At 41.8% G+C, this 72,089-nt stretch overlaps 2 protein-coding genes across 2 annotated transcripts; one reads left to right on the top strand and one right to left on the bottom strand.

Moving 5' to 3' along the window:
* Positions 1-52,082: 52,082 nt before the first annotated feature.
* LOC109208705 lies at positions 52,083-54,186 on the bottom strand. The gene is made up of 5 exons (XM_019371847.1): positions 54,069-54,186; positions 53,617-53,801; positions 53,128-53,508; positions 52,781-53,042; positions 52,083-52,636 (listed from the first exon to the last, which is right to left on the bottom strand). Exons 1-5 carry the CDS (start codon positions 54,184-54,186, stop codon positions 52,083-52,085), a joined length of 1,500 nt encoding a protein of 499 aa, XP_019227392.1.
* A 12,295-nt stretch (positions 54,187-66,481) lies between these two features.
* LOC109208701 (manganese-dependent ADP-ribose/CDP-alcohol diphosphatase-like) lies at positions 66,482-70,031 on the top strand. Its single transcript, XM_019371844.1, has 2 exons — positions 66,482-66,667; positions 68,693-70,031. Exon 2 carries the CDS (start codon positions 68,704-68,706, stop codon positions 69,661-69,663), a length of 960 nt encoding a protein of 319 aa, XP_019227389.1. The 5' UTR covers positions 66,482-66,667; positions 68,693-68,703; the 3' UTR covers positions 69,664-70,031.
* Positions 70,032-72,089: the final 2,058 nt, after the last annotated feature.

Genomic DNA, 72,089 nt, shown 5'->3' with positions numbered 1-72,089 from the left:
AGATGCTTACAATATGTTAGCAAGCTTAGGAAATCAAAGTGTCCCAGTGACACAAGCTATGACTATAATGTACCCAGTGTTACGTAATTTTTAATATAAGTATTTCCTATTTGCTCAAAAAAAAGGCGTGACCTAGTAATCAACAGAGTGAATATAAATTTTAGAGCTCATACTATAAAGCGGGTACAAACTTTGGAGATCATGGTTAAAATTCCACTATAAACGAAGAATACTAGATGATTTTTTTCTATATGCTTTAGTTTTTATGAGCAAAGTTATATTATACTTGTGGTGTTGGAAATTGTAGAACCGACAATTAATCCAACTATGCTCCAATTAATCCGAACACTACGATTATTCAAATGGCAATGCTTCAATTAGGTCTTGGATGAGAGTAATCCTCATTTGTCTAACTCGAGAACTGGAGTACAAGCAACTTTTTCGAACTCACAAACGATTATATCTTTTGATCCTCTGCATGCCTACCATTTTCAGGGGCTTAAACACTATTATGTGCTCAAGCAGCCTTTTTTAAAATCCGGGTACCATATAGTTGTGTAGGCAATTAGTAATAAGTACATATAATTTTGCACACCAATCTCAAATTAATATTGCTAACCTGAAACATTGTGGCTAGGAAACTCGTCAGCAAGAGAGTGTTTTGTCACATTAACAATGAGGGGTCGTTTGGTCCAGAGACTAAGTTATACGTGTTGAGTTTTAAGCTTATTTTAGCTTAAAAGAGGGTGAATGAGAAATTGAGGTAAAATGAAATATTTGAGTTTCCTTTTCTGACAAAGCGACATTGTCCCATATTGGAGGAGGAAAAGACTTTTGATGGGTATATATACAATTGCTCTTCTTCTAACTCTTAGAGAGTTAAGAAGAAGGCAAGCCTTGCGCCGCCGTTGTCGTCGCTCGGCTTCGGATATAGGTGGCTAACGGGCCGGGTTGACCCGGAACCAGACCGGCCCAGACCAGTTAAAACCGGAATCGTACCGGCCCGGTTCATAAGGGGCCGAGTGGGCTGGGTAGGAGGGGTATAGGAGGTTTGAACGTTTATTATTTTTTACCGGTTGAACCGGCCCGGTTTAACGGCTAGTATTTTTTTTTTTGTTTTTTTTTTCGATTGTGTGGGGCCCATTGACCGTTAGAAACGGTCAGAAATTGAAATGATCTGTTAGCCAACGGATCAATTGCAAAAATAGCCAATTTTTTTTTTTTAACCCTTTTTGATTTTACAAAATTAACCTTCTTTAAAACTTTAAATAATCCTCCCCCCTCCCCCTCCTCTTCTTCATTTCTTCACTCAAATCTCATTTCTCAATCTCAATTTCTCTCATTCTCTTATTCTCCAATTTTCAAGTCTTCAATTCATCTTCTAATTTTATTTGGCTCTCTTTTCTTGAATTTAATTTATCGTGTTTTATCATTCGGGTTTTGAAGTTTGTACAATTGAAATACTTGCTTGACGTTTGTTCGTGGTAACATCGGAATTACATAATCAAGTGCTCAATTTATTGTCGAATTCGGTGCACTCCCTCCAACTCTTTCTCTTATTTAATATTTTAATTGAATATTTATTTTTAGCTTATACTTTAATTTTTACAATATGTTGAATGCTGCTAAAAGAGCGTGTAGAAAAGTTACTGGTAGGCGAAATAAAAAAAGAGGTAGTTCTTCAGCATCTGGTAGTAATAGTACCCCATATACACATGTTTCCGAAATATCGCCTAATGATAATATAGATTATGAACAATTACAAGAAGATTATGGAATAGAAGATAATGAATTAGGAATGGAAGATGAGATACCAACTACACCTACTAGTGCTGGAGTTGGTAGTGTTGGAGTTGCTACAAGGGGTGGTGGTCGTGGCACTAGTAGTAGACCACATGTGGCTCCGATTACTAATCGTAGAAAAAGAAGTAAGGTTTGGAAATTTTTTGAAATAATTGAAGGTACTGATAGAGTTAGATGCAAACTTTGTAAAGATGATTTTAAACATTTGACTGGAGGAAATTTAGGGGGGACTGGAACGCTTGGTAGACATATGAGAATTGCACATCTCATAGAATGGGGCTTTGATGGTGATGAAAATCAAACAACTATTAACCCTACTACTGGAGGATTAATTAAATATGATAAAATGAAGGATCGTGAGGAGTTAGCAAAAATAATTGCTTTAGGTTGTCTACCTTTTTCTTTTGCTTCTTCATCATATCTTATTATGTATATTCAAAGGATTTACAATCCTTTATTTAAAGGTATCCCTAGAAGTACTTGTAGAGCTGATATCTTTAGACTTCATGGACAATATCAAACATATATACGTTATTTGTTTAGTCACCTTCCTTGTAGAGTTTCTCTAACTTCTGATATTGGCCATGCTGTTAATGGACGAGATTATTTGACAATTACATGTCATTGGATAGATGATACTACTTGTATGCAAAAACGTATTATCGCTTTTAAATATGAGGAAGATCAGAGTCATACTGCTGCATTTATAAGTAGTACTATTTGTGAAGTTGTTGAATTTTATAATCTCAAGCAAAAAGTATTGTGTATGTCTTTTGATAATGTTTCTAACAACAATGCCGCAATTTCAATATTAAAAATGCATTTGCAACCACCTCTTGATGAAATTTTTCATGTTAGGTGTGCATGTCATGTTTATAATTTAATTGTTAAAAGTGGCCTTGATTTATTTTCAACTGAGATTACTCATGTTAGAAGAGCAGTTGGTGTTATTCAAGGAAATAATAGACAATCTATAATAAAGGAATTTAAGAATAAGTGTGTCCAGTATAACCTTCAACCCAGATTCATGCCAGACGAAATTATTACTAGATGGAACTATACATATATATTTTTAAAATATTGCTACAAATATAGATTCCCAATAACAGAAGTTGCTAATGCGCATTGTACTGATCCAAGTCGTATGTTAACAACTACTACTTGGGAGGTTATTAATGATGTTGTTAAATTTTTACATAAATTTTATACAGCTACTGTTGAGTTTTCTGGAGCATATTACCCTACTATTACTATGGCTTTAGTACATATAGCTGAAATTTCTTTTCTACTCTTTGAATTTAAGAAGAGAGAAAAATATAAGGATGTAACAAAAATTCAAAAAATATTTCTTTCCAATTCCTCCGATTTACTTAATTGGTGCTGTTTTAAATCCTTCTATTAAGATGTCTGATTGTCACCAATTAGTGAATGCTTTATATACTTATATGGAGATTGGACCAAGTGAAACCCCAGATTTATATGTTTCTATGAACAAGCTAAATGAATATTTACAACAATTATATAATTATTATGCAAATGTAATTGATGATGCTGCTCGTACTGTAGGCAATGTTAATCCTACTATGCAATGTAGCACTTCTGCTACTGTAAATGATGAAGAAGGCTTTGATAGTTTTAATATTTTTTCTACATTTTCTAACACTCAAACCAGTAGCAGGAACATTGATGAACTTCAATTCTACTTGCAGAAGCAAAAAGAGCCTCGCACAAAGGAATTTTCACCGTTGGGATGGTGGAATGAGAATGGAAAGCAATTTCCTGTTCTTTTCGCTATGGCTCGGGACGTGCTGAATGTGCCAATTTCTACTTTTGCATCGGAGAGTGCATTTAGCCAAGCAAGACAACAACTTGGAGACACCCGCCACTCATTGGGAAGCAATGCTTTGGAAGTTTTAGTATGTTTCAGAGATTGGATTAGATGGAACGAAGAAATCAAGGACGTGAAGATGTTGATAGCCCAGAAGACGAGGAACTTGGAGATATATTAACACATGGTAACCCATCTGAATTTAACACTCCAGAAGAAGGTCAATCCGTTCATATTGATTATGATGAACTTACTAAGGCAATGCAAAACCTTTGAATTTACTATTTTACTTGTTTAAAAAAATATAAACCTTTCAATTTGTAAGTTTGAATTAAGAAGTAAAAGTAGCACTTGCAATAAGTGCAATTTTTTTTCCATCTTCCTTGTATTCTTTATGTTAGTACTTTGTATTAATATAACTTAAAATATTTATACAAAATTCCAAAAAAAAAAATTAAAATTACACTAAACCCGGCCCGGCCCGGCCCCCTCAACCCGTAACCCGTACGGTTCAATTTTTACCCGGATGAACCCGAACCCGTTAAACCCGTTAAGGACCAACCCGGAACCGGTCCAGACCGTAACCCGTACGGGTCCAAAAAATAGAGGCCCGACCCGGCCCGGCCCACCCGTTAAACACCCATAGCTTCGGATCAAGATCTGGATCTGGTCAAATGATTGATTGATTAATTTTTTGGATCAAATTTATTTGTTAATAGTAAATATTAACGTAACATTATTAAATATCTATTTTTAACGGAAAATTAATATTAAATCCAAATTATCCATTTTTTTGTAACGAAAAAGTAATTTCCTCTGCGTTTGAATTCCTGTTTTAATTTGCGTAAATGACCATTTATGTTATGGCCGTTTTACGTAACTGACCTCTGAAGAGTTGCACCTCTTCGTTTGAACTCAACAGGTTGGGGCTTTCTCTTAGATTTTCCATACGAAATTCTGAATTCTCCTCCTTTCTTCTGCATTGTTTTAACTACAAAGAAAGCAACAGTAAGTGTGATTTGCTACCGATCATTGTGTTCGCTGAAACACTGGGTTTGAAGTACCGCTACACCAGTGTGTAATTCATTCTATCCTAGGAGGAAATAATCCACAACCTCGGGTACTTCAAACCCAGTATTTCAGCGGGCTCGGATCAAATTTTATTTCTTTTACCTTTTGTTTATACGTTATTTTATCTTCTCCATAATTATTTTACAAATACAGTTCAGTAACAAGCTTAAGGAACTTAATTATTTTCTGTATTTGTGTTATACTCACTGTTCTGGAGATTAAAACCTTTGTGGTTTTCTACTCCCGTTTTAAAGATTAAAGCCTTCGTGGCGATTTTCTACTCCATTGGAGATTAAAATCTACATGATTTAAACGTTTCTTTGTGTAATTCTTTTACAGAAATGACGAATGACAACGGGAACCAGGCTGTTCCTATGGTGACTGTCAATGCATCGACAAGCCGAACAACACCGGCATTGGCACCGACAGAAAAACCCGGAAAATTTTTGGGGATTGATTTCAAGCGATGACAGCAGAAGATGTTCTTCTACTTGACGACCTTAAGTCTACAGAAGTTCATTAAGGAAGATGTTCCTGTTCTGCCCGACGAAACTCCAGACAATGAACGCTTTCTCGTGACTGAGGCGTGGATGCATTCTGATTTTCTATGCAAGAATTACATTCTTAGCGGACTGGAGGACGATCTGTATAACGTCTATAGTAATGTGGAGACGTCAAAAGAACTGTGGATTGCGCTTGAAAGGAAATACAAAACTGAAGATGCCGAGTTGAAGAAATTTGTTGCCGCTAAATTTTTGGAATACAAAATGGTAGATAGCAAGTCTGTTATTACCCAAATCTTGAATTGCAAGTGATTATACAGGATCTCCTTGCTGAAGGTATAAGTCGAATTAATACTGATGTTGAAAGTACTAATTATATTATTTTTACTAACAAAATTTTCGTTGAAGGTCTTGTCATTAATGAAGCATTCCAAGTTGCAGTGATGATTGAGAAGTTGCTTCCTTTGTGGAAGGACTTCAAAAACTACTTGAAACACAAACGCAAGGAGATGTCCCTGAAGATCTCATTGTTCGGTTGAGAATTGAAGAGGACAACAAAGTTGCTGAAAAGAAAGGCCGTGAAAACTCAACAATAACGGGAGCAAACATTGTTGAGGATGCTCCTCAAAATAATAGAAAGAGGAAGAAGGCTTCTGGACCGAAAAGCAACCCAAGCAAGAAGCGGTTCAACGGAAATTGCTACAACCATGGGAAAGTTGGACACAAATCTGCAAATTGTAGTGCTCCAAAGAAAGACAAGAAGAAGGGTCAAGCAAACATGGTTGAAAAGAAAGAAGATGTTGATGACTTGTGTGCTATGCTTTCTAAATGCAACCATGTGGGAAATCCTAAGGAGTGGTGGATTGATTCTGGAGCCACTCGCCATGTTTGTGCTGTTAGAGAAGTGTTTGCTACATATGACTCTGGCAAGGTGGTGACTCTGAACAACGTCCTTCATGTTCCCGAGATTAGGAAGAACTTAGTCTCTGCTGGACTTCTCATTAAGAACGAGTTTAAGTGTGTTTTGGTATCTAATAAGGTTGTAAGAAGTAAGAGTGAGATGTTTGTAGGAAAAAGTTACCTCACCGAGGGCCTTTTCAAACTGAATGTAATGGTCGTTTAGAATAATAAAACCTCAGCTTCTTCTTACTTACTTGAGTCGAATGATTTATGGCATATACGTTTGGGACATGTCAATTATAAAACCCTGCGGAAAATTGATTAATTTGGAAGTATTGCCTAAGTTTGAATGTGACAAATCAAAATGTCAAATATGTGTGGAATCTAAGTATGTAAACATCCTTATAAGTCAGTTGAAAGGAATTCAAATGCTTTAGATTTAATTCACACAGATATTTGCGATATCAAGTCAATACTATCTCGCGGTGGAAAGAAGTATTTCATAATATTTATTGACGACAGTACTCGATATTGCTATGTTTACTTACTTAATAGTAAAGATGAAGCAATAGACGTATTCAAGCAATACAAAAATGAAGTTGAAACGCAACTTAACAAGAAAATAAAAATGATAAGAAGTGATAGGGGTGGTGAATATGGATCTCCTTTTGAAGAAATTTGTTTAGAATATGGAATTATTCATCAAACAATGGCCCCTTACATGCCACAATCCAATGGGATTGCGGAAAGAAAGAATTGTTCATTAAAGGAGATAATGACGCATTGTCGATAAGTTCTGGTTTTCCATAGAACTTGTGAGGGGAAGCCATTCTTACGGCTAACCGGATACTAAATCGAGTACCCCACAGAAAATCGCGATTGATTCCATATGAAAAATGGAAAGGAAGGAAGCCCAACTTGAATTATTGTCAAAGGCTGGGGTGTTTGGCAAAATTGGAAATTCCTAAACCCAAAAGGGTAAAAATAGGACCAAAAACTGTTGATTGTGTTTCCATAGGATATGCGACCAATAGTAAAGCATATCAATTTTTAGTTCATAAATCAGAAAATCCCGACATTCATAATAATACGGTTATAGAATCTGATAATGTTGAGTTCTTTGAATATATATATCCATTTAAAAAGGAATATGAGTCGATTAGTGAAGGATATAAACGACCTCGGGAAGAAACAAAAGAATGTACATTTAATCAGGAGGATCCAAGACGTAGTAAACGTCAAAGAACGTCTACTTTATTTGGACCAGATTTTGTGACTTTCTTATTGGAAAATGAGCATCGAACATTTAAAGAAGCTATGTCTTCTTCGGAATCATTATTTTGGAAAGAGGAAGTCAATAGTGAAATAGAATCCATATTGAACAACCATACACGGAAATTGGTTGATCTTCCTCCTGGAAATAAACCGTTGGGTTCTAAATGGATTTTTAAGAGAAAAATGAAAGATGATGGCACTATTGATAAATATAAGGCAAGACTTGTTGTCAAAGGGTATAGGCAACGGGAAGGTCTTGACTATTTTGATACATACTCTCCAGTTACAAGAATTGCGTCCATACGAATGTTAGCAGCATTAGCTGTAGTTTATGGTCTTGAAATTCATCGAATGGACGTTAAGACAGCCTTCTTAAATAGAGATTTGGAGAAAGAAATCTACATGGAACAACCTGAAGGGTTTGTGGTTTCAGGTAAAGAAAAAAAAGGTATCGAGACTTGTTACGTTCCTTTACGGACTAAAACAAGCACCCAAACAATGGCATGCGAAATTTGACCAAACAATGTTGTCAAATGGTTTTAAGATAAATGAATGTGATAAATGTGTATACATTAAAAATGTTCCAAATCATATAGTCATTGTTTGCTTATATGTGGATGATATGCTGATAATGAGTAATGACATTGCCAACACAAATGCGAGTTTACGTATGCTAACTAGCAAGTTTGATATGAAGGACTTGGGAGTTGCTGATTTAATTTTGGGTATTAAGATCCATCAGACTCCTCAAGGTCCGGCATTGTCACAATCTCATTATATTAAGAAAGTACTTGAAAAATTCGAGCACTTAGATTTTAAAGTTGCAAAGACTCCAATTGACGTGAATCTTGCACTAGCAAAGAACAAAGGCCAAAGCATATCACAATTGGATTATGCTCGTGTGTTGGGATATTTAATGTATATCATGAATTGTACACGACCAGATATAGCTTGTCCTATAAGTAAATTGAGTCGATACACGAGTAATCTAGGTCAATCTCATTGGATAGCAATTAAATGAGTTTTGGGATATTTAAAACATACCAGGACTTTGCTTTGCACTATAGTAAATATCCTTCGGTGATTGAGGGATACTGTGATGCAAATTGGAACACCGGTTCAACTGATTCTAAGTCCACAAGTGGATATGTATTCACTATTGGTGGAGGAGCGGTATCTTGGAAGTCGTCCAAACAAACTTGTATTGCCCGCTCTACAATGGAGGCTGAGTTCATAGCCTTAGATAAAGCCGGTGAAGAAGTTAAATGGCGCCGGATTTCTTGGAAGACATTCTATTTTGGCCCAAATCGTTGTCACTAATATGCATATATTGCTATAGTCAAGCGGCAATTAGAAGGGCTGGGAGCGTTATGTATAACGGTAAATCTCGTCATATACGACGAAGACATAAAACAGTTAGGGAATTACTCTCTAGAGGAATTATCACGATTGACTACGTAAAATCAAGCGATAATGTGTCAGATCGACTTACAAAAGGCCTAATTAGAGAGGTAGTTGAGAAATCATCGAGGGGAATGGGACTATGGCCGAGGACAGTCATTGTGGCGGTAACTCTACCTAGAAAACTAGAGATCCCAAGATCTAGGTTCAAGGAGATCAAACAAAGTCATTAACGACGGTTCAACATTGTCAACTAAAATTTTGGTCCATTCTCGTGATGAGACAATGTTCAGTACCAAGGATAAAGCATTAAGCTTTTTAATGATTTTTAAATTTGATACGGGGTATATCAAATAGTGTATCTACGGGATTACACGTTTAGGAATCACCTATGTAAGTGTGAAGTGTTACCCATTTCAAGGAGAATTTTGTAAGGCCAGTTCTCTACACACTTATGAAACTAGGCGGTGTTCATGGCTGAAACGAACACAACAATGAGAACCAAAGACGGTTAAGGGTTGATTGTGTGACTTATGGTTGTCTAGGTATACACCAAAGTTCGATGGTTCAAAGATATCAAATCTACCGATTAACCGAGTATATCCGACATAAGTTCACTACGGAAAGTTCAAAGGGAAACCTACTTATCCAGATGCAATTAATCCTTGCTTGTGAATCATACAGTTTTTCATGCATATTTCCGTGATATAGCCATTCCCCATTCGTGTGGGGGACTGTTGAGTTTTTTAAGCTTATTTTAGCTTAAAAGAAGATGAATGTGAAATGGAGGAAAAATAAAATATTTGAGTTTTCCTCCTTGACAAAGAGACATTGTCCCATATTGGAGGAGGAAAAGACTTTTGATGTGTATATATACAATTGCTCTTCTTCTAGCTCTTAAAGAGTTAAGAAGAAGGCAAGCCTCGCGCCGTCGTCATCGCTCGCTCGGCTTCGGATTAGGACTGGATCTGGATCTGGTCAAATGATTAATTGATTACTTTTTTGGATCAACTTTATTTATTAATAGTAAATATTAACGTAATATTATTAAATATCCGTTTTTAACGAAAAATTAATATTAAATCCAAATTATCCATTTTTTTGTAACGAAAAAGTAATTTCCTCTGCATTTGAATTCCCGTTTTAATTTGCGTAAATGGCCATTTACGTTATGGCCGTTTTACGTAACTGACCTCTGAAGAGTTGCACCTCTTCGTTTGAATTCAACAGGTTGGGGCTATAAATAGCAGTTAATTCTCTCAGATTTTCCATACGAAATTCTGAATTCTCCTCCTTTCTTCTGCATTGTTTTAACTACAAAGAAAGCAACGGTGTGATTTGCTACTGATCATTGTGTTCGCTGAAACACTGGGGTTTGAAGTACCGCTACACCAGTGTGTAATTCGTTCTATCCTGGGAGGAAATAATCCACAACCTCGGGTACTAGGAGGAGATTAAGTTCCTTAAGGAAACACTGTGAATTCAGTGGCCACGGATTAACTTCTGTTTCTTTTACATTTCTCTTTTATACGTTATTTTATCTTCTCTATAATTATTTTACAAATACAGTTTAGTAACAATACGTGGATTAGTTATTGCAGAGATTAGCTTATTCATGGATTACTTATGCAAACATTATTTTTTGTATAGTATACATAGTATAATTTAGATTAAGTATTTTCATCTTTTTCTTTAAAAAATTTCTATACTATAAAATCCTTCGAGTACATATTCTTTTTTACAAAAAGCTACATAAAATAAGAATTTAAAAATGCAATAGAATGAATGACTCTTCATATCAGTATCTAGTAGAAAATAGAAGGCAGAATTCTAAATTGTCAATGCCATAAGCCATCGAAGTAGATGTTCAAATAAATAACAATTGAATTGTGTGTGTATATATATATATATATATATATATATATATATATATATATATATATATATATAGATATATATAATATTCAATAATATAATACCATCGAAGTCTCAAATCTTAATACATGTATTAAAGACACAAAAACAAAAAGGAATTTAAGTCTAAAGTGAAAGGGTAATTTTTATCAGTACTCTCCGGTTCACAATAAGTGACTAGTTTACTTTTTTATTTTGGTTCAAAATAAGTGTCCAGTTATGTAATCAAGAAAAAAATTAATTTGATTTTACTCTTTTATCCTTATGTGCATATCCCTAAAAAGTTTTCTCACTCCTCACTATAACTATGTGACCAATTTTTAATAAGGGTAGTTTAGTCATACTAGGTATTTTTGTATAGGATTTAGCATTTTCTTAATGGGCGTGCTAAAAGGAAACTGGTCACTTATTGTGAACCGGAGAGAGTATTAGTTTAATTCATATATTATTAATACATGTATTCTTATTCTACCTTCTATCCCATATAAAATAATAGTACATAGATTTCATCATCAGTATATACAAATATTAAATAATATACTGTTAAGAATTATTACTATCAAATCATTCAAAGAATATTTATATATAAACCTCCTTAATTAATAAGATTTGTAATTTTGAAAATAAAATAGATTACCGGTTACACCACGTAAAGAGAAGGTGATGAATGTATATACCTAATGGTTCGCGAAATATGTATTTTAAACTTTAATTCCTCATTGCGATTCATTATTGTGCGCGGCGCTCAATTTCTTCCTAACCATTTACTTCTGTATCAATAGCTTGAGTTGATGAGGAAAATCAAACAATTATGGTTCCAATTTAGGTGAACTAACTATAGGTGTAGTAGCTATGAGTCTGACTGAATTGTAGACCATAAACCTCCTCGGTTAAAGAGACAAATTGCTTTATCTCAGTAAATAAAATTTGCACTTCATTATTTTATAACCATCATAATTTGGTATTCGAAATTTTGTTTTGCCTCTTCTATATTAGTAAAGTAAAAGGTTTTATAGCGTAACTTGTGTTTCCGTTTATGTATTTCACAAAACAATATTTCAACTTTGGGATTAGTCAATTTTATGCTGGAGAAAAAAAGATACTTAAACTGTAAAAAGAAATAGGTGAAGAACTTGATGTTACTACCAAAAACTCAACATGTCAGTGCCCAAAAATCAACATGTCGTGATGACACCTATTACAGTACTAAGCAAGCCGACAACTACAAATAACTACGTATTTTTGAATTGAAAACAAGATGAAACAGGTTTAACAATAATAACTCTCATAAATAGTCGATAAGAAATACTACGACTCAAATACAAAATTTCCAAAATCCGCGTGTCACTGAGTACATGAGCTACTAAATATCAACATAGTCAAAACTTCTAATACAGCTGTCTAGAAAGATAGAACAATGCTACATAAAAGGAAAAAGAAGGAGAGTCGAAGTCTGCGGACGCCAAGGCGGCTACCTCAAAAGTCTCCAAGTCGGAAGCACTCCAAATCTAGCAACCACCATGCCCAAAAGTACCTGGATCGGCATACGAAGTGCAGAGTGTAGTATGAGTACAACCAATCCAATGTACCCAATAAGTAACATGATTAACCTTGGGCTGAAAGCAGTGACAAGCTCAAATAAGTGCAGTCCAAATCCAGATTATAACAATACAGATATGACAGGAAAAAAGAGAGTAATAACTTAGAGGAATCTCATAATCAGTTTGTACACGTTACCGAAATGTAGATGCTTTCAAGTTTAATAGATTAAGTTCAACACGGATAAGATATGCCAAGTGTGACTGATATGAGGAGTGTTACATATCTATATCTACATGTCAAATGTGCATGTCACATGTAATGCATCACAATGATTACCTCACGTACTCACACCCTCAAAATACTCAATCTGACTGGCTCAACTCTCACTCATCACACTCAATCACTCAGCAATGTACGGTGCGCTCACTGCTAGTATGTCAGACTCCGGAGAGGCAGATCCTGCCCAAGAGCTAATATAAAGCCAATATAGCCTGCTGCGGCGTGCAACCTGATCCCATAATAATAATAATAATATATAAAGCCTATAAGGCCTGCTGCAACGTGCAGCCTAATCCATAATAATAATATATTTAATGCCAAGGCCTGTAGCGGCGTGCAGCCCGATCCACACCTCACTCACAACACGGCTCTTAACCCCCAACTCAGTCATCAATCTCTCCAGTCTCTTGGGCTCTCCAATCTCATATCAAATAGCCCAAACAATGATACATGATGCAACAATAAATAGCAAGTGAGTATGAAATATGACATGCAGATGATGGATGTGACTGAGTACATAATTATCACTTAAGCAAATAATCAACAACAGAAATGACCCCAGTGGGTCCCAACAATAGAAGCATATAGCCTAAACATAATTTCTAACATGGATTGGAGCTCAACTACTTTAACGCACAGAAATCACATGAATAGTAACAAGGTCTAATAACTACACAGTACCACGAAATCGACCGGGTCACAATTACCACGGTGCACGCCAAAACGCCCTTCACCTACCATGTGCGTACCTCAACACCAATCACATAACACGTATTTCAAGATTCATACCCTCAGAACAAAGTTTAAAAGTGTTACTTTCCTCAAACCACGTAAATCTCTACTCCAACAAGCCCTTGACTCATGAATCGGCCTCCGAACGACTCGAATCTAGCCACAAACAACTTAAATAGAATCAACACAAGCTATAAGAATCAATTCCATATGATAAAGCTATGTTCTTTTACAAAAGTCTAAAAGTCAACCGAAAAAGGTAACCCAGACTCACGCCTCGAAATCCGACAAAATTAACAAAATTCGAACACCCATTTAACAACGAGTCCAACCATACCAAAATTACTCAATTCTGATCTCAATTCGACCTTCAAGTCCTCAAATTATAGTTTATGAAGTTTCGACAATTTTTCCCAATTTTTCCATCCCAAAACACTAATTAAATAGTAAAAACAATGATAGATTCATGTATATTAACCAAATTCGAGTTAGAATCACTTACCCTAATAAATTCCTTAAAAATCCCTCCAAGAATCGCCTCAATCCAAGCTCCCAAAGTCCAAATGTGACATAATACTCTAACCCACATTTTTGAAATCTTATATTCTGCCCAGATGCTCCTCTTCGCGATCGCTGAAAGTCCCTCGCGATTGCGAAGAACAAAAATCACAGCCCTCCAAATTACTCTTCGCGAACGCGAACAAACAACCGCAAAAGCAGTGCACAGAAACTTAAATGTACGCGATCGCACTCCTCCCCATGCGACCATGATGAGCAAACGCGTGGCTTCCAGCCACCCCTCCTTCCTTCTTCGTGAACGCGGTACAACCCTCGCATTCGCATATTACTACACACCATAGCTCCGCGATCGCAGACCTATTCTCGCGATCACATAGAACAAGTTTTCAAAGTCACCCAAACAACTCTTCGCGATCGCGGACCTCTACTCGCGATCGCGTATAAAGAAAGCCAGAAGCACAAGCATTAGCAACTTCAACAAATCTTCTAAGTCCAATTTCAATTTGTTAACCATCCTAAATCCACCCGAGGCCCCCGAGAACTCAACCAAACATACCACAAGTCCTAAAACATCATAGGAACTCGCACAAAGGCTCAAACGACATCAAACAACACTAAAACCACGAATCACACTTCGATTCAAGCATAATGAACTTATGAACTTCAAACTTCCAAAACTAATGTGGAAACACACCAAATCAACTCCGATTGATCCCAAATTTTGCACACAAGTCATAAATGATATACGGATCTATTCCAACTTTCGGAACCAAAATCCGAGCCCGGTAACCATAAAGTCAACTCTCGGTCAATCTTCTCAACCCTCCATACTTCAACTTTTCCAACTTTCGACAATTCAAGCCAAAATCATCTACGGACCTCCAAATCAATATACGGACATACTCCTAAGTCCAAAATCACCAAATGGATCTATCAGAATCATCAAAACTCCATTCTGGAGTCATTTACACATAAGTCAACATTCGGTCCACTCTTTCAACTTAGGCTTCCAACCTTGGGACTAATGTCCCAACTCATTCCGAAGCATCCCAAGAACCAAACCAACTATCCCGGCAACTCACATAACAACAAATGAGCACAAAATAAGCAATAAATAGGGGAACGGGGTGATAATAATCAAAATGACCGGCTGGGTCGTTACATTCTCCCCCTCTTAAGCAAACGTTCATCCTCGAGCAGGTCTAGAATCATACTTGGAGTCTCAAATAGGTGTGGATATCTTCTCCGCATCTTCCGCTAGGTCTCCCAAGTAGCCTGATCGACTGGGTGACCTCTCCCCTACACCTTCACTGAAGCCATATTCTTTGACCTCAACTTTCGAACCTGTCGATCCATAATGGCTACCAGCTCCGCATCATAAGTCAAATCATCATCTAACTTGACCGTGCTGAAGTCCAAAACATGAGATGGATCGCCCAAATACTTCCAGAGCATGGAAAAATGAAAGACTGGATGAACACTAGATAGACTAGGCAGCAATGCAAGCTTGTAAGCTAATCCTCTCAAGCACCTCAAAAGGGCCAATATATCAAGGGCTCAACTTGCCCTTCTTCCCGAATCTCATAACATCCTTCATGGGCGAAACTCTAAGCAATACCTTCTCCCCCACCATGTAGGCAACATCACGAACCTTTCGGTCAGCGTAACTCTTCTGTCTAGATTGCACCGTGCGGAGCCGATCCTGAATTAACTTAACCTTTTCCAAAGCATCCAGAACCAAGTTAGTACCCAATAGCCTAGCCTCACCCGACTCAAACCAACCAATTGAATACCAAAACTATCTCCCATACAAGGCCTCATACGGAGCCATCTAAATACTCGATTGGTAGCTGTTGTTGTAGACAAACTCTGGAAGCGGCAGAAACTGATCTTAAGAACCCCCTAAATCCATGACGCAAGCGCGTAACATATACTCCAATATCTGAATAGTGTGCTCGGATTGTCCGCCCATCAGAGGATGGAATGTTGTACTCAACTCAACCCGTGTGCCTAACTCTCGTTGCACTGCTCTCTAAAACTACAATGTGAACTAAGTGCCCCGATCTAAAATAATAGACATTGGCACACCGTGAAGGCGAACAATCTCGCGGATATAGATCTCAGCTAACCACTCCGAAGAATAGGTAGTCCCAACTGGAATGAAATGCGCAGACTTGGTCAACGATTCACAATCACCCAAATAGCATCAAACTTCCTCAAAGTCCGTGGGAGCCCAACTACGAAGTCCATGGTGATATGATCCCATTTCCACTTAGGAATCTCAAGCCTCTGAAGCAAATTGCCCGGCCTCTGGTGCTCGTACTTCAATTGCTGACAATTTAAGCACCAAGCTACAAACCCCACTATCTCTTTCTTCATTCTCCTCTACCAATAGTGCTGCCTCAAGTCCTGATACATCTTCGCGGCACCCGGATGAATGGCATACCGTGAACTGTGGGACTTCTCAAGAATCAACTCATGTAGCCCATCTACATTAGGCACACAAATCCGGTCCTGCATCCGCAACACCCCATCATACCCAATGAAACCTCCTTAGCATCACCGTGCTAAACCGTGTCCTTGAGGACAAGCAAATAGGGATCATTACACTGACGCTCTCTGATGCGATCATATATGGAAGACCGAGAAACCAAAAAAGCTACAACCTGACTAGGCTCCGAAACATCTAAGCTAACAAACTGATTGGCCAAGGCACGAGCATCTGATGCAAGCGGTCTCTCACCAACAGGAATAATTGCAAGGCTACCCATACTCACCGCCTTTCTACTCAAGGCATCAGCGACCACATTGGCCTTACCTAGATGATACAAAATGGTAATATCATAGTCCTTTAGCAGCTCCAACCATCTATGCTACCTCAAATTTAGATCCTTTTGTTTGAACAAGTGCTGAAGACTCCGATGATCCGTAAATACCTCACAAGATACACTGTAGAGATAATGCCTCCAAATCTTCAATGCATGAATGATGGCTGCCAACTCCAAATCATAGACAGGGTAGTTCTTCTCATGAGGCTTCAACTGGAGTGAAGCATAAGCAATCACTCTACCCTCCTGCACCAAGACACGCCCAATACCAATCTGAGAAGCATCACAATACACTGTATAAGAACTTAATGCTGAAGGCAAAACTAGAACTAGGGCTTTTGAGCTTCTAAAAGCTCTCCCAGACTCATCTAACCACCTGAATGAAGAACCCTTCTGGTTCAACCTGGTCAAAGGCGCTGCAATGGACGAGAAACCCTCCACGAAGCAACGATAATATCTGGCCAAGCCGAGACAACTACGAATCTCAGTAGCCGAAGACGGTCTGGGCCAACTCTGAACCGCATCTATCTTCTTTGGATCCATCTTGATCCCCTCACTGGACACCACGTGTCCAAATAACGCCACTGAAATAAGCGAAAACCCACACTTGGAGAACTTGGCATAAAGTTTCTCCTCCCTCAACCGCTGTAGTACAATCCTCAGATGTTGTGCATGCTCCTCCTGGCTACGTGAGTACACCAGAATATCATCAATAAATACTATGACAAACAAATCAATATATGGCTGGAATATATTGTTCATCAGATGCATGAATGTTGCTGGGGCGTTGGTCAGCCCAAAAGACATCACAAGGAACTCATAGTGACCATAGCGGGTCCTGGATGCCGTCTTCAGAATATTCGAGTCCCGAATCTTCAACTAGTGATACCTAGACCTCAAATCAATCTTAGAGAACACTCTAGCTCCTTGAAGCTGGTCAAATAAGTCATCATGCGCGGCAAAGGATACTTGTTCTTAGTTGTAACTTTGTTCAACTGCCTATAATCAATGCACATCCGCATAGTACCATCCTTCTTCTTCACAAACAGAACCGGTGCACCCCACGGCAACACACTAGGATTAATGAACCCCTTATCAAGAAGCTTTTGAAGCTGCTCTTTCAATTCCTTCAACTCTGTTGGTGCCATACGGTATAGAGGAATAGAAATGGGCTGAGTGCCCGGCACCAAGTCAATACCAAAATCAATATCCTTGTCGGGTGGTATTCTCGGCAGGTCTACAGGAAACACATTCGGAAAGTCTCGCACTAGCGGGACATAATCAATAGTAGGAGTATCAACACCAACATCCCTCACAAAAGCTAAGTATGATAAACACCCATTCCTAACCATCCGTTGGGCCTTCCAATATGAAATTATCCTACTAGGAACATAGTCTAGACAACCTCTCCACTCAATTCTAGGCAACCCCGACATCGCTAATGTCACGGTTTAGCGTGACAATCTAGAATAGCATGACATGAGGACAACCAATCAATGCCCAGAATCATATTGAAATCAACCATACTAAGCAATAGAGATCAACTCTCATCTCCAATCCCTCAATAGTCACCACACACGACCTATGCACATAGTCCACAATAATAGAATTGCCCACCGGCGTAGATATATGAACAAGCAAAATAAAAGACTCACAGGGCATATCCGAATAACGAGTAAAATATGATGATACATTCGAATAAGTGGAACTGGGGTCAAATAATATAGAAGCATCCCTGTGGCATACTGAGAAAATACATGATATCACCGCGTCCGAAGCAACAGCCTCTGGCCTAGCAGGGAAAGCATAACATCGAGCCTGACCGCCACCTGATTGGCCTCTTCCTCTAGGGCGACCTTTTGCTGCCTGAGCCCTACCCCGAGCTGGCTAAGCGGGTGATGATGTAACTAGTGCGAAAGTCATGATCAAACCCCTCTACTGAACTGGACCTCCAAAGAAACAGGGACAATACCTCCTCACATGTCCAAACTCCCCAAACTCGTTTCAAATCCGACCCGTCAATGGTGGTGGAGACTTAATCGGGCCCCGAGAACTAGAATAGCTACTAGAAGAACCTGGTATAGATGAACCTTGAACTGATGGAGCATAAGATGAACTCTGAGTTGTGAGGGCACTGAGAGATGACTAACCCGAACGAGCATTGTATGAACCATGGCTAGCTGATGCACCACGATGAACTAGACGAGTCATCTGAGCGGGCTGATAACTAGGGAATATGATGCATTTTACACTCCTTCATGCTCAAGTATTGATTAGAAATGTACACAAAATAGTCCCAAAAGGCTCACAACTTGTGCTTGATTGTAGGTTTAATCAACAAGGTGACAAGGTGTCAAAGATCAGCTCAAAAAGGAGTGACTTGCACAAGTACGAAGACAAAGACAAAGCTCAGGTAAAACAGGGCCAGTGGGGCCGCACACCATTCTGTGCGGTCCGCACAAGTGAGGTTCAGAGAGGTTGACATTTAGGCTAAAAGGCAATGCGGCCGCACGAGGTTTTGTGCGGTCCGCACTAGGATCAATGCGGCCGCACTCGATTTAGTGCGGTTCGCAGAGAGAGGATTTAGAGAGTTGCCAAATCCAGGTTTGAAGACTAATGCGGTCCGCACTCCATTTCATGCGGACCGCACTAAATCGTAGTGTGGTCCGCATTGCCCAAGTTCAGAGAGCAGTTTTGTCAAGTCAGAGCCCTAGTGCGGCCGCATGTGATTTTGCGCGGTCCGCACTAACCCCACAGGGGTATTTTTATCCAGATTTGTCAGCTTAGTATTAATAGCTTCTTTTCCATTTTTAGGGGGGCAGATAGTTTTGTATGTAGAGCTGCGCTCATAACTTGGGTTATTGCTATTTTGATTAATTTTAGCTTAATTTTACCATTGAATCTTCAAGTTCTTCTTAGTAATTAATTATTATGAGTTCATCTTCATCTATTTCTTTGTTTTTGTCTCTAATTATGAGTAGATAGACCCATCACCTAGGGTTGCGGGTCAACCCTAGTGTGGGTAATTGATGGGTCTTGTATTTTAGGGCTTGATTGACTATGGGTGTTTGATATTTGGGCTAATTTCATGTTTTATTGCTAAATTAGTGGTTGCAAACACTAGTTTGTGTTTAGTTGACTTTTGCTCTTCTTGAGAAAGAGAGCCTAAGTCTCTAAAATTAGTCCAACAAGGAATTGGGGCGTACTCAAGAGAATTGATAGCCCCAATTAAAGGGTTAAACCGAGAGATCGTAATACCCAACTTGAACCTTAATTGCTTGTGCAAATGTGCATACCTAATTGGTCTTGAGAAAGCTAATTCGGGCAAAATCACTCGAACTACCAAGAGGTATAGATTGAGTAGAATCGAGCAATGGTTATATCATACTCCCCAAATGTGTCAATCTAGCTTTAGACTCAAGAATCCGTCAATTGACCACCTAGGCGAAAGTCACTACCCTAGTGCCTTTTAATCATTTGAACAACTCGCAATAGTTTAATCCTAGCTTATAGTAGTTTAATTGAGAATTGTAATTTATAAAATTAGAATCATAATTAAAACCAAAAATGTGTAGAAGTGCAATTTGGAGCAAAAACACAACTCCACTTTAGATAGACACCCAACTCCAATATCTAGCTCCCTGTGGAAATCGATCCCGACCGTAAATCGGGTAAATGCTGCTTCGACCTCTCTCGCTACTCAATAGTAGTGTAGGGTTGGCCTTGATCACCTTTTTGGCGTCGTTGCCGGGGAGCTAACAGTTTTGGCTATCTATCTAAATAGCTTTGTGTTTTGTTCTTCTTTTCTTCTTTGTTACTAATTTGTGTGTGTCACAACTTCAGGTACAAAATGGCATTAAATGCTAATGACCCTCTTGGAAACGTGATTGCGGGGGAGGAGGTTGATGATAATGGAGAGGATTAGGTGCCTCTTGTACCTCAAGGACAACGTAGAGGCCGCCAGGCCAATGCAAATGAGAACGTCCCAGACCCTTCTCCGCCACCTCCAAGAGTGGCTCCTAGAGTTCTTCCCAACCAAGGCTATGCAAGTGCAATTGTTCCGCCTCGGATCCGGGCAGGCAATTTCCAAATTACTAATGTGATGTTGACATTGCTAGAGCAGCGTGGGTACTTCATGGGCGTTGCCACTCAAAATGCTTACAAACATCTCAAAGGGTTCGTGGATACCTGTTGGGGGAGCAAGCAGACTAATGTGTCGGAGGATGCACTCCGGTTGAGACTCTTCCCATTTTCACTTAGATGGAAAGCGTTAGATTGGCTTGAGCGACTTCCAAACCATTCCATCACTACTTGGGATGAGTTAGCGGACAAGTTCATTGCAAAGTTCTTCTCACCGGACACATGGCAGCACTACGGGATGAGATCTTAGCCTTCAAGCAGGAGCCCACCGAACCATTACACGAGATTTGGGAGAGATATAAAACTATGGTGAAGGAATGCCCCAGCAATCATATGACAGAGGCGATGATACAACAGACCTTCTATCGGGGCATCAATACAACGAATCAATGCATAGTGAATCAATTGGCTGGGGGAAATTTCATGAAGCTGCCTTATGATGAAGCTTGTGCTATTCTTGACGAGATGGCTGACACATCCTCCGCTTGGCAAAGTAGAGCCCATGTGCCACAGGGTGACCCCACAGTCACTCATTTACACAAAGAACTACATGACCATGGACGGGCTATAGCAGAACTTACAACAACAATGAACCAATTAGCAAAGGCACAGTTGCAACAAGTTCAGAATCCTCGCCAAGTAAATGCCATGGAAGGTGTCAACATGCTTGTAAACAATAGAAGACAAAGAGGCCAACAGAACCAAGGGAATTCGGATCAATTTGATAATGATTGTGGTGGATTCCAAGATGATTGTTATGATGGGCAGAACGAAGAGGTGCAATGTGTGAATAATTACCAAGGCCAAAGAGGCAATTCTTCTAACCAACAACAACAATGGAGATCCCAGGGCAATTGGGGTAACCAACAACAAGGGAAAAACAATTGGGGAAATCAAAATAACAATCAGAACAATCAGGGAAACTGGGGCAACAACAACAATTGGGGTGGAAACAACAACAACCAGGGTGGATGGAACAATAACCAAGGAAATCAGGGGCAAGGCTTTCAAAGGCCCCCAATGTACCAATAACCGAGCAACCCACCGCCTTTTCCATCCTAGGGTCCTAGTTCTTCCAACAATGAAATGGGTAGAATTGAAATGATGTTTGAACAGATGATGAAAAAGAATGCTGACTCCGATGCGCAATAGGCTTCTCAAACTTCAATTAGGAATTCGGAGGTCCAACTAGGCCAAATCTCACAGTCCTTAAATACTCGCCCTAAGGGGGCTCTACCGAGTGATACGGTAGTTAACCCAAAGGGTGGTAACAATCATGTTATGGCGGTAACTACAAGGAGTGGACGAGGCGGTGATGTGAATGCATCCAAATAAAAGCAAGTTTTGGGTGATGAAGTTGAGTTGAAAGAAGATGAAGTTCCTTTGGTGGTTGAGAATGTGGTTGATGAAAATGTGAATCAAGAAGTGAGGATTGATATTCAAGATGCCGAGGTGGAAACACAAAATGACGTGAACCCGTCTAGGGAACACGTACTTGACATACCGGAGCCGGTTGTGCCAAAAGCTAAGGCACCCTTGCCTAGGCCACCTCCCCCTTATCCTCAGAGGCTAGCCAAGCAGAAAAATGAGAATCAGTTCAAAAAGTTCATTGACATGATGAAGAGCTTATCCATTAATGTGCCTTTGGTGGAGGCTTTAGAGCAAATGCCTGGCTATGCTAAATTCATGAAAGATCTGGTGACGAAGAAAAGATCCATGGACTGTGAAACTATCAAGATAACCCACCCAGTTAGTGATATAGTACATTTAATGGCTCCGAAGTTGGAGGATCCCGGTACTTTCACTATCCCTTGCACTATTGGAAGTGCAGACTTTTCTAAAGCTTTATGTGATCTAAGGTCTAGTATCAATTGATGCCCTACTCAGTTTTCAAGACTTTGGGTATTGGGCCACCGAGGCCAACTTCTATGAGATTGCAAATGGCAGATAGATCAATGAAGAGACCATTAGGTATTGTTGACGATGTGCTTGTCCGGGTGGACAAATTTATCTTGCCAGCTGATTTTGTGATCTTGGACTGAGATAGATTATGAGGTTCCGATCATATTGGGGAGACCTTTCCTTGCTACGGGGAAGGCTCTAGTAGATGTGAAAGCAGGGGAACTCACATTTAGCGTGGGTGATGAAAAGGTCATTTTTCAAGTGTGCAAGTCAATGAAGCAGCCTAATTGTACCGAAGTGTGCTCATTTGTGGATCTTGTCACGGCTGTGATAATTGATGATACTAGTGCAATGATCAATGTGGAGGACCCTTTGGAGGCCGTATTGTTGAATCTTGATGTCAATGATGATGAGGGCCGAGTGGAGTGCGTGAATGCTTTACATGGAATGAGCTCTTATTCTTATGAGCCTAGGAAACTCTCTTTGGATCTTGAAAATAGAAAGACCCCTCCAACAAAGCCTTCAATTTAGGAACCTCCGGTGTTGGAGTTGAAGCCATTGCCTCCACACCTCAGGTATGAATTCTTAGGCCCTAGTTCAACTTTACCAGTTATTCTTTCCTCTTGTCTTACTAACATGCAGGTAAATGCCATATTGGCGGTGCTCAAAAAGCGGAAGAAAGCAATTGGATGGACTTTAGCTGATATTCGGGGAATAAGCCCTGCATTCTGTATGCACAAGATTATTCTTGAAGATGATGCAAAACCCTCCTTGGAACATCAAAGGAGGTTAAAAGAGGCAATGCAAGAGGTTGTGAAAAAGGAGGTGATCAAGTGGTTAGATGTCGGAGTTGTGTACCCTATCTCTGACAGCTCGTGGACTTCACCGGTGCAGTGTGTGCCGAAGAAGGGTGGTATGACCGTGGTGACCAATGCTAATAATGAACTCATTCCAACCCGGACAGTGACCGGATGGAGGGTGTGCATGGACTACCGCAAGCTGAACAAGGTGACCCGTAAGGATCACTTCCCATTGCCTTTCCTTGACCAGATGCTTGATCGTCTTGCTGGGCGTGCCTTCTATTGTTTCTTCGATGGATATTCGGAGTACAACCAAATTTTGATAGCTCTAGAGGATCAGGAGAAGACAACCTTTACCTGTCCATATGGCACCTTTGCCTTTTCTGGATGCCCTTTGGGTTGTGCAATGCACCGGCAATATTCCAACGGTGTATGATGGCCATTTTCACCGATATGGTGGAAGATATTTTGGAGGTGTTCATGGACGACTTTAGTGTTGTGGGTGATTCATTTGATGAATGTCTGAAAAATCTGGATAGAATGTTGGCCCGGTGTGAAGACACCAATCTTGTGCTAAATTGGGAAAAATGCCACTTCATGGTTGAGGAGGGCTTAATGTTGGGTCATAAAATTTCAAAGAATGTTATTGAGGTTGACAAAGCCAAAATTGAGGTGATTTCAAGACTTCCTCCCCCCACTTCTATTAAGGGGGTTAGAAGCTTCCTTGGGCATGCGGGGTTCTACCGCCGATTTATCAAGGACTTTGCGAAGGTAGTGAATCCATTGTGCAAGCTGCTAGAAAAGGATGCCAAGTTCGTGTTTGATGAGAGATGTATGCAAGCCTTTGAACTTCTCAAGCATAAGTTGACCACCACCCGATCATCACCGCACCCAATTGGAGCTTGCCTTTCGAGCTCATATGCGACGCGAGTGATGTTGCGGTTGGGGCAGTTTTGGGTCAAAGAGTGAACAAAATGTTTCATCCGGTGTACTATGCGAGCAAGAAAATGAATGAGGCTCAAAGGAACTACACGGTAACTGAGAAAGAGTTGTTGGCTATTGTGTTCGCAATGGAAAAATTTCGGCCATATCTTATGGGAGCCAAGGTCATAGTGCACACCGATCATGCAACTCTTAGGTACTTGATGACAAAGAAAGACTCCAAAGCTAGACTGATGCAATGGGTCTTATTACTTCAAGAGTTTGATTTGGAAATTGTGGACCGGAAAGGTAGTGAAAACCAAGTGGCGGATCACTTGTCCCGCTTGGAGGAGGAAGGTAGGCCGTGTGATGGCCTAGAGATCAATGATGCATTTCCTGATGAGCAGCTACTTTCTGTGTCAATGAGTGATATGCCATGGTTTGCGGATATTGCTAATTTCCTTGTGACTGGCATCATCCCGTGTGAGCTCTCTTCTAACCAAAGGAAGAATCTCAAACGGGATAGTCTGGATTTCTATTGGGATGAGCCGTACTTATTCAAGATTTGCACCGACGGAGTGATCCGGAGGTGTTTCCCTGAGGAGGAGCAATCGAGTATCTTAGAGGCTTGTCATTCCTTCCCCTATGGTGGCCATCATGGAGGGGCGACGATAGCTTCGAAAGTTCTGAGTTGTGGGTTTTATTGGCCAACTTTGTATAAAGATGCAAGTGATCCTGTAAAAAGGCGTGACCAATGTCAAAGAGCGGGCGGTATTTCCAAGAAAGATGAGATGCCTCTCAACACCATTCTAGAAGTGGATATTTTTGATGTGTGGGGTATTGATTTCATGGGCCCATTTGTAAGTTCATGCGGGAACACCTACATTCTAGTGGCGGTTGACTATGTCTCAAAATGGGTCGAGGCCGTGGCTTTGCCCAACAATGAAGCTAGGAGTGTGGTTGCATTTCTAAAGAAGAGCATTTTTACAAGGTTTGGCACTCCTCGTGCAATTATAAGTGATGGAGGATCGCATTTTTGCAATAGAGCTTTTGACACCTTGCTTGCTAAGTATGGTGTCAACCACAAAGTGTCTACTCCTTATCATCCTCAGGCGAGTGGCCAAGTTGAAGTCTCTAACAGGGAAATCAAGAGCATTTTGTCTAAAACGGTCAATGCCAATAGGACCGATTGGTCTAAGTAAGATGATGCTCTATGGGCTTACCGAACTGCTTACAAGACTCCGATTGGTATGTCTCCGTACCGGTTGGTGTTTGGGAAAGCTTGCCATTTACCGTTTGAGTTAGAGCACAAGGCCATGTGGGCTTTGAAGAAATTGAACCTTGAATGGGATGTGGCAGCAAATCTCCGTGTCGAGCAACTCAATGAACTTGATGAATTCCGATTCCATGCCTACTCCAGTTCTTCCTTGTACAAGGACAAGATGAAGTACCTTCATGATAAATATGCTCGTGGCAAGGAGTTTAAAGTGGGTGATTTGGTTCTCTTGTTCAACTCTCGGTTACGGTTGTTTCCGGGAAAGCTAAAGTCAAAATGGAGCACTTTTGAGGTGGTGTTTGTGACCCCGTTTGGTGCCCTTGACTTGAAGAACAAAAATGGGGAGATTTTCAGAGTTAATGGGCACAGGGTCAAGCACTACTTGGGAAATAACCATGTGGTGGCACTTCTTCATTTCAAATGATTGGATGGTAACATGCGTCGTGCCGCGACGTTAAATCAGGCGCTTCTTGGGAGGCAACCCATGTGTTTTTCTTTGATTTTCATTGTAGTATAGGATTTATTTTTTGGACTGACTGGTTGTGAGATGCTACAGGATTGTGTTGATGCAGTGCAGGACATAGTGGAAAAATTGTTCAAGTCTCTAAAGTTTGAAATGCGGACCGCACTATATTTTGTGCAGCCGCAAGGAACCTAGTGCGGGGGGCACAAATTTTGTGTGGACCGCACTGATGATGGAGGAAAATAACAGCTCTTTGAAGTTTGCCACCGCGGCCGCACTACATTTTGTGCGGTCCGCGGTGGACCATTGCGGCCGCAATGCATTTTGTGCGGACCGCAGTGGTTGCCTTTCTCAAACTTGCATAACACTATGTGGTGCGGACAGCACTACATTTTGTGCGGTCCACATTGGGTTGGTAAGCTGGGCCCCAAGACCTTTTCTATAAATAGGGCCTGAGGCCCTCCTTTTACACTTTTCGAACTTTTCACTCTCAGAACTCAAAATTTCACTGTTCATCTTTCTTCTTGTTCGTAATTCATTGCCTAGTCTCGATTAATCTCCAGTACTTCTCACATATGGTAACTTTAACTTCTTTTTAATTGTTTGATTTTATTATTTTCTTTTAATTTTTTTGTATTTCTTGTTTCTTCTTCTTGCCCTACCCGTATTTCTTTCAGTAATGTAGATTAGGTTAATTAATTATTGTTTAACGTAAGATTAGGTAGTTAATACAATGGGCAAACACTTAGGGACCCTTTGCTAGGTGTAAAATATATCTTGAACCCTAAGTTAGTGCTGCTACTGGGCACTCAGTGCGGACCGCGGTGGAATTTGTGCAGTCCGCGATGCCCCTGTACGGTCCGCAATGACGCGTACCGCATTGCTCCCTGTTCTGTAATCTGATCTTTGAGGATCGCGGTCGCACTATATTTTGTGCGGTCCGCATTGGTTCCTGTGCGGCCGCACTACATTTTGTGCGGTCCGCGGAGCAATTATTCAGAGAGCTGGTAGTCTGAACCCCACCTCTGTGCGGACCGCATTGGCCTTTGTGCGGCCGCACTACATTTTGTGAGGTCCGCACTCTGCAACATTTTGAACTATCTGCAACATTTTTCTGCAACTGCAATTCATAATGCTTTTCTGGATACTAACAAGCCTAATGAATGTTGTTTGCAGACAATGGTAAAATCAAGAGGCCAGGGTGCTAAACAACCAGACAGAGGAGAGTCCTCCCGGGGGAGGGGACGTGGAAAGATAAAACTTACCCCCAAAGTTCGGGAAGCAATAAAAGCAACAAGGAAGGCGATTCGGGCCGCTGATAGAGCTGCTTCCCACTCCTCGGGAAGTGAGTATGAGCCTTCCAAGGAGTGGACTGATTCTGATTCTGTTCCGGAGTTTATGGATGATTTCCCGGGCAAGTTCAAACTGATAGATGAACCCACTCCTCCAGTATCCCCCACTGCCCAGGCTTCAGTGCATGTATCTTCTGGGTCGTCTGAGGGCTTAGCTGAAGGCAGTAAGGATGAGTACTCCACCTCTCCCACAACTTCATTATCCGGAGAGGGTGCTGTAAGAGAAGAAAAGGTAGTAGGAGAAGGGGGTGAACCTCAGGTGGGGGTGTTGCTAGAACTAGAAACCCGGAGGTGTGGCAAGATCGCTTTGTGAGTGAGAAGGCGTACCATAAGTTTAGAGAATGGTGGCCTGTGAGGAAATTGATTCAGGAGAGAAGTTTTGTTGATAGAGATCTCTTGCCTCACAACCCCAATGTGAGGGGACAGTATAGAGAGAGAGTGGGCTGGGAGTACTTCTTGAGCGACTGTGTGGATGCAAACGAGCACCTGGTCAAGGAATTCTACACCAATGCTGCCCACATCAAAAAGTGCACCAAAGTGACCAAGGTGCGAAATTTGACAGTGTTGTTTGATGGAAAAACAATAAATAACTACTTGGGCTTCGATGAGGAGGATGAGTCTCTGTACATGCCAAAGGTGGAATTAGGCGAGGAGGTCCGTCCTTGGTTGGCACAATATCTGGAAATCCCAGGTACCATCCCCAATTGGTTAAATGCGGGAGTGAAAATTTGAGAAGAAGTTTGATTTTCGAGGCCAAGGGGTGGGAAACATTCGTGTGCAGCATATTGGACCCCACTACTCATGACAACTCCCTCCCTCTTCATCGGGCAGTACTGGTAGCATCAACAATGGCGGGGTGCCCGATTAACGTCGGGAATGTGATGACTCGGGTGATTACACAGGTAGTAGGTGAAGGTGACAGAAACTACCCCTTCCCCAGCTTCTTAACCATGTACTTCAGGGACCTCAAAGTTGAAAAGCGGCCATTTGATATCAAAGTGAAAGCAAAGTCCCCGTTCTCATGGTACAACATGCAGGGTGATGACAACCCAAAAGGCAAGAACTACAAGGGAACATCCACTGCTCCAACTGGCCAGCTGAAGAGCCAGTAGTGGTAGTGGCTCCTACTCAGCCTTCTTCCACCTCAGCGGACATGCCCCCTGGTCCATCCACTTCAGCAGTTCCAGACATACCCTCTACCCCGGCCTACCCAGTGACTGCACACCGTCTGAGCCAGGCCCTTCTCAGCATCAATAACTGGATGCAGACAGCTTCCTCTAAGTTGTCTGTCCTCACTACTACAGTGGCAGCTCAGTCGGCTCCTCCGCCTCCACAGGTCCCACAGTCTATTGAGGACGCCCTCAAAGAGATCCTGGCTAACTAGAAGAAGATCCTTGATACTCAGAAAGTGCTTACAAAAGTTGGGGATTCTCATGGGAAAGCTCTCAAGGAATTTGCTAAGGAGGCCAAGAAGATGAGAAGACTCGGGCTTCCAAGGAGTCCGTGAAGGAGTTACGGGTTGAGGTTGACAGGTTGAAGGCAGATTAACTGCCTTTGGATTTATTGCTACATGACCCGGTACCAGCAGCCCATCCCCAGCCAGTGCAGTCATAGAGGCCTCCCAAGAGGCAGAGGGTGATCCCCCGTGCAGATAATGCAGTCATTCAGTTGGAGGACCCACCGGAGGCTTCCTCCAGTCAGCCACAGGATGCAGCCCAAGAGCTTGTCCAGGTCCAGGCCCAGGTCCCAACAGCAGAGCAGCAGGTCATAGGGAACCAGTCTGAGGTTCCCAAGCATATTGAGGACCCAGGGACCACTCAGGATCACATGCAGACAGGCGGGCCATAGGGAGTTTCTATATCCTTTCTCCCTTTATTTTTGGTGCTTATTTTGCTTAGTTGGCATTAAGGACAATGTCGGCTTTCATTTGAGGGGGTAGGCCCTACTTTGACTTTGATTTCATGACTGTATATATTTGACAGATTTTATGATTTCTTTCTTTTTATCTTTGGTATGTATATAATTTTAGTACTTCATTACATTTTGCGTACTTTTCACTTTGGGTCTGTACATAAAAGTCATGTTACATTGTATATATTCATCCCCGTATTGTACATTCGATTAAATCCCCTCTTGTACATATTCATTCTTCTTTCCGCATTTTTCTTTTCCGTAGCTTCTTATTTATCTTCGTAGCTTCTTGTTTTGACCGTTTGCAATAAGACTTTGGTTTTCTTAATGCCACGGTTCTTTCCAAAGGTGGAGTTTGTGTGAACCGGGTGGCTCTTCCCAATGATGGATGGTGTGACAACCTTCTTAAGGGTTTGAGTCCGTTTTTCTTTTTTGCTTTTTAGTAGTTAGTGGTAAGGGTGCCTCAAGCAAAGCTTCACTTGGGCCTAGCACATTTGCCTTTGATCTCATGGTCAAAAACAAATTGTTGTGTTTAGGATGGTGAAAGTCGTGACCTTGAGACTCTTGTGTTGACCGATAATCATCAAGTGGTGTTTCGGGACCATTGTGTGCTCAAATCTCATCTAAGGTCGTTGTGGGCCCCCGACTCTATGTCTTTAGCAATCCCATAGCTTGTGTGGTGAGAAATTGCATTGCAAGTCCAAGTCCCGAGCCATTGGTCTAGAACTTGCCCTGAATGTTTGTTGAAGCGAAATCCTAAGTGAATTTTGACTTGAGAAATGATTATAGGCTCTTCTTGATCCAAATGATAGCTTGAACACTTCCATAGCCTACCAATGATAAAATCCCTAGTCAACCCTTTTGAGCCTTAGACCTTTTTCCTTCAGGAACCTTAATATAAGCCTTTACCCGTTTTGAAAGATACCCTCTCTTGGCACCCGATCTTTCCTTAGCACATGGCAAAAGCATAAGTTTGGGGGAGAGACGAGGATGGCAACAAAGTGGTAAAAAGGTACAAAATGAAGAAAAGGAAAGGCAATGAGAAAGAAAGAAAAGCAAAAAGACAAAAAGAATGTTCAATGTAGAAATGAATAAAAAGGGATTCAAGAAAAGCAAAGAATGAAAGGTGTGGAAAATTGAGAAAGAAGAAAAGATTTGAATTGAATAAGAAAGAGCGACAATGTGTCTCTCTAACCCCTTAGAAAAAAGTAAAATGACTCAAAAAGTCAAGTGAATGTGTGCCAAAACGAAACAAAAGAAGTGCTTAAGGGAAGATGGAACCTACTTAGACCAAACATTGCCTACCCAGAACCAAAAACCTTCACTATGTCTCCACAAAAGCCCTATATGATCTCTAGTTGAATGAAGCTTACATTAGTGGTGACTCACATAAGGGGCAAGCATATGGTACTTAGAGCCGGACTTGTGACTTTTCTTTGAGAGAGATGAGTGAATTTCCATTAACCTCGTTCTGAGTGCCACTATTCTAAAAGGTGAGGTTTGCTTAGGGAGAGTTGAGGATGTGTGAGTTTGGGTTCCACAATGACCAAAGTAATAGAAAGAGTTCTTTGATGTGTTGAGTCAACTCTTGATGCTCTTGTGTCGCACTTAATCCATGGTGTTTAAAAGAGTAAATGTTGTTAATGATTCATTTGTATTGAGGGCAATTGTTAGTCCCAATTGATGCTAGATGAGGTCACTTTAGGACAGCTGAATTCTCTTGGATTTTCTCTTAAGGGGTGGGTCTTATTCTGTTTGCTTGAGAACAAACAAAAGCTTAAGTTTGGGGGAGTTGATAATTAGAAATTATGATGCATTTTACACTCCTTCATGCTTGGGTTTTGATTAGAAATGTGTACAAAATAGTCCCAAAGGCTCACAAGTTGTGCTTGATTGCAGGTTTGATCAACAAGGTGACAAGGTGTCAAATACCAGCTCAAAAAGGAGTGAAACTTGCACAAGTACCAAAACAAGGCAAAGCTCAGTCAAACAGGGCCAGTGCGGCCGCACACCATTCTTGCGGTCCGCACAAGTGAAGTTCAAAGAGTGTGCATCTCAGGCCTAAAAGGCAATGCGGCCACACAGGATTTTTTGCAGTCCGCATTGGCACTCGATTTAGTGCGGTCCGCAGAGGCAAGGTTCAGAGAGTTGCCAGATTGAAGATTGAAGCCCAATGCGGTCCGCGCTCCATTTCATACGGACCGCACTAGAAACTACAGCGGCCGCACTAGACTTTGTGCGGTCCGTATTGCCCAAGTTCAGAGAGCTGGATATTCAAGTCAAGAGCCTCGGTGCGGCAGCACTTAATTTTGTGCGGTCCGCACTAGCCCCGCAGGGGTATTTTTGTCTGAGATTTTCAGCCTAGTATAAATAAATTCTTTTCCCACTTTTAGGTAATCAGATAGTTTTGTACGTAGAGCTGCGCTCGTGACTTTGTTTCTTTTGCTATTTTGAGTAATTTTAGCTTAATTTCACCATTGAATCTTCATGTTCTATTTAGTAATTAATTATTATGAGTTTATCTTCATCTATTTCTTATTTTTCTCTTTAATTATGAGTAGCTAGACCTATCAGCTAGGATTGTGGCTCAACCCTAGTGTGGGTAATTGATGGGTCTTGTATTTTAGCGCTTGATTGACTATGGGTGTTTGATATTTGGACTAATTTCATGTTTAATTGCTGAATTAGTGGTTGCAAACACTAGTTTGTGTTTAGTTGACTTTGGCTCTTCAGCCTAAGTCTCTGAAATTGGTCCAACAAGGAATTTGGGCGTACTCAAGAAATTGGTAGCCCCAATTAAAGGGTTAAACCTAGAGATAGTAATACCCGACTTGCACCTTAATTGCTTGTGCAAATTTGCATACCCAGTTGGTATTGAGAAAGTCAATTCGGGCAAAATCGCTCGAACTACCGAGAGGTATAGAGTGAGTAGAATCGAGCAATGGTTATATCATACTCCCCAAATGTGACAATCTAGCTTTAGACTCAAGAATTCGTCAATTGACCACCTAGGCGAAAGTCACTACCCTAGTGCCTTTTAATCATTTGAACAACTCGCAATAGTTTAACCCTAGCTTATTTTAGTTTAATTGAGCATTATAGTTTTATAAAATTAGAATCATAATCAAAACCAAAATGTGTAGAAGTGCAATTTGGAGCAAATACACAACTCCACTTTAGATATACACCCAACTCCAATATCTAGCTCCCTGTGGAAATCGATCCCGACCTTAATCGGGAAAAAGCTGCTTCGACCTCTCTTGCTATCAATAGTAGTGCAGGTTTGGCATCGATCAGTCATCTCACAAACGACCTCGATGAGCGAACTTCGCCAGCCGTAGTTGAGAGATTTAGGTGGGTAGGTCGAGTAATGACGCTCATGGCGAGGTGGTAACGTGGCGCTTCCTGAGCCTTGACTTACCGTTACGTCGATTCAGAATGATATCATGGCATCATGTGTCATTATTATGCGTTTTCCCGATGTGTTGCTTCGCTTTCCGTGCCTCTGTCGTTTCGATATTTGTGCATCTACGATTTGTATTCTCGATTATGGTGCCTGGGTTTTTATAAATAGGGATAGAAGACCATCCACTTGATCCTTTGTGTTTTCAAGCATTGAGTCTTTATCTCTTTCTTTCTTCTTCCTCCAATGTTCTTGCTTTCGTTATTTTGACCTTTGCATCCCTGTTTTCCCTGATTTTAACAACTTTTGCTACTCATACCTCCTCTGTTCTTGCATTTTCTTCGCATATAAACAACCAAAGATGGATAATACATCTTCTAACTCTAGGGGGGGACATCCGACCCAGTTCTACTGGCAGTGAGCATGCCCCCTTATGACGATGGGACTGCCATTGTTGCAGAAGATAAGAGCTTCCCTACGATAGAGGAAATAATTCCTCACAATGAGAAAACTAGGTCGGACTTATCAAAGCGGCCTAAGGATGACCCTGAGGCAGTAGAATATGAGGTGGATGCGGTTGTCCTTGCTGACTTCAGGGCCAAGTTCAAAATTTCAGCCCACATCGAGCTGGTCTTGGCCGATCGTGATGTGGTGCAGATTCACCGCCTTGGATATTGCGCATTCTACGTATTTCCGTTCTACGCGGGCTATTCTTTTCCTCTTCCCTTATGACAGAAGAATTCTGCCGCTACTACGGCATCAGTTCGACCCAGCTTTCCACTTACATCTACAAATCCATCCTCATGCTGATAAAGTACGCGCAGTTGGCCGGTCGTGGAATCTCTATTCGCCACCAGATGCATCTCTTTGCGCCCAGTTTCCATAGGGGGGACGATGTTACACCTACGTCACCGTGGGAGCAAGAGCCTAGTAGTGAAGATGGACGATAAAGCCAATTGCCGGTTTTGGCTAAACTTATTCTACGTCGAGACCGAGGACGTAGTGACAAATGCCAATGAATTTCCTGAAGCGTGGAACTATGCCCGTAAGTATCTCTGCTGAGTGTTTATTTTGCTTGTTTCGGCCGTAGCGTAATTGTTCTATGCTCCCTTTTTTTGTTCAGCCGAGGCCGAGCCCCCTTCATTGGTTGCAGATACTCATGACTGGGTTAGCCAGGTCTTGCCTCATATGGTGGGGATCCGTGAATGGTCGGCCTTCCACAAGAAGTTTGGACCCAATCCCCTAGTGACCGGGGGGGTTTTTTGTTATGTCTTTGTCACTTCTTATCGTATTGTGGGGGTTTCTTACTAACCTTATTTCTGTCGTCAGGTCGGAGAGCTTCGAGGAGGTCAAGGGATCCTACTCCTGCGTTCCGTGAAATAAGTGCTACGATGGGATCCGCCCTTGCTGCAACTGTGGATAAGCCTACACAGCCGACAACTTCTAGCCGACCGTCAGCATCCTCAGCAGCAGAGACTCCGGTCTTTCCTGTGCTGCACTTGATAGATGAATCGTCGCTGAGTGAGGGAGATCTGATTCCTCGCAAAAGGAGATCGGTGGACGTGGATGACGAACCACCCGAGCAGTAGATTCTTCGAGGAATGATCCTGAGCCGGCTACTATCATGTTGGAAAGTGGCGCTGTCCCGCCGTCTGAAGTTCCACTATCAACGGGAGCCGCATAAGGCGTGCTTTTTTTTAAGGCTTGGGTGGGAGTTGACGGATCGTCAGCGGAAGTTACGGGCAATGCACCGAGATATGAGCCATCATCTTCGAGTCCAGTCAATGTTCCCACCATGTCTACTCATGAGAGAGGCGAAGGGGCTATTGAGCGCGGCTACTAGACAAGGTCCGGTCTGGATCTTGACGAGGTCCGGATGCTGAGCGAGGGGTTCACTTGTGTTGAGGTTAGGTTGGATAGGTCCTCGAGGACCATCGTGGTTCCTATGGATCTGGACTTACTGGTAAATACAGAAGATGTAGTCCCCTCCTTAGGTCCACTTTGCTCCGATGTGGAGGGCAGGGCCCTCGGAACATTGGACGATGCCGCGCTATCGTCGGGTATAGCCAGCCTCGCCCTTAGGGTAAGTTTTCCGACCTTTCTGATTTCCGTGCCTTGCATTTAACTCTGATTTTGACTGATTTTCTTCTTTTTCCTCCTTTTTTTTTCAGACCATTATTTTGGAGATTGAGAGTTCTCGTCGAGAAGAGAGGCGAAGGATCATTTTTAATAAGATGCAAAGGAAGTACCTCGAATACCGCGCCAAGTACCGCGAGATCTGCAGGCGGATCGGCAACTTCTAAGCCTTCAGGAACGAGTTGAAGTAAAAAGATGATGAGCTGATGAGGGTCATCGGCAAATGTAGCGTCCTCGAAGGGGCGTTGAGGGACAAAGAAGAGGAGCTCGAAGTGAGCAAGGGAGTTGAGGCCCAATGTGCATATCTTCAGTCCCAAGTGGTGTCCCTGCGAGCCGAACTCGAGCAATGTTTGGTTAGGGTCGAGGCTTTGAGCTGCGAGGTTTCCCAAAAGACAGCGAAGGTTTCTGAGAGGGCGGCTAACTTGGTGAAGGCTGAGTTGGCTAGGTGATCACGACCAACCCTGCACTACTATTAAGTAGGGAGAGAGGTCGAAGCAACTTTTACCCGATTTAGGGTCGGGATCGAATTCAACAGAGAGCTAGATATTGGAGTTGGGTGTCTATCTAAAATGGAGTTGTGTATTTGCTCCAAATTGCACTTCTACCCATTTTTGGGTTTTAATTATGATTCTAATTCTATAAACTACAATGCTCAATTAAACTACTATAAGCTAGGATTAAACTATTGCAAGTTGTTCAAATGATTAAAGGGCAGTAGGGTAGTGACTTTCGCCTAGGTGGTCAATTAACGGAATCTTGAGTCTAAAGCTAGATTGACACAATTGGGGAGTATGATATAACCATTGCTCGATTCTACTCACTCTATACCTCTCGGTAGTTCGAGTGATTTTGCCCGAATTGACTTTCTCAAGACCAATTGGGTATGCGAATTTGCACAAGCAATTGAGGATCAAGTCGGGTATTACGATCTCTCGGTTTAACCCTTTAATTGGGGCTATCAATTCTCTTGAGTACGCCCCAATTCCTTGTTGGACTTATTCTAGAGACTTAGGCTCTTTTTCTTAAGAAGAGCAAAAGTCAACTAAACACAAACTAATGTTTGCAACCACTAATTTAGCAATTAAACGTGGAATTGGCCCAAATATCAAACACCCATAGTCAATCAAGCTCTAAAATACAAGACCCATCAATTACCCACACTAGGGTTGAGCCACAACCCTAGCTGATGGGTCTAGCTACTCATAATTAGAGAAAGAAACAAAGAAATAGATGAAAAACAACTCATATTAATTAATTGCTAAGAATAACTAGAAGATTCACTGTTGAAATGAAGATAAAATTGCCCAAAATAGCAAAAGAAACGGAAGTCACGAGCGCAGCTCAGTACAAAATCTATCTGCCTGACCTAAAAATGGAAAAGAAGCTATTTATACTAAGCTGAAAAGCTTGGACAAAAATACCCCTGCGGGGTTAGTGCGGACCGCACAAAATGGTGTGCGGCCGTACTAGGGCCCTGAACACAAAATTCCAGCTCTCTGAACTCAGGCAATGCGGACCGCACAGAATGGTGTGCGGCCGCGGTGGCCTCTAGTGCGGTCCGCATGAAATGGAGCGCGGACCGCATTGGCTTCAATCTTCAAAACTGGTACCTCTCTGATCTTTGGCTCTGCGGACCGCACTAAATCTCATGCGGCCGCATTGCCTGTTGGCCTGGAAAACACCTTCTCTGAATCTCACTTGTGCGGACCGCACAGAATGGTGTGCTGCCGCATTGGGCCTGTTTTGCCCGAGCTTTGTTTTGTCTTGGTACTTGGGCAAGTTTCACTCCTTTTTGAGCTGAACTTTGACATCTTGTCACTTTGTTGATCAAACCTGCAATTAAGCACAACTTGTGAGCCTTTTGGGACTATTTTGTACAAATTTCTAATCAAAACATAAGCAAGGAGGAGTATAAAATGTATCAAATTTCCTAGTTATCAACTACCCCAAACTTAAGCTTTTGGTTGTCCTCAAGCAAACAAAATAAGACCCACCCCTTAAGAGAAAATCCAAGACAATTCAGCTATCCTAAAGTGACCTCATCTAGCATTAATTGGGACTAACAATTGCCCTCAATACACATGAATCATTAACAACATTTACTCTTTTAAAACACCATGGATCAAGTGTGACACAAGAGCATCAAGAGTTGACTCAACACATCAAAGGACTCTTTTTAGTACTTTTATCATTGTGGAACCCAAACTCACACATCCACGGCTCTCCCTAAGCAAACCTCACCTTTAGAATAGTGGCACTCAGAACGAGGTTAATGGAAATTCACTCATCCCTCTCAAAGAAAAGTCACAAGTCCGGCACTAAGTACCATATGCTTGTCCCTTATGTAAGTCACCACTAATGTAAGCTTCATTCAACTAGAGATCATATAGGGCTTTTGTGGGACATAGTGAAGGCTTTTGGTTCCGGGTAGGCAATGTTTGGTCTAAGTAGGTTCCATCTTCCCTTAAGCACTTCTTTTGTTTCATTTGGGCACAGATCACTTGACTCTTTGAGTCTTTTCACTTCTTTCAAGGGGTAAGAGAGACACACTGTCACTCTTTTTTTATACATTTCAAATATTTTTTCCTTTCTCAATTTTTCACACCTTTCATTCTTTGCTTTTCTTGAATCCCTTTTTTATTCTTTTCCACATTGAGTATTCTTTTTGTCTTTTTGCTTTTCTTTCTTTTTCATTGCCTTTCCTTTTCTTCATTTTGTACCTTTTTACCACTTTGTTGCAATCCTCGTCTCTCCCCCCAAACTTATACTTTTGCCATGTGCTAAGGAAAGATCGGGTGCCAAGAGAGGGTATCTTTTAGAACGGGTAAAGGCTTGTATCATGGTTCTTGAAGGAGAAAGGTTTAAGGCTCAAAAGGGTTGACTAGGGATTTTATCTTTGGTAGGCTATGAAAGTGTTTAAGCTATCATTTGGATCAAGGAGAGCCTATAATCATGTCTTAAGTCAAAATTCACTTAGGATTTCCCCTCAACAAACATTCAGGGCAAGTTCTAGACTAATGGCTCAGGACTTGGACTTGCAATGCAATTTCTCACCGTACACGCTATAGGATTGCTAAAGACACAGAGTCGGGGTCCCACAACGACCTTAGATAAGATTTGAGCACACAATGGTCCTGAAAAACCACTTGATGATTATCGGTCAACACAAGAGTCTCAGGGTCACGACTTTCACCATCCTAAACACAATAATTTGTGTTTGACCATGAGATCAAAGGCAAATGTGCTAGGCCTAAGTGAATCTTTTCTTGAGGCACCCTTAACCACAAACTACTAAAAAGCCAATAAGAAAAGAAAAATAGACTCAAACCCTTAAGAAGGTTGTCATGCCATCTATCATTAGGAAGAGCCACCCGGTTCACACAAACTCCCCCTTTGGAAAGAACGTGGCATTAAGAAAACCAAAGGCTTATTACAAACGTTCAAAACAAGAACCTACGAACATAAATAAGAAGCTAAGAACGAAAAATTGCGGAAAGTGAAATGAATGTATACAAGAGGGGATTTGATCGAATATACAATAGATGGGATGAATATGTACAATGTAACATAACTTTATATACAGACCCAAAGTAAAATAAAAGTGCGAGAAATGTGACGAAATGTTGAAATTATATACAAACCAAAGATGAAAAATCAAGAAAGCATAAAAATTGTCAAATATATACAATCATCCAAATCTAAAAAAGTAGGGCCTACCCCCTCAAATGAAAGCTGGCATTGTCCCCAATGCCAACTAAACCAAATAAGCACCAAAAAGAAAAAAGGGAAAAGGATATAGAGACTCCCCATGGCCTGTCTGTCTGCATGGGCTCCTGAGTGGTCCCTAGGTCCTCACTGTGCTCGGGAACCTCAGACTGGTTCCCTGTGGCCTGCTGCTCTGCTGCTGGGACCTGGGCCTGGACCTGGACAGGCTCCTGAGGTGCATCCTGTGGCTGAATGGATGAGGCCTCCGGTGGGTCTGCCAACTGGATGACTGCATCGTCCGCTCGGGGAATCATCCTCCTCCTCTTGGGAGGCCTTTGAGACTGCTCTGGCTGGGGATGAGCTGCTGGTGCAGGGTCCTAAAATAGTAAATCCAAAGGCAGCTGGTCTGCCTTTAACCTGTCAACATCAATTCTCAGCTCCTTCACGGACTCCTTGGAGGCCCGTGTCTTTCTCAACTTCTTGTGCTCCTTAGCAAGCTCCTTGAGAGCCTTGCTATGTGAATCAACAGTAGTACTGAGCACCTTATAGTTTTCAAGGATTTCTTTTGGCTGTCTAGAATCTTTTTGAGAGCATCCTCTATGGATTGTGGGACCTGCGGAAGTGGAGGAGCCGACTGAGCCTCTACTATGGTAGTGAGGATAGACAACTTAGATGACGCTGTCTGTATCCAGTTGTTGATACTGAGAAGAGCTTGGCTCAGTCGGTGGGCAGTCACTGGGTAAGCTCGGGAAGAAGGAATCTCCGGATCTGCTGAGGTGGATGGGCCAGGAGGGATGTTAGTGGAAGTGGAGGCAGGCTGAGTAGGAGCCACTACGACAACTGGCTCTTCAGACTGGCCAGTTGAAGCAGTAGCTGTTCCCTTAAAGTTCTTGCTCTTTGGGTTGTCATCCCCCTACATGCTGTACCAAGAGAATGGGGCCTTCGCTTTGACCGTTATGTCGAATAGCCTCTTGTCAACTTTTAGGTCCCTGAAGTACATAGTCAGAAAGCTGGGGAAAGGGTAGTTTCTGTCATGCTCACTGCCCACAATTGTGATTATCCTAGACATTACATTTCCCACATTGATCGGGTACCCCGCCATGATCGAAGCCACCAACACTGCCCGGTGAAGAGGGAGGATTATCATGAGTAGTCGGGTCCAGTCTGCTGCACACAAAAGTTTCACACCCCTTTGCCTCAAAGTTCAAACTACGTCTCAGAATCTTGACGCCCGCATTCAACCAATCGGGGGTGGTACCTGGGATTGCCAGATACTGTGCCAACCAGGGATGGACCTCCTCGCCCCATTCCATCTTTGCCATATAAAGTGTCTCATCCTCCTCATCAAAGCCTAGATAATAATTTATTGTCTTCTCGTCAAACAACACTTTCAGGTTTCGCACCTTGGTCACCTTGGTGCCCTTTTTGATATGGGCAACGTTGGTGTAGAATTCCTTGACCAAGTGCTCATTGGCATCTACACACTCACTCAAAAAGTACTCCCAGCCAATTCTCTCCCTAAACTGCCTCCTCACATTGGGGTTGTGAGGTAGCAAGTCTCTATCCACAAAACTCCTTTCCAGGATCAACTTCCTCACCGGCCACCATTCCTGGAATTTATGATACGCTACCTCACTCACGAACCAGTCTTGCCACGCCTCCGGTTTCCTAGTTCAATCAACCCCGCCAACCTGAGGTTCACCCCCTTCTCCTACTTCTCCTACTTCCTCAGCGTCTCCTACTGCACCCTCTCCAGATAATGAAGCTGTGTGAGAGGTGGAGTATTCCCCACTACCTTCAGCTGAGCCTTCAGATGACCCAGAAGATACATTTACTGAAGCTTGGGCAGTGGGGGGAGGTGGAGGAGTGTCTGTTAGCCTGAACCTCTCCGTCCAGTCTTCAATGTACTCTGGCACAGAGTCTGAAGAAATCTCCCGGGAGGGCTCATACTCAGTCCCCGAGGACTGGGAAACAGCTCTATCAGTGGCCCGAATTGCTTTCCTTGTTGCCTTAATTGCCTCTCGAACTTTGGGGATTAATTTTATCTTTCCATGTCCCCTCCCCCGGAGGACTCTCCTCTGCCTGGATGTTTAGCACCCTGGCCTTTTGATTTTACCATTGTCTGCAAACACAATCCAATAAGCTTGTTAGTATCAGTCGAAGCAGTGAAGAGCAGAGTTGCAGAAAAAATTGCAGACAGTTGTAGAAGTTATGCAGTGCGGACCGCATAAAATGGTAATGCGGTCCGCACAGAGGTGGGGTTCAGACTACCCACTCTCTGTATCCATGTAGTGCGGACCGCACAAAATGTAGTGCGGCCGCATTGGGACCAATGCGGACCGCACAAAATATAGTACGGCCGTAGTCCCCAAAGTTCAGCTTTCAAGTCTTTCAGCAATGCGGTCCGCACAACATGTTACTACGGACCGGACAAGGGCACCGCGGACCGCACAGAATCGACGGCGGTCCGCACTAAGTGCCCAGAAGCAGCACTAACTTAGGGTTCCATATGTTTTGACTTAAAGTCCAATTTTAACACCTAAGTAGTTACCCTCTGATTTTAATTACTTAAGCCTACATTACCCACGAAAATAACTAACCTAATCCTACCAAAATTATAGAAATACGGGGAGAACATGATAAGAAGCAAGAACACAAGAAATAAAAGAAAAATAACAAAATTAAAACAATTAAAAAGAATGTGATGTTACCAGATGTAAGAAGCAATGAAGATGATCAAGTCCAAACAGTTAATTGCAAGTAAAAGAAATGATGAACAGTGTTTTAGTAGGTTCTGAGAGTCAAGGGTTCAAAAAGTGTAACAGGAGGGCCGTCAGGCCCTATTTATAGAAAGGACCGTGGGNGAAGGCAATCAATGTGGTCCGCACAAAATGGAACGCGGCCGAAGTGGTCCACCGCGGACCGCACAAAATGTAATGCGGCCACGGTGGCAAACTTTAGAGAGTTAGTAATTTCACCCTTCATCAGTGCGGTCCGCACTAAATGTAGTGCGACCGCATTGAAAACTTCAGAGACCTGAACACTTTTTTTTCGCTATGTCCTGCACTGCATCAACACAAGCCTGTAACATCTCACAACCAGTTAGTCCAAAATAAGTCCTATCCTACAATGAAAAACAAAGAAAAACAAGAAGAAAAACACATGGGTTGCCTCCCAAGAAGCACCTGATTTAATGTCGCGGCACGACGCATGTTACCATCCAATCATTTGAAATGAACAAGTGCCACCATATGGCTATCATCAAACTTTCCCAAGTAGTGCTTGACCCTGTGACCATTAACCCGAAAAATCTCCCCATTTTTGTTCTTCAAATCAAGGGCACCAAACGGGTTCCCAAACACCACCTCAAAAGGTCCGTTCCATTTTGACTTTAGATTTCCGGAAACAACCGTAACCAAGAGTTAAACAAGAGAACCAAATCACCTACTTTAAACTCCTTGCCACAAGCATATTTGTCATGAATGTACTTCATCTTGTCCTTGTACAAGGACGAACTGGAGTAGGCATGGAAACGGAATACATCAAGTTCATTGAGTTGCTCAACTCGGAGATTTGCAGCCACATCCCAATCAAGGTTCAACTTTCTCAAGGCCCACATGGCCTTATGCTCTAACTCAACTGGTAAATGGCAAGCTTTCCCGAACACCAACCGATACGGAGACATACCAATCGGAGTTTTGTATGCAGTCCAATACGCCCATATAGCATCATCCAACTTCTTAGACCAATTGGTCCTATTTGCATTGACCAATTTAGACAGAATATTCTTGATTTCCCTGTTTGAGACTTCAACTTGGCCACTCGCTTGAGGATGATAAGGAGTAGACACTTTGTGGTTGACACCATACTTTGCAAGCAAGGTGTCAAAAGCTTTATTGCAAAAATGCGACCCCCCCATCACTTATGATTGCACGAGGAGTGCCAAACCTTGTAAAAATGCTCTTTTTGAGAAATGCAACCACGCTCCTAGCTTCATTGTTGGGCAAAGCCACGACCTCGACCTATTTTGAAACATAGTCAACCGTCACTAGAATGTAGGTGTTCTCACACGAGCAAACGAACGGAACCATAAAATCAATGCCCCATACATCAAAGATATCAACTTCTAGAATGGTGTTTAGAGGCATCTCATCTTTCTTTAAAATACCGCCCGCTCTTTGACATTGGTCACACTTCTCACTAATACACTTGTATCTTTGTACAATGTTGGCCAATAAAATCCACAACTTAGAACTTTCGAAGCTGTCCTCGCCCCTCCATGATGGCCACCATAGGGAGAGGAATGACAAGCCTCTAGGATGCTAGATTGCTCCTCCTCAGGGACACACCTACGGATCACTCCGTCTGTGCAAATCTTGAACATGTATGGCTCATCCCAATAGAAGTCCAGACTATCCCGTTTGAGATTCTTCCTTTGGTTAGAAGAGAGCTCATACGGGATGATGCCAGTCACAAGGAAATTAGCAACATCCGCAAACCATGGCAGATCACTCATCGACACAGAAAGTAGCTGCTCATGGGGATATGCATCATTGATCTCTAGTCCATCACACGGCCTTCCTTCCTCCTCCAAGCGGGATAAGTGATCCGCCACTCGGTTTTCACTACCTTTCCGGTCCACAATTTCCAAATCAAACTTTTGAAGTAATAAGACCCATCGCATCATTCTAGCTTTGGAGTCTTTCTTTGTCATCAAGTATCTAAGAGCTGCATGATCGGTGTGCACTATGACTTTGGCTCCCATAAGATATGGCCAAACTTTTCCATTGCGAACACAATAGCCAACAACTCTTTCTCGATTACCGTGTAGTTCCTTTGAGCCTCATTCATTGTCTTTCTCGCATAGTACACCAGATGAAACATTTTGTTCACTCTTTGACCCAAAATTGCCCCAACCGCAACATCACTCGCGTCACACATGAGCTCGAAAGGCAAGCTCCAATTGGGTGCGGTAATGATCGGGATGGTGGTCAACTTATGCTTGAGAAGTTCAAAGGCTTGCATACATCCCTCATCAAACACAAACTTTGCATCCTTTTCTGTAGCTTCCACAATGGATTTACTACCTTCGAAAAGTCCTTGATAAACCGCCGGTAGAACCCCGCGTGCCCAAGAAAACTTCTAACCCCCTTGACAGAAGTGGGGGGAGGAAGTCTTGAAATCACCTCAATTTGGCTTTGTCAACCTCAATACCATTCTTTGAAATTTTATGACCCAACACTATGCCCTCCTCAACCATGAAGTGGCATTTTTCCCAATTTAGCACAAGATTGGTGTCTTCACACCGGGCCAACACTCTATCCAGATTTTTCAGACACTCATCAAATGAATCACCTACGACACTGAAGTCGTCCATGAACACCTCCAAAATATCTTCCACCGTATCGGTGAAAATGGCCATCATACACCGTTGGAATGTTGCCGATGCATTGCACAACCCAAAGGGCATCCAAGAAAAAGCAAAGGTGCCATATGGAAAAGTAAAGGTTGTCTTCTCCTGATCCTATGGAGCTATAAAAATTTGATTGTACCCTGAATAACCATCCAAGAAACAACAGAAGGCACGCCCAGCAAGACGATCAAGCATCTGGTCAAGGAAAGGCAATGGGAAGTGATCCTTGCGGGTCACCTTGTTCAGCTTGCGGTAGTCCATGCACACCCTCCATCCAGTCACTGTCCGGGTTGGGATAAGTTCATTATTAGCATTGGTCACCACGGTCATACCACCTTTCTTTGGCACACACTGCACCGGTGAAGTCCACGAACTGTCTGAGATAGGGTACACCACTCCGGTATCTAACCACTTGATCACCTCCTTTTTCACAACTTCTTGCATTGCCTTGTTCAGCCTCTTTTGATGTTCCAAGGAGGGTTTTGCATCATCTTCCATAATAATCTTGTGCAAACAGAATGCGGGGCTTATTCCCCAAATATCAGCTAAAGTCCATCCAATTGCCTTTTTCCGCTTTTTGAGCATCGCCAATGTGGCATCTACCTGCATGTTAGTAAGACAAGAGGAAAGAATAACTGGTAAAGTTGAATTAGGGCCTAAGAATTCATACCTGAGCTGTGGAGGCAATGGCTTCAACTCCAACACCGGAGGTTCCTCAATTGAAGGCTTTGTTGGATGGGACTTTCTATTTTCAAGATCCAAAGAGAGTTTCCTAGGATCATAAGAATAAGAGCCCATTCCATGTAAAGCATTTACGCACTCCACTCGGCCCTCATCATCATTGACACCAAGATTCAACAATACGGCCTCCAAAGGGTCCTCCACATTGATTATTGCACTGGTATCATCAATTATCACCGCCGTGACAAGATCCACAAATGAACACACTTCTGTACAATCGGGCTGCTTCATTGACTTGCACACATGAAAAACGACATTTTCATCTCCCACCCTGAAAGTGAGTTCCCCTGCTTCCACGTCCACTAGAGCCTTCCCCGTAGCAAGGAAAGGTCTCCCCAATATGATCGGGACCTTATAATCTACCTCGCAATCCAAGATCACAAAATTAGCTAGCAAGATAAATTTTTCCACCCAGACGAGCACATCATCAACAATACCCAATGGTTGCTTCATTGATCTATCTGCCATTTGCAATCTCATGGAAGTTGGCCTCGGTGGCCCAATACCCAAAGTCTTGAGAACTGAGTAGGGCATCAAGTTGATGCTTGCCCCTAGATCACATAAAGCTTTAGCAAAGTCTGCACTCCCTATAGTGTAAGGGATAGTGAAAGCACCGGGATCCTCTAACTTTGGAGCCATTGAATGTACTATAGCACTAACTTGGTGGTTCATCTTGATAGTTTCACAGTCCATGGATCTTTTCTTTGTCACCAAATCTTTCATGAATTTAGCATAGCCAGGCATCTGCTCTAAAGCCTCCACCAAAGGAACATTAATGGATAAGCTCTTCATCATGTCAATGAACTTTTTGAATTGATTCTCATTTTTTTGCTTGGCTAGCCTCTGAGGATAAGGTGGAGGTGGCCTAGGCAAGGGTGCCTTGGCTTTTGGCACAACCGGATCCGGCATGTCTATTACGTGCTCCCTAGACGGGTTCACGTCATTTTGCGTTTCCACCTCGGCATCTTGAATATCAATCCTCATTTCTTGATTCACATTCTCATCAACCACATTCTCAACCACCAAAGGAACTTCATCTTCTTGCAACTCAACTTCATCACCCAAAACTTGCTTTTGTTTGGAGGCATTCACATCACCGCCTCTTCCACTCCGTGTAGTTACTGCAACATGATTGTTCCCACCCTTCGGGTTCACTACCGTATCACTCGGTAGAGCCTCCTTAGGGCGAGTATTCAAAGACTATGAGATTTGGCCTAGCTAGACCTCCAAATTCCTAATTGAAGTATTGTGAGAAGCCAATTACGCATCGGAGTCAGCATTCTTTTTCATCATCTGTTCAAACATCATTTCAATTCTACCCATTTCATTGTTGGAAGAACTATGACCCTGGGATGGAAAAGGCGGTGGATTGCTCGGTTGTTGGTACATTGGGGGCCTTTGGAAGCCTTGCCCCTGATTTCCTTGGTTATTGTTCCATCCACCCTGGTTGTTGTTGTTTCCGCCCCAATTGTTGTTGTTGCCCCAGTTTCCCTGATTGTTCCGATTGTTATTTTGATTTCCCCAATTGTTGTTCCCTTGTTGTTGATTGTTCCAATTATTGTTTCCTTGTTGTTGGTTACCCCAATTGCCCTGGGGTCTCCACTGTTGTTGTTGGTTGGAAGAGTTGCCTCTTTGGCCTTGGTAATTATTCACATATTACACCTCTTTGTTCTGCCCATCATAACAATCATCTTGGAATCCACCACAATCATTGTCAAATTGATCCGAATTCCCTTGGTTTTATTGACCTCTCTAGCTTCTATTGTTCAAAAGCATGTTAACACCCTCCATGGCATTTACTTGGCAAGGATTCTGAACTTGTTGCAATTATGCCTTTGCTAATTGGTTCTTTGTTGTTGTAAGTTCTGCTATAGCCTGTCCGTGGTCATGTAGTTCCTTGTGCAAATGAGTGACCGTGGGGTCACCATGTGGCACATTGGCTCTACTTTGCCAAGCGGAGGATGTGTCAGCCATTTCGTCAAGAATTGCACAAGCTTCATCATAAGGCAGCTTCATGAAATTTCCCCCAACCAATTGATTCACTATGCACTAATTTGTTGTATTGATGCCCCGATAGAAGGTCTGTTGTATCATAGCCTCGGTCATATCATTGTTGGGGTATTCCTTCACCATAGTTCTATATCTCTCCCAAATCTCGTGTAATGGTTCGGTGGGCTCCTGCTTGAAGGCTAAGATCTCATCCCGTAGTGCTGCCATGTGTCCCGGTGAGAAAAATTTGGCAATGAACTTATCCGCCAACTCATCCCAAGTTGTGATGGAATGGTTGGGAAGTCGCTCAAGCCAGTGAGAATGGGAAGATCCTCAATCGAAGTGCATCCTCGGACACATTGGTTTGCTTGCTCCCACAAAAAGTATCCACGAACCCTTGAGATGTTTGTAAGCATTTTTAGTGGAAGCGCCCGTGAAGTACCAACGCTGCTCCAGCAATGTCAACATCACATTAGTAATTTGGAAATTGCCCGCCCGGACTGGGGTGGGACAATTGCACTTGCATAGCCTTGGTTGGGAAGAACTCGAGGAACCGCCCTTGGAGGTGGCGGAGGAGGTTCTGGAATGTTCTTATTTGCATTGGCCTGGCGGCCTCTAGGTTGTCCTTGAGTTGCAAGAGGCACCTCTTCATCTCCATTGTCATCAACCTCCTCCCCCGATATCACGTTTCCAAGAGGGTTATTAGCATTTAATGCCATTTTTGTACCTGAAGTATTGAAACACACAAATTAGTAACAAAGAAGGAAAGAAGTACAAAACACAAATCTATTTAGATAGATAGCCAAAACCGTTAGCTCCCCGGCAACGGTGCCAAAAAGTTGATCACGGCCAACCCTGCACTACTATTAAGTAGCGAGAGAGGTCGAAGCAGCTTTTACCCGATTTAGGGTCGGGATCGAATTCCACAGAGAGCTAGATATTGGAGTTGGGTGTCTATCTAAAGTGGAGTTGTGTATTTGCTCCAAATTGCACTTCTACACATTTTTGGGTTTTAATTTTGATTCTAATTCTATAAACTACAATGATAAATTAAACTACTATAAGCTAGGATTAAACTATTGCAGGTTGTTCAAATGATTAAAGGGCACTAGGGTAGTGACTTTCGCCTAGGTGGTCAATTAACGGAATCTTGAGTCTAAAGCTAGATTGACACAATTGGGGAGTATGATATAACCATTGCTCGATTCTACTCACTCTATACCTCTCGATAGTTCGAGTGATTTTGCCCGAATTGACTTTCTCAAGACCAATTGGGTATGCAAATTTGCACAAGAAATTAAGGATCAAGTCGGGTATTACGATCTCTCGGTTTAACTCTTTAATTGGGGCTATCAATTCTCTTGAGTATGCCCCAATTCCTTGTTGGACTAATTCTAGAGACGTAGGCTCTCTTTCTCAAGAAGAGCAAAAGTCAACTAAACACAAACTAGTGTTTGCAACCACTAATTTAGCAATTAAACATGGAATTAGCCCAAATATCAAACACCCATAGTCAATCAAGCTCTAAAATACAAGACCCGGCAATTACCCACACTAGGGTTGAGCCACAACCCTAGCTGATGGGTCTAGCTACTCATAATTAAAGAAAGAAACAAAGAAATAGATGAAAAACAACTCATATTAATTAATTGCTAAGAATAACTAGAAGATTCACTGTTGAAATGAAGATAAAATTGCCCAAAATAGCTAAAGAAACGGAAGTCACGAGCGCAGCTCAGTACAAAATCTATCTGCCTGACCTAAAAATGGAAAAGAAGCTATTTATACTAAGCTGAAAAGTTTGGACAAAAATACCCCTGTGGGGTTAGTGCGGACTGCACAAAATGGTGTGCGGCCGTACTAGGGCTCTGAACACAAAATTCCAGCTCTCAGAACTCAGGCAATGCGGACTGCACAGAATTGTGTGCGGCCGCGGTGGCCTCTAGTGCGGTCTGCATGAAATGGAGCGCGGACCGCATTGGCTTCAATCTTCAAAACGGGTACCTCTCTGATCTTTGGCTCTGCGGACCGCACTAAATTGAGTGCGGCCGCAGTAACTCCAATGCGGACCGCACTAAATCTCATGCGGCCGCATTGCGTGTTGGCCTGGAAAACACCTTCTCTGAATCTCACTTGTGCGGACCGCACAGAATGGTGTGCAGCCGCATTGGGCCTATTTTGCCTGAGCTTTGTTTTGTCTTGGCACTTGTGCAAGTTTTACTCTTTTTTGAGCTGAACTTTGACATCTTGTCACTTTGTTGATCAAACCTGCAATCAACCACAACTTGTGAGCCTTTTGGGACTATTTTGTACAAATTAATCAAAATATAAACAAGGAGGAGTATAAAATGTATCAAAATTCCCTTGTTATCACTAGGCTGGCGGCTTCGACAAAAGTTGAGGCTTTGGAGGATGCGATCCGCGTTCTTTGATCCAAGTGGGAAATTAATTTGGAGATGGCTACGCTCGGGGAAGCTCAGCTTGATGAGCGAATAGGGGATCTAGAAAAAGAGGTTTCTAATCTTGAAGATCAAGTCGCCGTTCTCGAGGCCGAGAAGTCCCGGCTATTGGCTCAGCTGTCCTCCTCTCATGCTTCTGCCTTTCCTGATGTCCCTCGGGATTTATACGAGAAGTGGATCCATGTCGTGGCCCACCTGTACATATTTAGAGATTTGATGACGGCAGGGAGAGTCCCTGAGGCTGAGTTTGAGGATTCTCGTGCTAAGGCACGTGCAGCTCGGATTACCTGCGGCTATGACCCTGCTACACCGGGGATCGGCGATGGCGAGGAGGATTTAGATGGGATTGAGCAGGATGCTTGGTACGAGGACGAATATCCTCATGGCGACGGTAGAGATCACACTGCTGGGTCGGGTGGCGAGTAGTTTTTCCTTTGATTTGTAATTTTTGTGCACATTTTGTTGGGCGTCTGTTTAGCCCTTGTAAAGAATTTTATTGATATATGAAATGCTATTTTCGCTTGTTCATTTCTAAATCTTCTCTGTTTGGTCTTGTATGCTTCTATCGTTTAGTCATCTTAATCATAAAAATTTTGGTTTTGGCTATGGCCGAGGTGGTAGGTGTTAATTCAAATAAGGTCGAATGTAAGTTAATTCAAGCGAGGTCGAATATTACTTTAGTTAATTCGAGTGAGGTCGAATGTCACTTTGGTTAATCCAAATGAGGTCAAATGTAAGTTAATTCGAGCGAGGTCGAATGTAAGTTCACTCGAGCGAAGTCGAATGTCACTTTAGTTAATCCGAACAAGGTCTAATGTAAGCTAATTCGAGTGAGGTCGAATGTCACTTTAGTAAATTCGAACGAGGCCGAATATAAGTTAATTCGAGAGAGGTCGAATGTCATTTTAGTTAATCCGAACGAGGTCGAATGTAAGTTAATTCGAGAGAGGTCGAATGTCACTTTAGTAAATTCGAACGAGGTCAAATGTAAGTTAATTCAAGAGAGGTCGAATGTCACTTTACTAAATTTGAACGAGGTCGAATGTAAGTTAATTCGAGCAAGGTCGAATGTCACTTTAGTAAATTCGAAAGAGGTCGAATGTAAGTTAATTCGAGCGAGGTCAAATGTCATTTTAGTTAATTCGAACGAGGTCGAATGTAAGTTAATTCGAATGAGGTCGAATGTCATTTACTCAATTGTGGCTGTGGGTCGAGTAGATACTGAGGCAATGTTGCTCTGGAAATGTGGGCGGAACTACATTTGTGCTTTGCTCATACTTGGAAAAATTTACATGTTTTTTTGGGCTGGCATTCCAGTCCTGGTCTATCTAATCCCTTCATTGGGCGACCTGGAGATGTGTCGAGAGGTTGGGCGATGAACTCACCGTCCCGTGCCTTGTCTGTCCGTACTTCGACTTGGAGTGTCCCCCTTATTGCCTCGTTAAAAACTTCCTTGAGAAAACCCAATTGGGACAAAACTCAAGCGAGGGAAAAAGAGTATGACTTGGAGGACTCTTGTTCTTAAAAGTTTAAGTACTTGAGGTGGGCGACGTTCCAGTTATTTTGAAGTAGTTTTCCTTCCATTGTCTCTAGTTGAAATGACCCTTTGTTTGCTATTGCTGTGATTTTGTATGGGCCATCCCAATTCGTTCCCAGTTTGCCCTCCCGTAGGTCTTTTCTTGCTTGTGTTTTGGCTTTGAGCACGTAGTCCCCGACTTTGAGTGGTCTGACCTTGACCTTCTTGCTACAGTAGCGTTCTGCCTGTTGCTTTTGGGCGATCATCCTTATGTAGGTCATATCTCTCCGCTCTTCGGCTTCGTCGAGGTCTTGCCTTCTACTTTCGTTGTTCCTCGACCCGCTTTCATGGGAGTATCTCAAATTGGGCTCTTTGACTTCGACTGGTATTAGTGCATCAGTACCATGGACTAACAAGTAAGTCGTCTCTCCTGTGCTTGTCTTTGGAGTTGTTCGGTATGCCCATAGCACTTCTTACAATAGTTCTGGCCACAGTCCCTTGGTGTCCTCGAGCTTTTTCTTTATGATGTTCAGTACTTGTTGGAGGACTCTGCTTGCCTGTTGCCCGCGGGGTGGTATGGGGTGGAGAGTATTCTTTTGATATGCCACTTCTCGAAAAATTCGACGACCTTTTTTCTAGTAAATTGGGGTCCGTTGTCGCAGCTGATCTCTTTGGGGAGGCCGAAGTGGCACACAATGTTTTTCCATATGAAGGAGATCACTTCCTACCTGCGTATCTGAGCGAATGCTCTTGCTTCTACCCATTTAGAAAATAGTTAGTCAGAACTAAAAGAAAACGTACGTTACCTCGTCCTGCGGGAAAGGGGATGACGATGCCCATCCCTCACTTGATGAAAGGCCACGGGGTAGTGACTGAGTGGAGATGCTCGCCTGCTTGGTGGATCATTGCGGCATACTTTTGACAGTGCTCGCATCTTTTCATGAAGTCTGCGGCCTCTTTTTTCATAGTAGGCTAGTAGTAACTGCCCGTATGAGGCATATGACTAGAGTTCGATTGCCGGAATGAGCCCCGCAGTGGCCTTCATGGACTTCCTCTAGGACGCGCCGCGTTTGATTCGGGCCCAAGCATTTTGCTAGGGGGCCGCCGTACGTCCTTTTGTATAGATCACTGTGATTGATGTTGTACCTGGCTGCTTGCATCCGAAGTTTCTTGGCTTCCTTTTTGTCATCTGGGAGTACGCTATCCTGCAAGTATGTAACGATACGGTTGCGCCAGTCCGAAGTTAAATTTATAGTCTTTACCTCAATTTGATCTATCGACGAGTGGAGGAGGGTGGCCATGTTTCCTTTGTTGGTTATACTTTTGGTGGCTGCCGCTAATTTGGCGAGGCCGTCGGCTTCTATGTTTTGTCTCCGAAGGATTTGGTCGAGTTGGCATTCATCAAACTCGGGCAGTAATTTGCAAATTTCGGCTTGGTATTTTTGCAGCCTTTGCTCTGGAAAGTCCCTGTGACTTGGTTGACGACGAGCTGCGAGTCACATCGTAGGATGACCCGCCTAGCCCTGTACTTGAGTTCTAGCTTCAATTCAGTAATCACGGCCTCATACTCGGCCTTATTGTTAGTCATGTCTGGGCACCTTATGGACTGGCGAATTACTTTTCCTGTCGGGACCTCGAGCACGAGTCCTAATCCGGATCCTGACGCATTGGAAGCGCTGTCGGTGTACAAAATCCATTGATCTTGTGTAGGCGGAGAAGCATGGGCGATTTCTTTTTCTACTTCAGGCATTATTTTTGCGCTAAAGTCGGCGACAAAGTCGTAGAGGACTTGTGATTTTATCACCGTCCGGGGGTGATACGTGATATCATGCTCGCTCAATTCTATAGCCCACTTAGCTAACCTTCCCGATAGCTCAGGTTTATGTAAAATACATCTCAAGGGGAAAGTTGTGACTACCAATATGGGGTGGCACTAAAAGTAGGGTCTAATCTTTCGTGAAGCTAAGACCAAGGCCAGTGCTAGTTTTTCGAGGTGAGGGTACCGCGTCTCGGCGTCGATTAAGGTTTATCTAATGTAATAGATGGGAGATTGTGTACCTTTCTCTTCTCGGACCAGGATTGCGCTTACTGCTACTTCGGATACGGCATGGTAGACGAGGAGACATTCTCCAGGTTCTGCTTTGGCGAGCAATGGTGGTGACGATAGATAAGCCTTTAACTCCTTCAGTGCTTGAACGCACTCGGATGTCCATAGGAGACCGTTGTCCTTCTTGAGTACGCCAAAAAATTTATGACACTTGTTAGACAATCGTGAGATGAACCTCGACAAGGCGGCGATGCGGCCGGTCAGCTTATAAACCTGTTTTTTTACTGGTTAAGTGTTCTGGTATTCCCTCTATGGCCTTGATTTGGTTGGGGTTGACCTCGATGCCTCTTTGTGATACCAGGAAACCCAAAATTTTTCCTGAGGTTACGCCGAACGCACACTTCTCAGGGTTTAATTTCATCCCGTATCGCCTGAGTATGCCGAAGGCCTCCTTCTGATGGTCGATGTGATCTTCTTTTCGTCTGGATTTGACCAACATATCATCTATGTAGACCTCCATGGTTTTGCCGAGTTGGTCTTTGAATATTCTTGTCACCAACCTTTGATATGTTGCCCCCGCATTTTTCAGTCCAAAAAGCATCACCCTGCAGCAATACATTCCTTGGTGGGTGATGAAGGTGGTCTTCTCCTGGTCTTCCTCCTCTATGAGGATCTGGTTATAGCCCGAGTATGCATCTAAGAAGCTTAGCAGCTCGTGTCCGATTATTGCGTCAATGAGCTGGTCGATATGGGATAGCGGGAATGAGTCTTTTGGGCATGCTTTGTTCAAATCTGTGAAGTCTACGCACATACGCCATTTTTTGTTCTTCTTTTTCACCATGAATACGTTGGCAACCCATTGGGGGTATTTTGATTCACTGATGGAGCCGTTTTCCAGCAATTTTTCAACCTCCTCGCAGACTGCATCGTTTATTGCGGAGTTGAACTTCCGCCTAACTTGCCTTACTAGGGGGTAAAATAGATCGACATTAAACTTGTGTGTCGCTATCTCCTTTGGGATACCTGGCATGTCTGCATGGGAAAAGGCAAACAAGTCTGCGTTATTAGTTAAGAAATGACGGAATTTACCTGGTTCCTGAAACTTGTGGCCGATGTAGGCTTTCGTGCTGTGGTCGTTATCATCAAGTTGGACGGGGTCGAGGTCTTCTATGATTGATACCGTGGACTCTATTATTTCAAGGTCTTTGATGATGTCCTCCTTTTCATTAGTGCTCGACCTCGACCCTGTTAATTGCTATGCCTATTTTGCTTTGACCTTCATTTGCCGATTGTACGTACAATCCTGGGCAATGCGATAGCATTCTCGGGAAATGCGTTGTTCCTCTCGTATGCTAAACACTCCCCATGGTGTGGGAAATTTGATAACTTGGTACAAGCTGGAGGGGATGGTCTTCATGGCGTGTATCCAGGGTCGACTATTATGGCGTTATATGCCGTATCTTGGTCCATGATGTGGAATGTGGTTTTCAGGGTGACTCCGCCGCCCAGGATGGGGAGTGTGATTTCTCCGAATGCTCATTCAACTGCATTGTTAAAACTGGTTAGCATGATGCAGCGTGGCACTATCTTATTCTCGAGTTTTTTCTGTGCAAGTACTTGAGGATGGATAATGCACGCGCCGCTCCCATCGTCCACCATAATGCGCTTTACATCAGTATCTAATATTCATAATGTGATAACAAGTGCATCATAGTGAGGGAAAACCAAACCGTGGTTAACCGATTTATCGAAGATGATACTTTCTTCGAGTTCATCGTACTATTCATGAGTGATTTACCATTTGAGTTTGTGGGTCATGGTGAAATTTATGCTATTGATAGATGAGTCGTCGCCGCCTCCGATGATCATTTGGATGGTGCGAGTTGGTGAAGGTGGTTTTGGACGCCCCTAGTGTTGTTCACATCCTCAAGCAAAGTTGGCTCTTCCTCAGTCGCTCAACAACTCTTTTAAGTGCCCTTGGTGAAGCATGTTCACGACCTCCTGTCTTAGAGCGATGCGGTCCTCGGTTTTATGATTTCGCTCCTGGTGGAATTCACAGAGGGCATTTGACTTCCTGGTGCTAGGGTCGGACCTCATCTTTTGTGGCTACTTCACTTTTGGGCCGAGCTTCTCCAACGCGTAGACTATTTCTGAAGGTGAAACACAAAAATTGTGAGCAGATAGTAAATGGGGCATACCTCTCTCGCCCGGCGAGTCCCTGTCCTTGGCCTAGATAGACCTTCTTTGTGACGGGAAGGAGGCATGATGACACCCCTGATATATGGTTGATGCCTTTCTCGGTTGGGTCGTGGAGCTGCTAGATCTCTTCTAGCATCGTTTCTTTGGTCTTTCTCGGATTCGGCTTGTACCGAGGTCAACCGCTAGGTCGGTCCATTCAAGTCATCTTCGTCGGCATGGACTTCGACACAGTAGGCATTGTGTATTTTGTCCCAAGTGGTTGTAGGATATTTCATAAGCCGTCTCAGCAACTTTCTGGTCGCCCTCGAACCGTTTCTGTTCAGCCCGTTTTGGAAAGCTGCTACAGCCATGCCTTCTGATACATTTGGTAATGTCATCCTTACTCGGTTAAACCGAGTGAAGAAGTCCCTCAGTCCCTCTTGAGGTGCCTGTTTGATGGCGAATATGTCGTTCATTCTTGCTTCCGCCTTTTTCGCTCCGGTGTGGGCCGTTACGAACTTGTCGGCCATTTCTTCGAATGTTTCAATGGAGCGCGGGGGACGCTGTGAATGCCAAGTTAATGCGCCTCCGGTGAGGGTTTCGCCAAACTTTTTCAACAGGATAGAAGATACTTGTTCTTTGGCGAGATCGTTGCCCTTTATTGCGGTGACATAGTGAGTCACATGATCTTCTGGGTCGGTCGTACCGTCATATATTTTTAGGTAGGGAGGCATTTTGAAGGTTTTGGGTATGGCATGTGGGGAGGCCTCATCACTGTAGAGCTGTTCCACGAACTGACCAGCATCCCTCTTTGGTAAGAGTTTTGGGGCGCCTTGTATTTTTTCTACCCTTTCTTGATGCTCTTTCATTTGGTCTCGCAGCATTTTGTTTTCGTTTTCCATTTCTTTCATCTTCCTCAGAATGGCCGTGAGGGTATCTTCACCTGCATTATTAATATTGTGAGTGGTACCTGTTATTGGATGGGGAGGGCCGTACTGCTCGGCCGTCGTTGGTGCAACGCAAGTTGCATTTTCTCTGATTGCTTTTTGGGTGGGCTTGTCGAGGATGTCGGTCAGCGTGTTTGTTAGCCAAGCCTCAAGTAGTTTCTTCACTGCGGGTGGCGCCTCTTCCGTTGTGGACGTGGAAGCCCCTCTGCCGCGGGACGTTGTGATGCTACCATGAGGGAGGGGTGAGCCACTTCGCCTGGGAGAGGCATTTGGCGTTACATCTTCCCCTTCCGTTTCAGAAACTCCGTTGATGGTGTTTAAGAGGTTGGCGGTGAGATCGGCCACTGCCTTCATCCTTTCTTCTCCGTTACCTGCCATGTTAGATCTGTGTGTACAAGAGAATGGGGGGGGGGGTTCATTTTTTTGGCTAGTTGTAAATCTAGAAGAAACTAAAATTTTAACTAGGAAATCCCCACAGACGGCGCCAAATTGTTTGACAAAAAAATATGGATCTTTGATTAAACCAATTAAATGTGTATAATGAGGGGTTAAACTTAGTTAATAATAATAACTTCATATCTATCACCAAATAATGAGAATAACGTAGAGCAATGCTAATAGAAGATCAAGTGAAATGTGCATTTAATGTTTTGAGACCAGTAATGCAGAGGAAATATAAGGCAATAAATGACAATAAATGGCACAAGAGTAAATAAGGAGAATGTTTGAACCAATGTTAAATGAGGTGGATGATTCCTCATTCTGACAGTGATGAATGATAGATAAAGATCAGAATATTGGGACCCTTCTCAGATCTGGTGGAAGGTAAAGACTAATAGAAGATCGAATCTCTTTAGAAAGGTAATGTTTGTATTCTATCTAGAGAGAAAGTCTACTTTTCATGGAGTGTTCTTATCAGATAATATTACATTCTTATCACCTGATCTCTCTTTCTATTTATAAAGGACATACCCCCAATTAACCCTAGTACAAACATCAAAAATGTTCAATGGAATATTCCCTCAAAAATCCTGTAACTAAACTAGCCGCAACTGGTCCTTCTGACACTTGACCTCGGCCATGATCGACTGCTCAGCGGTGAGTTCCGTTGGTTACCGGTCGACCTCGGTTGACTTATCTTCAGTAATACCACTTTGTGTGAAATATCCTTAGGCAGATTTTGTCCCATACATTACTCACTTTAAAAATATATTTTTATTTTTATATAGTTTAATTCCTCCATTGGTAATACATTTATTGTTATTGCACATTAGATCCTACATAGAATAACACATAGATTCTAATATAATTAAATAAATGTGTTATTTAATATTTCTAAGAAAATACTGCATTAGTTATGTAGCGATTATTTTTTTCTTATGCAACCAATCAAACTCATGCGAAATTTTAAACTGGATTAATTATTCCAAACTATCAACACTACAGCGAACTTAATATTATAATACTGCTCCTGTATCTATTTATAAAACAAATTTATAACTGTATAAATATAATAATTCGAGTGAAGGCGGGCCACATGTCAAGAATATAGATAGATTCCTGGAGTCAGGAACTTTTTTATTATCTTTTTGGACAAATGTTACGTTAATGGGTGTAAAAAAAAAGTTACTTTTCTATATATAACGCCGAAATTCTCCGTGCTATATCTTAACGGTAACTTTGGCCGTTAAGGTATAGCGCATGAATTTACTGCGCTATACTTGTTTAGCGCCGGAAATCTGTGCGCTATACTCTGACGACTTGACTGCTAGGTATAGCGCACGCTATAAATATATAGTGCAGTAAATTCATGCGCTATACCTGTTTATGGGCCCACCAATAAGTTAACTGACATGACAATAATTCAAATGTGTATAGCGCATATTAAAAGAGCTCTATACATCAAAAATTTTAGCCCTCCGGGCTAGCCATTTCCTATATAAAGGGGTTAGGATTTTAGGAAAATCCATTCAAAAAAATTCTAACTCCCGTTCAAATTTTTCTTCTTGTTAAATTCTCAAGCATTTTTTCATAATGTTTGAAGAGCGTAGAATAAGAGTTTCATTGTATTAGGGGGGGGGGGGGGGTGAGTTTCTGATGGAGAATAACTCTGTGAGGTACAGTTTATCTCCACAGGGTCATGTTAAATTACCACTTACAATGGAGTACGATAAATTGATATCGTTGTTATGCAAGTGGTTGCTTTTTACTCGGAGTTAAACATCGACGATGATGAAACTTTGAGGGATTTTCTGAGGACTCCGGATGAATACTGGGAATTTCTTGTAATCAAAAAGTTGGATATGTACGTCAAGGTCGAAGACGTTCCCAACAATGAGGTTGCGCGTAGTAGGGATAACCCCCAGTCATCGGGTGGTTATTCTGGAGCAGTTTTTGCCGGACAGGTTCCGGATGAAAGAGTTTTCCTTGATTTAAACTTATCACCGCCTGCTTTACATAATTCACAAGACGAGTGGTAAACTTCAATTTTCCTTTGTGTTACGATGTACATTTTTGTTGTCTTGAATTTGTATTAAAGCTCATATATTTAATAGGGGGTACGGCCGGATATGAATTTTACAAATTATGAATCCAACCATAGTTTTGGTGTGTTGGATCATTGTGGTCCATCCGGGAGTCATCACCTAAATGAAAATGTCCATCATGGAATTTCATCACATTACGACTTGTAAGTGAAGTGATACAGCTATATGGAAAATATGTATTAATTTCAGTAGCTTATTATTTTGTTGATTGTGCAGCGAAAACGAGCAAGTTGAACCACATGTACTCACTCAATTTCCCGAAGACGACGTATTAAATCGGGATCTGGCAGATGCACAGAGTGAGGAAGATAACAGTGATTACGACAACAATGCTGATGAATCTGGAGACGAGACACGCTTTCCTCGTGAGGATGGTGATGAGGAGGATGAGAAGGAAGGACCTGATTTGACGAGAGAGTATGCTCCACCCCCCTAGACGAAGAGTGTACGAGTCTGAAGTGCCGTTTCATTCAAGGGAGATTCCTTACCTTGATAACTTGCCAAGCATGCCGGATGTGGAAGCTCTCACAAGGGATTTTGATGAAATTTGGATATCAATGTGGGATGAGTCTAGAGCAACGGTGCTGGCAAAGGGCATGCTTTTTCCTGGTAAAGCGCGCGTAAGCAGGGCTTGTAAAAGGCACAACGAAAAAGAGTGTCGTAAGATGACGGTATGGGAGTCAAGTCCGGTTGTATACAAGGTTGTTTGTCGCAGGTGGTTTTGGCCATGTCATTGGATGTTGCGTGCGAGAAAGAAGAAGACAGGTCTGTGGAAAGTGGGTAAATACATTCCCACCCACACAGCGAAATGGACACATTCAACGGGAATTGCTTCAACTTGGATATTGACTTGATTTCTCTTGTCCTTATTCCATACATCAAAGCGTCCATAAGGTATAAAATCAAAGAGTGTATTACATCAGTCCACCAGGAACATGGCCATATCATTACCAAAAGAAAGGCATATCTCGGGCGCAAACGAGCATTTGAAATAGTCTATGGTAACTGGGATAAGTCATTTGCAGCTCTGCCCAGGTACATGGCCGCACTGCAGCACTTTAACCCCGGGACGGTTGTTGAATGGAAGCTTGAGCAGAGTCCGGGTAAACCCAAATATATCTTCAATTACGTGTTCTGGGCGTTTAAACCAGCAATTGATGGTTTTTCGCATTGCCGGCCCGTAATATCCATAGACGGCACTCATGTCTATGGAAAGTACGATATCAAGTTGTTGATAGCCGTGGCAGTAGATGCTAATGGACAGATATTTCCTCTAGCTTTTGCTGTTTGTGCCAATGAAAGCCAAGAGACGTGGACGCTGTTTTTGAACCACTTGAAAGAGCACGTTGTCAAACAACGTTTCGGTATTTGTCTAATATCTGATCGGCACGGTAGTATCTTAAGTTCTATGGAGAATTTGCCTGCATGGCAAGAACCTTATGCCTACCACCGTTACTGTGTGAGGCACTTTAAAGCCAATTTCCAGAAGGCATATCCCAACAAGGATCTACATGATTTGATGTGGATGGCAGCAACAGACCACCAACAGCATAAATTCCGGAGGCACATGGAATCTATCAGGAAAGAAGATGAGGCAGCCTATCGTTGGTTAATGCGACATGACCCTGAAAAGTGGACTTTGCATGCGGATGGTGGCAGACGATGGGGAACTCTGACTACAAATGTGTCAGAGTCTTTCAACGGGTTATTGAAGTCGGCAAGAGGATTGCCTGTCACAGCCATGGTGCGGATGTCGTTCAAGCAGATGGCGGAGAGGTTTGTTGAAAGGTCTGCAGCTGCAACGTCATTGATGGAAAGGGGTGTTGAATTTATGCCAGTGCCGATGAAGAGATTTGAGAAATACAGACGGCGAGCATATTGGCATTCATTTTTGCAGTATGATAACGAAAGAAATGTTTTTGAAGTTCGCACCGCTATCCATCAAAATCGGGGTACATACTGTAAATGAATCTACAAGGTTATGCTCTTGTGGGAAATGGTCCATCTACCACATGCCTTGCTCACATGCCATCAAGTGCTTTCAAAAAGTTGGTTTAGGTATAACCAACTATGTTGATCAACAATATAGTGTTGCCAAGTACCTAAACACATATAGTGGGCAGTTGCAGCCAGTGGGTGCTGAGCATTATTGGCCGCCTGAACCATTTAAAATGGTGTGTAACAAGTCCTATTTGCGTCGAATACAGGTGCAGAAGAGAACACATATACGGAACCAAATGGATGTTAGTGATACCATTTATGCGCGCAGATGTGGTATATGCTCGCAAACAGGACACGAGCGTCGAAAATGTCCTTCGGCTGGTTTGGGTGGCAATAGTAATCAAGCTCGTGGTGGGTGTTCTTCTAGTGTGCCTAACTATCAATGAGTTTATGTTGTAATATTTAGTTGTTTTGTTTATGTTGCAAGATTTATAAAATAAAATTATGTTTGTTAATTATGATTTTAACTTTTCCATTTCAGTTTTTTAATGATAATTAAAAAAAATTATATATTCGGAAGAACTAGAAACAACATTGAAATTTCATAAAGCTGATTAATTTAATGTTAATTATGTTTGTTATTTTATATATGTGTGTTGTTTTGTCAAACTGAAAAAGCTGCCCAACTGACATAAAACTGTTTTCTACCCGTCAGAACCTATTAAATACTACGTTATGTGTATATATAGCGCGGTTAAATACTACGTTATGTGTGTTATCTTGTCGAATTGAAAAAGCTGCCCAACTGACATAAAGTTGTTTCGTACCCGTCAGAACCTTTAACACACAAAGCATATAGCGCGGTTAAATACTACGTTATGTGTATATATAGCGCGGTTAAATACTACGTTATGTGTGTTGTCTTGTCGAACTGAAAAAGCTGCCCAACTGACATAAAGCTGTTTCGTACCCGTTAGGGCCTTTAGCACGCAAAGCATAGCGCGGTTAAATACTAAGTTATGTGTATATATAGTGCGGTTAAATACTACGTCATGTGTGTTGTCTTGCATATAAATAACAGGCTCATTCTAGTTATTTTCAGCGCTCAATAATAACTAATAGCAAATCTTTCAAGAAAAGCAAGGTTTTTCTAACGCACAAATGTCTCAACCTCTTTATGTACCAAGGTGCGAGTGTGGAAAAAAAATGCATGATGCAAAAATGTTGGGATAATGGTGAAGTTGGACGCCGCTACTGGCACTGTGTGAACAAGTTTTATAAGGTTCCCGACGAACCTATTTGCGATTTTGAGGTATGGGTTGATGAACCCTATTATCAGGAATGCTACAAAGAATCTTTGCAGCATCTTCATAATTTGTGTTTACAACAGTGGGAACGTGAAAGAGAACATAAAAGAGAGGTTGCGGAGCTGAAAGCGAAACTAAAAGAGGTAGAAGAAGAAAAAAATAAGTTGGAAGAAGAATTTAAGTGGTTGGAGCAGAGAATAATGGACGGCAGGGACTAAACATTGACATGTATGTGTTTAGTGTATTACTTTATCTTTATGTTTCCGGTGTCATGTATTTTTATTAGTTGTACTGAATTTTAATTATGTTAAGTTGCTATGTTTGTGTTTGTGTTGTAGTATTAAACTAAATTAGTTGTACTGAACTTGATTTTCATTAATTGTAATGGAAGTTAAGTTTTAATGCTTGTGTTTGTGTTGTAGTACGAAACTAACTAATGAACGGGGAAATAAAAAAGTAATGCGCATATTATGTAAAAATTGCTGTTAATGTATAAACAAAAATATTATTTACATCAAATACCAAAAAAAGGAAAGAAAATCAATGTGTCCCGCATCCAGTGTGCTTCAAAGCAGCCGCTGGCCTGAGGCGCATCCCATCCCGCCTGGGTACGCTATCGGGATCGTCATCATCAAGTTGCCTCCTTATAGCCGGATGCGCCGCAGCATGATCATCAGTGGTGCTGACAGGATCGGTAGAAGGGGCCGTCAGTCCAGTGGAAACCTACATAAGAATAGAAAGCTTAGTATAGCAAAGTATATAATAAGTCACAACAATTTAAATTGTCTTACCACGATCTCGTCGGGCTCCTGAATGTAATCATCTGTCGCAGCCATGTCAGCATCGCACAAAGCCTTAAAAAGGAAATTAATAAAGTTATGGAAAATAAATGAGAAGAATAAAAACAAATTGTAATTCAATACTAAGAAAACCATACCTGCGCCTGTGATGATGAACCATAACTCAGCCGGTGCCCACTATGTAAATCTCGGGCCGGCCGATCCTCAGCAACAGTAGACGGGCCTGGAAAGTACGTATCCCAATCCACTCTAGAAAGGTCCGTGCCCGTGATCAATAATTGACCTGACGGGGTCACCTGCAAAGTCCCTGGAGTGAGATGCATCCCAAGGCTGTATGACGGCATGTCCGTCTCATGTAGGCCACCCGGCAGATCAGCAGCAACATCATCAGTAGGGGCCTCAACGCCCCCTCGCTGGGGACCACCTCCTCTCCGCCCACCACCACGTCGTCCGGCACTCCCGCCTCGTCGGGCACCACCACCTCGTCGGTCACCACCACCTCGTCAGGCACCACCACCTCGTGCGACACCAGGGACTCGCTCGTACTGCCCTAGCTCCACATAATCAGGCTTGTGTGCAAAACGCTGATCCTCTCGGGCTCGCTGCAGTGTCCTGGTAGCCACCTCTACAGATTGAAGGCCGTAATCCTGCAAGGCGACCGCAGGATCGCCGACATGATCCTGCATCTGCAGTCCCATCTGATAGACTGTATGTAGTCCAATAGCCTGCACAACGTATAAAATATAAACTACATATATTGCACTAAGTTATAGTTATATAATTAATAATAACAGAAAACATACCAGGTCCTCGTGTCGCCCGACGTATGGAAAGTACCGACCGCCAGCCTGATGAACAGGGTTCCCGATAAAATGTCGGGTAACGTGGCGGTACCAGGACATATACCTCTGAATAGCCACCGCCTGGATCTGTGTAGGTGGGGGAGGAATCATCCGATCTCGCTGATCCCAAGTATGGATCTGCGCCGCTACCCATGCTATAAATGTGTCGTCCGCCCTGGAATGATCATCCCTCTGATAATGTGTAGGCTCCCATATAGGCCCCCTCGGTATATACTGCGGGCGGCCAAACTGGCGAAGTACCCGCTCCGAGGCATGATGCTCCACAATATCGAGGCATATGAGCGGGGCAGAAGTGCTCCAAATCAGTCGGCCGGCCGAGCAACAATCTGGCAAGCCACCTATCAAATCGTCGCTGTAGGGCGTCCAGATGAACTATCAAATAAGAATACAAAACGTGAGTATGCGCAACACTAAGTTAATCTATACCAGGTAAGTTTAGGTACATATTTACCTGTGCGCCCTCCAGCAGATCCAACACATCCCTGCACAGGGGGAGATTATGATGAGCATCATACTCTCGTGCAAGTGTACGGCGGAGAACCCACCTCCTGGATAGAGCGAGAAACAGAGGTGCTACATTAGGAGGTAATTGTGTTAGAGATGGATGAAACTGCAAGAACCGCTCCCAGGCCCAAACCTAACATACAAAGTTGACGTAAGGCTTAAGATAAATTCTAACTAGGTAGAATTGGAACTAATGAACAGATTATTCGAATATGTTGTCACTTGTAGAAGCGGCAGAAAACCACAAACATCACTCTGGGTGCCCATGCTCGCCCGACACATCTGCCTGTACATGTAGGCGAGAACAGCAGCACCCCAGCTGTAATACGGTAACTCATCTAGCAGCTGAATATGATGAAGAAATCTCAGACTGACTAGGTTCCCCGAAGTGTTCGGGAACAAGACCCCCCAAATAGAAGAAGCAACAACAACCTCGTATACCGGGTAATATGTAGCTCCTCTGTATCGCCGGTTATCTCGGGGTGGAGTACCTCCAGGTACTGTCTAATAGGGGTCAAACTCATCCGACTGGCCCCCGACGATGCAGTCTTGTCCTGTGGCCTGAAACCCGTGAGCAGCTGCAGCATGTCCAAATAATTCGCATGCGACATAGATCTCATAGCAATAGGCAGTGAAACGGCCATGCCATCAACGGGCAGGCCATATAAAACCTCCACGTCCTGCAGCGTGATGGTGGCCTCGCCAATGGGCAGGTGAAAAGTGTGCGTCTCCGGTCGCCACCGCTCAATCAACGCCGTGATCAAAGCCCAATCGAGTTGCATCCGCCCGATCTGAATAATCCTATAGAATCCCGTATCCTGCAGGCGCTGGACTACACGGGGATGGAGATCTCTATCCCTCTAAAAATCCCACAAGTCGTCCACTCTCCTAGCGCGGAGAGTCTGGGACAGTAACTCTCCGTCCCATATATGGGCGGACCTATGATCGCCCTGTAGCACTAATAGCTCAGGAGAGTAAGGGCCGGGATGTATAGGCGGCACATCCATGTCGCCAACTGTAAATTAAACAACATTAATTGTATGTTTAATCTGTAAATTAAATAATTAATTTTTTGAGTTATACAATTTTTAGAGTTATACAATATTTAAATGGACAGGGTATATATATATATCTATTGGGTTCCAGGCTCGATATTTGAGGCCCAGTAGCACCAAACTATCATGAATAATTATGTGTGTCAATTTCAATTGTCTTACCATTTAGTGTGTTTGTTTTATAATTAAATTATTAATTTTTTATTATTTAATTGTACAAAGTATATATATATATCTATGGGTTTCAGGCTCGATATTTGAGCCCCAGTAGCACCAAACTATCATTAATAATTATGTGTGTCAAATTCAATATTTTTATAATTTTGTGTATTTGTTTTATAATTTAAATTCTTAATTTTTAATTATTTAATTGTACAAAGTATATATACCTATGGGTTCAAGGCTCGATATTTGAGCCCCAGTAGCACCAAACAATCATGAATAATTATGTGTGTCAAATTCAATATTTTTATAATTTTGTGTGTTTGTTCTATAATTTAAATTCTTAATTTAATTATTTAATTGTACAAAGTTTGTATTTTCATCTACCAATATAAGAGATACTTAAACTACAGGGATTCTACGCTAAAATACTCTACACTTTGCTACGCTAAAAGGCTCTACATTTTACTACGCTAAAAGGTTCTATATTTTACTACGCTAATAAATAATCTAAACTAAATATAAATAACAAATACATTTTAATCACATAACATTCACAAAAATACATATAACATACTAGTTTCGCAAATAAAACACAAAACGACATGGAAACACTAATATCTATATCCGGATATTAACAGAAAAAATTATTCCTCAATTTTATATTTTTTTTAGAACACTAATATCTAAGTCCGGATAAATATAACATACTAGTTTTGCAAATAAAACACAAAACGACATGGAAACACATTCAAATCAACTAATGCATTATTATACAAGTTTCGACATAAAATAAATCGAAATACCTTGATTTAGTGTTTTCGAAAAGTGAATTGGTTGAAAATTTGAGCCCGAAAGAGTGAAACCACAATAATACAATGCTCTACTACGATGTGGGACCTACGTTCTTAGCATTTTGTGTGACGGGAGGGGCCCATAATTTTTTTTTTAAGAGACGACAAGAGGGGGAGGGGAAGGGGGGACCAGAATCGAAAGGAAGTAAAAAAATGGGGGAGGAGGGAGTTCTGGTCTTGGGGAAGACGAAGGGATTAAAATAAGGGGTATAGCGTGCTGATTTTATGCACTATAGGTATAGCGCTTGATTTCTATGCGCTATATCTGGCAATCAAATCGTCAGGGGTTATAGCGCGCTTATTCTCCGCGCTATACCTTAACGGCAAAAGTTACCGTTAAGATATAGCGCGGAGAATTTCAGCGTTATATATAGAAAAGTAACTTTTTTTTTACACTCATTAACATAACATTTGTCCAAAAAGGCAACGAAAAAGTTCCGGAGATCTAATTATTACTGGAAAAGAATGATAAAGAACGGGAAAAAGAAAATTACAGGAAAAGAAGTTTTGATACACGTGGCAGCGTTTATTATGATTGCTTGTTTTCTTTGTTTTTCTTTGCTTTTCCAGATTTCGGGTTATCATCATTGACCAATCAAACATTGTGCAGAGCTCTCTCTCTCTACTTACCAGCTCGGTGTGGTCTCTTGTCATTGTCGGTCAACCGACGCCTATTCTCCATTTCTCTCTTCTTTCCCAAGCCTTCTTTCTGCAGGCCTAATCGCAAAAGAGACAATTTGGGTACGTTAATATTTGTCTTTCTATCTCAGATCTTTCGAATTTTGTTATTTCACTGAGTCGACATTGAGCTATTTATGCGGATGTGTATATGTTTGAGCCGATTATAGATAATGCTTTTTCTGTCTTTGTTGTTTTAACCCTTTTCCCCTGAATCTCTGTGGAAGCCATGGGAGTTTGTACTGAATATTTATAAGGCTTCTGTATTCTTGTATTCTGGCTCCCTCTAAATTCCTCATAATTAATTTTTTTATGCTGTGATTCCCTTTAGCAGAAGCAACTGATATCCCTGACATTGTGATAAGGCATAAGTTATGTTGGTTTTCTCAAATGGGAGAGCTCCAAATTAAAGCTAAGCTTTTACATATTATTAAAAAAAACCATAATGACTACTAATTTGTTTTCCAGATTCTTCCTTCTGACTGTTTGAGGGTTTGTTCGATGGAGATTTTCTTAATGCACTTTGTATTTTTATTCTTTACTGATAAGTGTGACATTTCTTTCCTTTGATTTTCATATAATAAAACTTATGCTCTTTTCTTTGAGAACCTTTTCTGTCCTGTGCTCAATGTGGGAAAAATCATTGTTGGGCTCCTGTGTTTCGAGTGGCGGAGGGTGGGCTTTGCTATATCACAAAGAACAAAAGAAAAGATATAATAATAGGAGACTCTATAGCAGCGCTGATAAGCTCGCACTAAAATAGATGGAGCAGTAATCATTAACTTCAAAACAACTAGGTTTGACTCCCATCACATATTTGTATTGGCCGTGTCTATCATTGAGGGTTTTATCCCTATTACTGCTTTTGGTGATGACCCCTTTCTGAAATTCTCCCTTACTTTGAAATCATGATGGAGCAAGGATCATTGAACCATGATGTTTTTTGGTATATGCCTATAAACTTAATGGAAAGGTCAGGGCTATGTATGATCATAGTTTAAATGAGGTTAAAACTGGAAATAGCTTGGAAAAAAGTCCAACCCCACCCCCTGTTGACCACGACCTAGAAGAACCAGGCTATTTACCGCTTTTAAACCTGTTTGCATAGGCTCGTGCACGAATGTAATCCCAGGGGCTTTCACTTTGACACGCCTTTGCTCGTGATTGCTTAGAGCCCCCCTTCCATCAATTGGTACTCCCAAGGCGTCGACCATACGCCCTAGCATAGCCTTTCTCGCAAGAACATCCACGATAGATCCAGTGAGCTTGACAGTTCTTAAATTTTGTTGTGTTATTATAGTTAGGAAGTGATGAGTTTAATGAAATGGAGCAGAAATCAAGAGTCTTTCTTTCCTTTGTGATTAGATGGGGGATTTTGGTGTCCATGATGAAGTCCAGAGTCTTAATTGGCCAACATTATTTTTCTGTGGGATTTATGTCCATCAGTATGAGGTCTTTTAGCCTCAGTTTGTAAATTTTGTGCCCGGAAAAAACCAAATGCATGCAAAAACACAATCACAGATAAAAATTCACAATTCATTCTGTATGAAATGTTCATTCTACAAATTTTAATTCGTTTACAGGAATGAGTTGGTCTTTAAGTGACTGCTTTGACTGCTATAGAGTAGCTGAACTGGTAAAAATAGATGAGGGTTGGAGATGGGGGAGTTCATCATGTGCCGTCAATGTTGAGTGTGAAAATAAGCTCGGTAAAGTTCTTTCCAATGAGCTCAAAGAGCGGAAGTATGTCAGAAGTAGGACAGACTTCTTCAGAGGAGCACAGGAGAACAGCCTAATATCAAGGATACTAGTTTCTGTCTTTATGAATCTAGTGTGTATTGAATAATAGAAGTGGCAACCTAGTAAAGTAGTTGATTTGAGTTCTCATTTAGCAATTGTTTTTTTTTTTCTCCTTTTCATATGCATGTTAGTTTTGTCTTTTGCTTTCTGAATCAACTTAGGCATCATAATAGAAATATTTTTGTGATACTATATGATGTTATCATTGTTTCTCTGTTGAGAAAACCTTCACTACTCTGATATATTAGAAATCCAAAACAACTGACAAGTTAACCTTGCAAATTAAAGGGTGGTGCACAATGGGATATGCAAATGGTCTTCTATGTCCGCAGGGGAAGCAGCCACTTCTCTCTTTTGGGATCATATCAGATGTCCAATATGCTGATATTCCTGATGGCTGCTCATTCCTTGGTGTTCCTAGGTATTATCGACACAGCGTTTGTGTGTTGCAGAGGGCAGTTCAGAAATGGAATCAAGAAAAGCCAAAATTTGTTCTTCATTTTGGTGACATTGTTGATGGGTTTTGTCCCAAAGACCAGTCAATGATTGCTGTGAAGAAAATTGTTGATGAATTTGATAAGTTCAATGGCCCTGTTTATCACATGATTGGCAATCACTGCCTTTACAATCTTCCTCGGGATAAGTTGCTTCCTCTGTTGAGAATTCCTGGCCATGATGGACGTGCCTATTTTGATTTTTCTCCAATTCCAGAATACAGATTTGTAATCTTAGATGGTTATGATATCAGTGCCATTGGTTGGCCAGAGGATCACCCTAATACTTTGAAGGCCTTAAAAGTTCTTCAGGAGAGAAACCCAAATTCAGACAAAAACAGTCCAAATGGACTTGTGGGATTAGAGAGAAGGTTTCTCAAGTTCAACGGAGGCGTTGGGAAAGAACAATTGGAATGGCTGGATCATGTCCTTCAGGAAGCTACAGAGTTGAATCAAAATGTAGTAGTGTGTTGCCATCTGCCTTTGGATCCTGGAGCTTCATCTTTTGCAGCATTGTTGTGGAATTACGATGAAGTGATGGACGTGATTCATCGTTATAGCTGTGTGAAGGTCTGTATAGGTGGACACGCCCATAAAGGTGGACAGTCGGTTGACTCCCATGGTGTACATCATCGGGTCCTTGAAGCAGCTCTTGAGTGTCCTCCCGGAACTGATGCTTTTGGACACATTGATGCTTTCAGTGATAGATTATCACTTTTTGGTAATGATAGAATGAAGAGCAGTGAGATGGTTTTTGGTCACTAGACCATACTTGCAACCAAAAATAAAAAGCTACAGGTGTAAAGTTTACCCACTTTTAGTGGTTATATATATGATGTCAACTATACGGTATGTTGAGAAAGCATAATTCCCAGGAAATGCAAGACGGGCATGGTTTTGATGTAAGTTCTGTTGCTTACACCCAGATATTGCGGCTACTCCGTGAATGAGGTACGTATTGGACTCTATTCTTGACTTCCAGGGTGTCCTGAAAATTCCTGTTTGTCGATTTAGGTTTAGCCTGAATCCTTAAAGAGTTCCAAAAGTTGCTTCTGTCCTGTAATAAACATGGTTGTACTCTGGATGAATTAGTAAAGTTAACCACGGATACATTAATCATGCGTCTCTACTCTCATATCTGTTCTTGTTTGCTTCATACTGCTAGTTGCATTATTTTGGTAGATGTATCTTAGATTATTGACATTTGATAATGATGTTAGATATGTAAATGAAGGGGAAAATTTTCTCCGTTAATCACATAGCTAATTACTAGTTTATGTTTCTGGAGTTGACCTCTCTTAACTACTACCATATACCTATAGGGACTGGTAATTAATCCAACCACCAGGAAAGAATACACAGTTCGCGAGCTAGCGGAGAGCTGATTAGTAACTTTTTTTTTTTACTGATTAACTATCCTAAATATCCAACGATAGTCATATCCATGTTTGAAAACAATACAAAGAAAATCTGCTCTAGAGCTCTCTTGGTAGGTGTGGTTTCCCTATTCAATCTTCAGCGATAGCACAAGCATATCACAATCTTGAACTCCTTGGATAGTTTAAAACAACAACAATTATCTGTCAATCTTGTATCGCAATGATTTCACTTTTATTTGAATTATTAGTTAATTTATAATAATTTCTTACAAATTCTATTATTTAAAATTTTATGGAATTGTTTTAATAGAAATTACAGATTAATAAAAATAAAAGATGGAATTTGTTTAATGAAAATTAAAAAATGAAATTGAAATGAAAGATAATAATATAATATAGAAGAGAGAGAAGAATATAAAAAAGTCTGGGAAAAAAAATGGGGGAATGGTTGGAGTAAGTTGTCCCCAAAATAGGAAAATCCTCATTTTGGGGACCAAAAATGGGGTAAAGGTTGGAGATGCCCTAACTAAAGTTGGGCATGTGAAAAAATTCCTTTCCCTATTTAACGTATACATTTGGAGTTCTAGTGCCAAAATTGATTTTTTTTTTTTTTTTCATTTATCGCAGCTACTACTTACTTATAAACTAAGGCTGGGTGTCACACCTCCTTTTTTACACACCTACCCCGAAGGATAATGTATAAGGGAGTTTTTCCATTTAAAGTGACATTATTCGAAATGGGATTATTTATTTATTTTTAGAGTCGCCACTTGGGATAGGATTGGCTTTTGGTGTCCCAAGTCACCGATTTAATTTAAATCCCAAATCGAGGAAAAATTCGATTTCCAAATTGGAGTCTGCGAACCAGAAATTCTGAATAAGGAATTCTGTTGACCCGAGGGAAGGTGTCAGGCACCCTCGGATCCCGTGGTTCTAGCACGGTCGCTTAAATTATTATAAATGGCTAAAAATCTGGTTTTTATACATATTCCAACCTATAATGCAATTTTTTAAGATTATTTACCGCTTTTAGTTATTTTTACGAAAGTGAACGCCGTTTAAGAGCGTGTTTTCGGATCACGTCACATGAAATGCACCCGGATCCGCGACACCTCTTATTCAACGTTTTGGGATTTGGATTTGGGTTGCATGAAATGCACACCCGAGTTTAGGAAAGTAATATTATTAAAATTCGCGCCTAAAGTGACTAGCGTATTATTATCTTTGCGGGAAGCCATGAAAATTCGCTAAATGGCATGTCCCGATTTCTAAGGATTTTAAAATTAATTAAGTGAGGGCTATGGGCTTAGGGTTTTATTTGGCATGGCACGCCTCAATTTTTTTCAAAGGAAATACATTCAATTAAAAAGAACTAAGGATATTCATCTTTAAAACTAATTAGGTATCAAGTAGAATACCAGACTGCTTACCCATCGATGTCACTGGTTTGCAAACATTAAACTCATTTGTTCTATGAACTCAAAAAAAAATCATAATAGAAGAAAACAAATATGACCCTCAACAGATATCTCATCTAATAGAAAACACAATTGAAATGCATCATTAACCCATGTAACCAGAGATATATATAAACTTTTATGTTTTCAAATACAGAACATAAATTGGAGATGCTCCACTTAAACGTCCCTCTAAGACTAAGCTCAACAAAAGACCATATAGAATCAATAAAAATCAGCTCAAAATATAACATAGACAAAATCTAATAAGGCACATATTGACTGGTAATGAGAAATCAGAGACAAAGTGAAAGAGAAAAAAAAACCTCAGAGCAGAGCCAAGATTGTGATTGAA

This window comes from Nicotiana attenuata, unplaced genomic scaffold, assembly GCF_001879085.1.
Source record: "Nicotiana attenuata strain UT unplaced genomic scaffold, NIATTr2, whole genome shotgun sequence".
NCBI classification, from domain to species: Eukaryota; Viridiplantae; Streptophyta; class Magnoliopsida; order Solanales; family Solanaceae; genus Nicotiana; species Nicotiana attenuata.
Note: the sequence above shows the minus strand (reverse complement) of the source record. Positions and strands in the feature narration are given on the sequence as shown.

What these genes read in the sequence shown, in the direction of transcription:
- LOC109208701 (XM_019371844.1), top strand. Translation starts at nt 68,704, where the DNA reads ATGGGATATGCAAATGGTCTTCTATGTCCGCAGGGGAAGCAGCCACTT.
- LOC109208705 (XM_019371847.1), bottom strand. Translation starts at nt 54,186, where the DNA reads ATGAAGACCATCCCCTCCAGCTTGTACCAAGTTATCAAATTTCCCACA. An exon ending in CTATCGCATTGCCCAGGATT is followed by an intron (nt 53,802 to 54,068) that starts GTACGTACAATC and finishes TTTCCCATGCAG; the next exon opens with ACATGCCAGGTATCCCAAAG. An exon ending in ACCCCCAATGGGTTGCCAAC is followed by an intron (nt 53,509 to 53,616) that starts GTATTCATGGTG and finishes CATATCGACCAG; the next exon opens with CTCATTGACGCAATAATCGG.